Below are 70,220 nucleotides of genomic sequence, written 5' to 3'. Positions count from 1 at the left end.
ATTCCATATCGCACACAGTCTTGCCTCATTCACAAGTAGCATTGCGTCCTTACAATCATCCAACCATAATTCTTATATATATATACATACATATATAAGAATTATGGTTGGATGATTGTAAGGACGCAATGCTACTTGTGAATGAGGAAAGGCTGTGTGCGATATGGAATTTTTCATAAGATTATGGTTGGCTGTGCATATACATATACATATACATATACCATTTAAATAGCTAACATCTCCATAATATATAAGAAACCATAATAATACCTATGATATACCAAAAACATACCATATTCCAACATGGCAGATTTAATAGTGTGCATTCAAAAATACACCAAAAATTCCACATTAGGAATTCCAAAACCATATTCTCCAGATCAGTAATATTATAAGTCTAGATTAATTTCAAACTGATTTTACATCAAATGGATGTGTATAGAAAGAGAAACATCGAAAATATTCTACCATGGTCAAGCTGTCAATAAAAATTAAGCAACAGAAAGTATGATCCAGATTGGCCATCAAAACAGCAAAATCAAGCTTCCTCTGTTTCCATAACATTTGTAAATTATATTTCAAATTTTATATAGCAATAAGTATCACTCCATTTGGAGTTATAAAACTCCAGATATGGCTAAATCAAATATATTGTTCACATTATTACAAGACACTCGAATTCACCATTCAATATTCATATAGAACATTAAGTTATTCCCTTACCTTTGTTGCTCCCTTCCCTTTGCTTGAGCTTACTTGGGTGTCACCCTCATTCCAAATTGGTTTAGCTGAAATAGATCATAATTCACTTATTTTTAAACACCCAAAGTTAACAAAATTTCATATAGCATGATAACATCACTAAACTCTCTACATATGTGTGGCTGCCAACTATGACAGAATTAATAGGGTGAATTTAAAAATTCATCAAAACTTCTATACAACAAATTTCATAATGAAACTTTCCATATCACTAACCTTATGTGTCTAATATAATTTAAAACTGATTTTGTTTTAATTGGAGGTGTATAGAGAAATATCCCTACAAAACAATCCACATTACTCATACTAAAGATAGAAACTGAACAATAAAATATATTCTCTTATTATACTAACATAGAACCTGATTCAGATCGAGCTAAATAAAAAGTTTAGATGACTCTTTAAAGTTTCTATATCATTAAAGAACACTCAATTTAAAGCTTCCTAGCTCAAGATATGACAGAAACAATAAGACTGAAAAACTAGGTCTTTAGAACTCGAATTTTATGTTTTCTAAACCCTAACTCAATTTAACAAAATATTAAAATTACTTACCAAATAAACCTCTAAAGCCTTTGTAGATGAAGATTAAGATCAAAAATGGATTCTAAACCTCCAAATTCCACTTGAAAATTTAGTTTTCTTTTTTTTTTTTGAAGAAGAAGAAGAAGAAGAAGGAAGAAGAACTACCATATTTTCTTTCTTCTTCTCCTTTTCTATCATATTAATATATTTTTTTAGGTTCAATTAACCCCTTAATTTTTTGCCATTAATCTACTCAATCCCTTAACTTTCTAATTCTTATTATGGATTTAATTGTAACATTTACAATATTCTTCTATTTAACATTAGCACTAATACCATACATATCTCATGCATTTCTCATATCTATATGATATGCATCTTATAAAAATAAATGCAAATGCATTAGGTGGGCATTACAAATAAACTAATTAATAAAAGCCTGAATTCAATAATTACTGTTTTTTCTTTTAATAAGCAGAAGATGAAGCAATATTATTGGCCCTTTTGCTCTTCGTCTCTTCAGAGTTGGGTTAGATCGAAGCTTGTTAACCCAAAAAGAGCCCTAGTGCAAATGATTGCAGTTCAAGAGATAACCAGTCTGAAAACTCACATACAAGAAGTATCACATTCTGCTGACTCTATAGACGTACTGGTGAATCTATATCGCTCCTAGAGATATTTTCATATATGTTATGAGGTTATAAATTTGAACTCAATTAGGGTCAAATTAATCATAATAAAACAAGAATAATAAAGCCTAGAGTTCTGCTGGAGGGATTAAGACAAAAGGAGAGTATATTGAGATTGCAGAGTTATGATACTATATTGTATACATATCAAAATCAATTATAAGTAGAAGTCAAACCTTTACATTTGTGGGAGTATTTTTTGGCCAACAGCCAGCTAGTCATAACAATTTATAGGTTATAAATTATTTCATTTTATTCCTAATAAAATTATATATATATAAAAGCATGGAACCGTAATATTAAATTTCTTCTTTTATATCTCTCTATAATCAGATCAAGATCGATGAGAACAAAAGTCTCAAACAAGAATGCCATGCTGCTGTTAAAGTGCCGGTAATTAGTCTTAAAGGATTATTCTAGTGGGTTATGGCTTGTCGTACTCATGGTCTTGAAATGCACTTTGTCCCCCATCCGTCTGATTCGTTTTCTGGCTACAGTGCTTCGTTTCTTGCTTGCATTTCATAATAATCCCTTTTATAACTAAGCAGGACATATCCAACATTCAGGTTCTAGAAAAAGTATAGGTTAGCTCCCAGCTCCATCTCGATCGGCATCCTAATCTCTCATTCCAAAGTATAGGTTAGCCTGGAATGGCCATTTGTCCTAGCCGCACGTCAGACTGGTGTGTAGTATAAGCCATTCTTTCGCGCGCCAAAATGGCATTAGCTCGTCGTAACTTGTGGGTTATTCGGAGAATGACAAGCCCTTATATCCTAGTCTCCGGACCATATTATATTATGGTCTGGACCACGTACAATAGAAGGATTAGATTTTGACGCGTGTGTTTTGACGCATGCAACAAAATCTTGATACGGGTTTTAAACGTTAAATGTTTATTGTTTAAATGTTAAATGTTTATTGTTGCTAATTTTATTTTATTGAAAATATATTTATACCATAATTTAAATATTTTATACTTTAATTTTTATTTTACCTTTTTTTTGTTTACTAACTGTGTTTGACATTTTATGTTATATATTTCCGTTTGATTCGATTAATGAATTTGATATTCTTTAATGATGAATATTTATTAACGAACTAATAAATGCTTATGTGAATGACAAAAATATTTTAATATGCATCATAAAAATAATAAATCGAACTTTCATAAAGAATTAGTATTATTTTTATTTGAAACAATATTTCATAGTGATATAAAGAACATAAATAAAATTATAATTACTGAATTAACAAGAATACATTAATAAACATGCAGATCATAGTGATAAACAACCTCCACTAAAATAATAAATATTTAAAAGTTGATGAAACAATATGAATATTTTTATAATAAATAATAAAATATTATACTTATGAATGATGAATATTAATGTCTATCATAAAAATGTAATATTTTTTGTTATGAAATTATCAATTATATCATTGATAAAAAAATTTAATTGTCAAATGTGTAAATAATAGTTTCCTTCACTTATAATATAATTTTTTTAAGTATACGAAGACTTTCTAAAAATATATTAATTTTAATAAATAATTTATCGAAAGTATATTGATTTTTAATTTTCTTTAGAGTATGACTAGTTAAAAAAATAAAATAAAAATCTTAATAATTACATTAATTTTTAAATTTTATTTACCTACAATATACATATATATAATTTTAAAAAATAAAAGTTTTTTGGCATGTGATATTATAGTTTGACATATAAAATTTTTATTTTTACATGTGTATTTATTTTAACATATAAAATTTAAATTTGTTAAAGAGTTATGAAAGATATTAAAAAATATTTAACTTATTATTATTTATAAAAATATTATAAATAATTATAAAATATTTATATTTATTTTTATCTATAATTTTTTTTATATTATTATTTGAAATTAAATTAATTATAACAATGTTGCGGTGGAGGGCATAATTTGCCGAGAATGATGGAAACGAGAATGAAGACATTTTCTATGTTAAGGACGATGACCCTGATAGAGGCCTAAGAATATTGGCAAGGGTTTAATTGGGCCGATGTCTGTAAGCCCAAAAGGAACCATCAAGCCCAGACAAAGCTAGGGTTTTTCTTTTGTTTCTGTCTATATCCTTTTATATCCCTGATTACAGAAAACCCTATCTCTAGTCTCTTGCAGCCAAGAGTGACAGAGAAAGGCTGCTGCATTTTGATCATTCTGTAAGTTACTCTCTCACTTTCTCTTTGCTTGTCTACCGAGAAAGTTGTTATTTGGAAGGAAAATGAAAAGAAAAGATTACATTTTTGTTTTGCTTTATTAGGTTTACTTTGATTTAATATTAGCAGTTATAAAGTAACTTAATCTGGTTGATTTTCGACTCTACCCTTTATTTTTGGTTAACAAATCTTCCGATTGTATCATGTTTTCTCATTTACTGCAATTTTTTTATTTGTTTTTTTCGTAAAGGTTGCATCTTGGTTAGGTTAGTTGATTGGTTGATTACTAGTTACAATTAACAAGAATATGAGTTATCTATAATTCTTTTTTGGGTTAAGAAGAGTTTGTGATCGACAGTTTTAATGTGTTTTGGCGTGGTTTATGACATTTCACGATTTGATTTGTTATGTTATTGGAGATTCCTAAATATTTATTTGGAAAGAGAGGATCTCCGTGTCTAATATTCATTTCATGATTTTTCAGGTGAGAAATGGTGAAGCATAACAATGTTGTGCCTAATGGGCACTTTAAAAAGCACTGGCAAAACTATGTCAAGACATGGTTTAACCAACCTGCTCGCAAAACGAGGAGACGCGTTGGTAAGAAGCCGCTTTTTTTTTTTTTTTCTCTGTTTGCTTATTGTTGTTTGGGTTGGAATCTGAGTTTCTGTTTGCTACTCATATATGCGTTTATGATGGAAATGTACCTGTTGTAATTGAAACTCCGTTTTGTGATATTTGACTGATTTGTGGTATTTGTATTAGCTCGCCAAAAGAAAGCTGTGAAGATCTTTCCTAGGCCTACAGCAGGTCCTCTTCGCCCCATCGTGCACGGACAGACTTTGAAGTATAACATGAAATTGAGGGCTGGTAGAGGGTTTACCCTTGAAGAGCTCAAGGTTTGTTTGTTGTTTTTGAATTTTCTTATCTGTAGAGTTTTTTCATATTGTAGTTTTCTAATGTTATTTCTTACATAGTTACATGCCTTGTTTTTTGTATGATGTTGCATCATGGTTCTTATTCTTTCATATGTGCTTTTGAAGCCAGTTGTTATCCTACATATACTCCTAATCAGTGGCTACAACTCACTTTGTCTTGTGCATTATGATGGTGTTTCTCAGTTTCATTTTTTTTTTTTGTACATCGTTGGAAGGATTCTTAATTCAGCTTAGTCGGAACAGAAGTTTCTTATGGGCAGAACTATGTTAATGGCGTGCATCTATTATTTCATTATAGAATTGGCATGTCTCTGAAGTGGATATTTGAATACTAATTTTCTGCCATATTAGTTCAAAGTATCAGTCAATTCTCATTGAACCTTGTGTTTTTATTTTCTTTCCCTTTATAAATCACTTTAATTGATGTCTCTCTGTTAAATCTTTATATGGAATCTGCTTTAACATATTATCATTGATCAACATCTTTTCTTATCAGGCTGCAGGTATTCCTAAGAAACTTGCCCCTACAATTGGAATAGCTGTTGATCATCGTAGGAAAAACCGATCTTTGGAGGGCTTACAAGCCAATGTTCAGAGGTTGAAGACTTACAAGGCCAAATTGGTTGTGTTCCCAAGACGTGCTCGCAAGTCTAAGGTAATTTTTATGCACTTATGTGCGGTTATCCAATGTAGTCGCTCATCTGCATGTTCAATCTAAAAATTTGTATGTCTTTCGACTCAGGCTGGTGACTCTGCTCCTGAGGAGTTGGCAACAGCAACCCAAGTCCAAGGGAAATACATGCCAATTGTACGAGAGAAGCCATCCGTGGAGCTTGTTAAGGTGACCGAGGAAATGAAGTCATTCAAGGCCTATGATAAACTGCGTGTAGAGCGGATGAACCAGCGCCATTTGGGTGCTAGAATGAAGAAGGCGGCAGAGGCTGAAAAAGAAGAAAAGAAGTAGGGACAATTGCGCTCGTCTTGTCAGCATTTCAGATTTGATATTAGACTGCTGCTTTGCAATTTGTTCTCGAGTCTGTGTACTGCAATTTTCTTCAATCATTAGTATTAGTTCTCTTAGTGGTTGGCGATATGTTTTCTTTTAATGATACATAATATGGTTGGACTTGTATTCATTTTTGTTTTTGGATCTTTTGTTGAATTGAGAAGATTTTGGTATTCTCTTGCATTAAGCTATAAATGTCAATGACTTAATGTGACCGCTTATTTTATGATTAGTGTTAAATGCTGAGTTGCATTTGAGAATGAGCTTTAGAACCAATCTCTTTCAGGGTTTTCAACTGTCAAAATGCTAATGAAAATGGAATTACAAATCACCAAGTTGCCCCCTGAATCCTTAAGCCAGTAATAGCATTCCCAACAGAACTATATCTTGTTCTTGTGGTGTTTGTTTGTTAATATGTGAGGCTGCTTGTTCTTCCATTGTTTCTTGTTCTTGTCTTGCTGTTGCCGTTGTTCTCGCAGACTTTTTGGTATTAGTTGCAGAAATTCGCTAATTTCTACAATTTGCTTGATTTATTTTATTTTATTCTTGTGTTCAGTTCGTTTTACTTTAATAAAAAAAAAATTTATTTTCCTTTATATGGTTTTGTTTTTCCTCCAAAGATAGAAATTCAATTATATAATTATCGTTCATATAGTTGTAAGTTATAAACTAAATTATTTGTCATTTAATTTTTGATGGGTTGGCAATTATATAGAAAGCTCCGATTGAGACTTATTTCTTATGATGAATTTTCATTTTCATCCCAAAAATTTGAATAGGAAATGAAAGACAAGATTAAAGAGAAAAGATAGGAAAAAATGGCAAAGGGTACATACAGGATCTGACCTTTCCGTAAAACACAATTAAATTTCTAAATTTCAATGTAGTTAATTATATTTTTAAAATTTGAAGGCAGAATAATTGCATTTTTTAAATTAATTTTATCTATTTTATAGTATAATGACATGACATAATTAAATAAAGGACTAAAAAAACTGTATTAATATTTTTTGATTTATTTTTTTTACAGCTAAAAAATATCAGCTCTGCTTTTAATGAATAAAAGCCATTAATAAATAAAAACCATTAGTAATTACTCCTTCACATTCACAAAAATAAAAAAATAACATTTTCAGTAAATTAACTTTAAAAATCTAATTGTTTTATTTTTCAAAATTTAAGGGTATAATTGAACAATTTTAGATTTTAAAAATTTAATTGCCGCAGACCAAAAATTTAAAAGCATATTTATAGCTTTTGTTAAAAGAATAATATAAATTATACTTTAATATCTTTATTACAGCTCACCGCCTATGATGTGTGCATATTATACTCATTTAGTTTTGACATAAATTGAGCATATTGTTAAATACTTTCAGTAAATTAATCGTGAAACAACTTTAGAGAAGCGAGCATATTAATAAATGTTTTCGGTAAATTGACCAATAATTGGGCAAATTGCCACTTAAGCCCTTTCACTTACTAAACTATTACCATCAATATCAATACTATAACAAATTAAAAGTATTAATGGCAATGAAGAATAGTGCCTTGAAAATTAATTTGGCCATATTGATTTACCGTTGCACCCTCCCATCTCGCATGAACAACCTTCAAAATAATTTATATATTTGTTCTCTGAATGGGTAATATAGTCATTGTCTTATTATTGCACAGAGGTTTATAATAATTATTGTGATATACAATAAAAAAATTTTATAGTCATATATTTGGGATAAATTAAAATTTATGACTGTGAGCCTGTTATAACTTAATGGATGTTTGAGTATTAAATTTTTTTTTTTGACTTAATACTTAATCTTGTTAGTGAAATAATAACAATCAGATATAAAATACGTTAATATCTTGCTATATTATATAAATAAAATTAAAAAGATAAAACAATAATACAGTAAGACAAAACATAGCATAACAAATATAATGAATATGCTGTCTTTTAGAGTAATTATTATCTAATTAGAAAACTAATTATTATCTAATTAGGAAATAAATTATTATTAATATAATTTTTAGGATTAGAATCAATATTTAATTAGAAATATAACTTATTAATTAATAAATTAATAAAAAAATCATAAAATATACATAAGCTCATGTGTCAAAATAAGTCCTCATATCAAAATAAAAATTATGTGTTAAAAATTAAGCACATATGTCAAAAAAATCTTAGGTCTCAGAGATTTATTCTAATATTATATAAATTAATATTATCAATATAATTGATATTACTATTTTTTAGAATTAGAAATTATTATTAAATTAAAAATTAATTTATTAGTGAATATAATATTTAAAAATATTATTTTTTATAATTAAAATTATTATCTAATTAGAAAAATAATTTATTAGTTAATATAATATTAAAATATAATTAATATGTTATTTTTAAATAATTATTATCTAATTAAAAAATTAATTATTATTTAATTAGAAGATTAATTTATTATTAATATTATTATTTTTTAGGATTAGAATCAATATTTAATTAGAAATATAACTATTAATCAATAAATTAATGAAAAAAACCATAAAATTACACATAAACTTGAATTTAATGAGTCATAATAAGTAAATATTTCAAAATAAAAATTATATGTGTCAAAATTAAACACACATATCAAAAAAATTTAAATCTTAAAAATGATCATATATATAAATTTAAAAAATAAAAGTCATTTTTAATAAATAGCTGTATATATTAATAAGAATATACTTTTAAATTACAAAGGGAAAGAACACTTTTACCATACTTATATTAGTCAGTTCTTTTAATTTTTCTATTATAATATTTTTTATAGATGCTTTTATCCATAATTTTATTATCTAGGATTTATATAATAATTTACCAGTTGTCAATAATTTTCAAGTGTTCATTTCTTTATTTTCTTTTCAGAAACTAAAACAACCAACCAACAATATTATGGAAAAATATTTTATAATGATTCATATGAAGTAACTCTTTTCTTTAAAGAAATTCTAAAAATAAAATAAAATATTTTGCAACATTTAAATTGTTAATAAAAATAATTAGAAATTTTATAAGTCAATTAATTACTTAAAAATCCAAAATTATCAGCTAAATTATATTCCCAATTTCCAAACTAAATTATCAAATCAAAAGGATTAATAATTAAAATATTAAATTAAAATTATTAGTGATTAAATCATATAATATTGCTTTATTTACTTTATTTAGAATTAAAAAATATCTATACAATTTATAATTATACATATTATATTACTAATCATGTAAATTACATTTCATTTACACTATACTCGCCATGTTCATTAATAACACTATGATTATATTTATAATTATAAATATATAATTTAAGAATTTAGCTCAAATAGATATATAAATCTATTAATTAATACTAAAATTATAATAATGATAATACATTCATGACAAACTTGCTCCTATTCTTTCAAATAATGGTACTAAACTTGTCAAGGGACCTTTTGTTACTGTCTTTATGGGTTAGGACATCTTATATACTTTTACTTTTTTTTTTTTCTTTTTTTATTTAAAACTATACAAATCTAAAATTGCAAAATCTCAATTTTGGAATCTTATAATGAGCCAATTTTTAATATTTACTCTTCTAAAAGAAATCAATATTTAGTTCGAAAAATTTGAAATAATAATTACATCAGATTTTAGGTTACATATTATTTTATTAGTGGTAAAATCAAAATATGAAATTTTTTTAATTATTCATTTTATGCTGTTTCTCAAGTTTTTAAAAGTCAAGCAATTCTTACATTCTTCTCTGATTCTCTCCTTCTGGTCTGCTTCTCTCTTTCTGACGCGCAGAAACATGCGAAATCGCACCTTACTGGCATGGGGAGTAGCGATTCTTTGCTTCATAGTACTAATGATTGTCACTCCATCCATTCCTCAGTCTGAAGAATACCACGATTTCGCTGATCAACGCGAATTCTTTGGTAATCAGAAACTCTTTCTATTTCTTTTTCTCTTTACATAGATATCCACATAATAGATAGCTTTCAATTGGGGAGTTAGTAAAAATTCAAAATTTAGCAAAGCAGGAAAGCAATTCAAGAATTTTAGGTTTGTTCTAGTGTACCCAATACGATTTTGTTTATGTTTATACATTTTCTTTTTTGCTTACTGATCAGTTTTTGTGTCGTTTATTTTTGGGTTGAGTTTCTTTTTGGTGTCAAGAATTGGGTTTTGTTTAATTTTCTTTTTGGATTGTTGAAATGTTTGATTCAGGAATACCCAATACTTTGAATGTGGTTTCCAATTTTCCTTTTCTAGTTATTGGTGTGGTTGGACTTGTGCTTTGCTTTTATGGGAATTACTTTAAATTGAGGTATGTAATGTCATTCGTCTAAAATTTCAACTTAATATGTACCTAGAGCGATAATTCTGTAGGTATTGGTGTGTGTATCTTTTGAGGTTGTTCTTTCCTATGCCTTATATGGTATCTGTTAACCTTAAATAGCCTGCAAGGTGAGCTTTGGGGTTGGACTTGTTTTTTCATTGGCGTGGCTGCAGTTGCTTTTGGTTCCGGATACTACCATCTCAAGCCCAATGATGCTCGTCTTGTGTGGGATCGCCTGCCAGTAAGTTGGCCTGTCCTTTTCTTTTGATGAAAAGCTTTATTCTTTATTTTTGTTGTATTGCATTCACGTGTGGAATTACTAACTGTTCTTCAATAATGCAGATGACTGTTGCATTCACATCAATCATTGCGATATTTATCATTGAAAGGATTGATGAGAGAAAGGGAACAATATCTATAATACCTTTAATTTTGGCCGGCATTGTAAGCATTGCATATTGGAGGCAAGTCCCTTATGATAGCTTCCTTTTTCATTCTCTATATCCTTGGCTGGAATTTGATTTTATCAAGTGATTGTTTGTCTATAATATAGGTGACAAGTGCTATCGCTACACCAGGAAAAAAGGGCTTATTTTTCACTAATACCCTAGTTAAATATCAAGCGCTATTAAATATTGAAAGATCTTCTATTGCTAAGGGGAAAAGGGATAATAAAGAAAGTTTCCCTTAATGGAGTTATGTAATCTCTGTACTCTCCTCTGCTCTTGTCCCCCGTAGTAATCTGTCCCTGGCATTGCTGAAGTGCAGTCAGGTTTTCAATGTGGGGCTTAAATCATACAGATATAGTGTTTTCCTGTTTCGGAAATTTTGTTTGGCAGACATTAGATATGTCAATCTAGGGCCCTCTCCAATCTTTAATAACCAGGCTTACAAGTTTCTATAAACCTTACAGGTTTCTATAAACCAAGTGTCAGATGTTTCTACAATTAATATCAGTGCCAGTGTAATTTCTGATTGGTTCTCTATTGTTAATACAGGTTTTTTGATGATCTCCGCCCATACGCTCTGGTGCAGTTTGTTCCTTGCATTGCCATTCCACTGATGGCTATCCTGTTGCCTCCAATGTATACACATTCTTCCTTTTGGCTTTGGGCAGCAGGTTTGTGTTTTCTATTGAGTAGGTTCCTTTATTGTATTCCTAAAGTGCTATACTGGTTCTGGAATGTCAAGCACTCATTATGGGCACTTGTGCAGGGTTTTATCTTTTAGCTAAGGTGGAAGAAGCAACAGATAAACCAATATACAGATGGACTCATCATCTTGTCAGTGGGCATACTCTCAAGCATCTATGTGCTGCAATGGTTCCTGTTTTCTTGACACTTATGCTTGCAAAGAGGAGCATCGAAACAGAGAGGTTTCTTCTGGTTCTTTTGTTTCTTTATGCAGTCATGTACTTAAATTTATTATTAGAGATGGCACTTCAACACAGCTGTGTAGAGATAGGAAAGCCTTATCATGAAAAGGTGCTAACAAATCAAGTGAGGTTCTGCTTTACTAAAATAGGCACTGTAGATTATAGAAACGAAAAGATCTTTGCCTTGTACAATGACAGTGAGGCTGGCTTAGTGGCATGAAGGTTGAAACTAGTTTAAATGTTAGTGTACATAGAGAATTCTCACTTCAGTCTACTGGCACTTCCTTCAAAATATCCAGCAATGGTTAAATTCGTGGTAGCTTCCTGTTATGGAATTTCCCTACCAAGTCTCTCCTTTTCCCAAGCCTCCTGCCACCCAGTTTATCAGTTGCAGCATCTAAGCTACTCACAGTAACAGTACTTATATGCTGGTAGACTTGATAATTTATATCAATATTTTGCAGGCTAATAGATTTTCAAGATATCTCTTTTATGATTACCAACTCAATTTTACTGGTTGTGTGGTGTGAATGCCATTTTTTGCAAGAAGAACCTTCCAACAGATAATAAACAAAGCGTCAACCTTTCCCCGGGATTGAAGAGAGAATGTCCTAATAGTTCATTCTTGGTGGTTGATAGACTAGTTTCGATGAAGCTGGAATTTTTAAGAAAAACAAACAGCTGGATGCAGTTGCATTCAATAGGCTTTCTTAAAAAGAAAGGGTGTTGGTGGGCTCTTTTTGAACAAGAATAGCTTTAGTTGTTGTCTACTTTGGTCAGGATTGATAATTTAGTAGACTATTGGTGTTGTACTGTGGTGCCCCTTTCTCATTCACTTACAAAAGGAAAAAAAGAAAGAAGTTTTTAGGACAGCCTAATTTAGGTGGGTAAAGCACACAATCATTAATTGTTGATTTAGCCCATAGCATGCAGAAAAATGAACAAAAGGGGGGAAAAAGTTAAGAAGCTATTTGGTTCTGGCTTGTATATTTTCCACACTGAATTACTTTTCTAGATTTCTCTGTTTTGTTCCTGATAATATTGTGGTTGATGGGCATAATCACATGTGAAATGCAGTACTGAATAAGTGCTACAAGTTGAGCTACTGACTAGAAAATAAACATGTTTCAGCAAATTAGGTGTTCTACCGGGGACACGTCTGATATGCTTTTCCACCTTCTAGCAAAGCCGACTTGCAGTCTATTACTTTCTCTGTGTTGTTTTGCAAGCATATTGGTTCTCCTAACTAATTTTATTTGCATAAAAAGAAAGAAACTGTGTTATGTATGCATAATCAATTTCACACCGTCTTATTCTCACATGCTCTTTCTATGGATCTCTCGATACAGGATAAGTCTCTATAGAATGTGGAAGATTTCGTGGACAGAGGTCCGAGATGGAAACTGATAGAAATGAAGTTGGGATACTTACCTCTAGGATAAACTACCAGGCGATAACACACTTTCCCAATCACAAATGGACCACTCTTAATACACAATTCAATTATTTCTTCTTCAGTATATGCTTCAAACAATATTTATAATAGTCCAAACCACACTATCAACACCATTAAGAATGGTAAGAGTAGATTGATATCCTACTACCTTCTTGGTGACTCATTTATAGCATTAAAAAGACATTAATTATTACAACACTATCTACCAACTATCAATATAAAATTTTGGGATTATGAGAGTTTTTGATTTTTGTTACGAATATCTATGAGCAATCAGATTCCAAGGCTTAGAAGTACGCATAAAGATAAAATTGCGGGTTACAATCTTGTGTTTTAAGGATGATGATAGTCGTGGTTGGAATGAATACATGGAAATCTCTGATTTCATCAGTGGAGGATATTTGTTGATGGCGTTCCAATAATTAATGCATCTGGAATGTTGTCAATGTGATTCCACCAAGATGGTAGTAGACACCTATCTATTGGTGGCGCTATTGATCGTTTGGTTTGGACTCCGAATATTTACTGGTTCTGTGGTATGAATACAATCATTGCAGAAAGAACCTTGCAACATATGATACCCAAAGAATGTTCTATTAGCTCATTTTTGTGGTTGATAGATTGGTTTCAATGAAGCTGGAAGTTATAAGAAAAATAATCAGTTGGATAGAGTGGAATGTGATAGTCTTTCTTAAAAGAGAAAGGGTGTCAGTTGACTTCTTTTGAACGAGATAGCTTTACTTGGTGTCTACTTTGGGCTGGATACTTTGATAATATAGTAGATTATTAATGTCGTGTTGTATTGGTCCTTTCTAATTCACTTGCAAAAGAAAGCAAAAGACTTCGATGCAGCCTAATTTTGGCGGGTATAACACACTTACAGTCATTTATATGTTGATCTAGCCCATTTCATGTAGAAAAAGGACAAAGCTGAAAGTGGGGTGAAGCAAGATCAACAGAAAGGACGGAAAATAAATTTTTTTGTTTTAGCTTGTATATTTACCATACTGAATTACTTTTTTAGGTTTCTCCTTTTGTTCCTGATAATATTCTGATTGATAGACATGGTCACATGGAAGTGCTACATGTTGAACTGATGACTAGGAATTAAAAATGTTTCAGCAAATTAGGTGTTCTGTTGGGGGACACATTTTATGATGTCATATGCTCTTCCCCCTTTACTGATAAAGCTGACTTGCAGTCTATTATTTGGTGCTGTGTTTTCTTTGCAAGCATATTGGTTCTCCTAACAAATTTTATCTGTCATAAATGGAAAGAAATCAATGTTATGTATGCATAATTCTCTCACTCGGTCTCTTTCTTACATGCCTTTTCTATGTATGTTCTGATACAGGATAAGCCTCTATAGAAAGTGGAAGATTTCATGGACTGAGGTCAGAGAAAATGGTGCAAAGGTGGAAAGTGTTAGCTGTACTTATACAAGTATACCTGTCGTGGAATAACTGTAATCCGCATATAGATACTAATCTCATTCAATACAGTTTTACATCTGTACGTAGATCAAAACCACAAAGTTAGCACTAACCCGGTTATTAAACACTGATCAACTTGCTGAACTGAATGTAATACCGGTATGAAAATCTTTGTTCATTAGAATACTGTACTCTTTGTATAGAAAGAAATACATGTTCATCTGACCTGATTAGTCCTTTCTCTTCTTTAATCTCAAGTTACTTGCAGAGCTTCGGTTTTGGCACTGTGTGTTAGCTTCATGACCATGTTTCTGTAGGTGACATGCTGAAATGCTATAAGCCTATACTAAATTCCAAAGCTGACATGCCCCTTTTATTTTATTATCATAGACATCATCAAAATGGGAATGTCTCTGAAAGGTCTAGTTCGGATTCGATTAACTGCATTGTCGAGCAATCTGAAGAGCGAGTTGCTTTCAAGTTTTGGACATGCATATCTTCAGGTACAGCTCCCTCTCAAAACCCAGTAGCCCAAGGAAGCATGTATGCAAATGCTATACGTTATACACATGCATGCATGTAAGAAACAAAATTACAGTTATGGGTGTGCTGAAATTCTCAGCAAGGTGTGAAATATCTATAAACGGATGACGAAAATTATCTGTTAATTAGTTATATAGTAGAAACCAAATAAAATGTTAATAACAGCTAGCAACAGATGCAGCCTACTGGAGCTGTTAGATTGTGAAGGTGGTAGCACGTTTAGTGGAAGGGAGTCTAGTGGATGATGGTAGCCAACATAGGTAAGTGGTTGCAAAGATGGTAATTTATGTAGCCAGCCATCTTCGTCTATGAAAGATGACCTAGAGAACTTACAGATCTCTTCCTGGTCAAGCTTCTTCATCCATGGAACACGTTTAGATGTGTCGGAACCAGGTCCTTTGCAGTCGATCTCGGTATATACTAGATTGCCTCTGTTGCAAGACAAAGATACTGAAGGGTTAGATGTATAAATAGAATATATAACCAATTTCATTATTAAGACAACTCTTGAGTATTCAGTGAGTGAGGTTATAAATTTATAATTATACATTCCATACTAATCGTCTGTTTTTTTTAAATGAAACTTTTTAATTATCCTGTCACTTTTATGTCTAATGCAACATTATTTTTTTTCTTTTTCTTTCTATTTTATCGTTGTGTTTGAATAGGGATAATAAAAATTTTGCAATATCTATAGAAGGGTAATATAATCTATTTTAGTTATTTTTTTCTATAATTAAGTCTATTAAATGTTTTCTTAATTCAAGTGAACTACTAAAAAATGACACTTAGCATGAAATGGAGAGTATAATAGTCTTGAGCCACATACATAGAATTTATGATTATAATTTTAATGAGGGTGACGATTTAATATGTTGATTGAGTGAAATATGTAGCTATTTTTCAAATATGAATTTCATGTAGCAGTTGAAATGAACTCACTGTCGTCCTTGGAAATGCCAGGCATTCCACCCTTGAGGAGAAACAATAGCATTAAATGTAGTCTCATGAAATATAACTCTTGAATAGGGACCATAGGCTCTGCCTAGATAGGTTTGGCTACTCCCAGAAACACTGCCTTTCCTAAATACAAAACCAGTAGTTTCAGTATTGGATCCTCTGCTCTGTGCTGTAATATAACCTGCTTCAACATTTCCAGCCACTGCCGGAGAAGTAGCATTAAGCAGGCAATCCTGCAATTAACACATGATTGTAAAATTTCCTTCGTAATAAACCAGATAATTGTAGAATTCCATAACCACATATTGAATGTAGCCAACCAATGAATCCATATTAGAAATGCTGACATCCGTTTTTGGATTTGCAGAGTTTTAAAGAAAATTAAGCCACTTATTATTATTGATACGGTATCATGCCGTATCATCTAAAAGACTTAAAATTCAAATCTTATAATTAATTTTTTATTAATTAAATTTCAATTAAATTAATTCATTACTTTATTCTGCTAGTTTATGGAATATGGGAAAAAAAATCTCTAGCTATAAGACTTGAGTGAAAATAAAAATTCGATCGAAGCTATGCCTTTTTCTAGATGGGATTTTATAATATTTCTAATTACTTCATTCATATATTATATATATGAAAGTCTACTTTTTACTCTCATTTTTTAATGGTTCAGATAGTCATATTGTTAATAGTACAATCATTAAGAATTTTTAGTTATTCGATAAATAATTTAATAATCGAAAATTTGTTTCGTACCCATCATTAAGAATTCGCTTCAATCAAAACAAATCATCTTCTTTTAAAAATTTCTGAAATGCAAAAGAGCTACCATCCAATTATTATGCACTCATGAATATTTTGTGCATATGGAGGTACTAATTAAACATAGACTATAATCAGTATCAGAAGGTTAGGGATGATAGCTCTTATAGAAATATGCATTTTGCAAAATCTTTATATGACTTTAATTAGGTATACCTGATAAAACGACTGGCCGTTCCCGAAGATAAAGTCTATAGCCCCTTCAATGTAGCAATTGTAGAAATAATGGCGGCCTTTTTCATCCCACAGTGTGTCTTGGAAACCCACAAAACCACATTCATAAAAGGCAGACTTATCACCGAACAATTTTGCTGCAACTGCCTGTCTTATCTTCTCATCTTCTTCCTTTAATGCACGATTATAAGAATTCTGTAACAAAGCAATGGACCCTAATTTTTTAATTAAATACCACTCATTGTCTATTTGTTTTCAGAAAGAAAAAAGAGCGAAAATGAATTTAGAGTGATAAATGAGTTTGCTCTTAATTTATTATTATGGATTTTGGAATATGGAAATATAGAAATACAATGCCTTCTCAAATTCTCAAAAAATTAAATTAAAGGCACAATACCAATCAGACCCCAACCAAATACTGCTTTTATTATCTATCTGTATAAAGATATTTAAAAAATAATGACCTAAAAATTAAACAAACCTGAAAAGTAATGCCCGTTGCAAGAAAGTTATCTGCAAGCGAAGAGAAAGTAGCACTAGTATCAGTTTCTTCATGTGCATTGAAAACTATTGTTGAAAGACTACGGCCAGATCCTTCGAGAAATATACAAGGTTTCTCTTCTGGGATATTCACCTTCTCCCTGAAGAACGCAATACATACATTAATATGTCATTAATTCAACCATGATAACCCAAGATTTATAGTAATAAAATAAAAATCAGAGCACATCATAAATAGAAATAGATTTTATTACATGTATACACCAGGAGAAACTGTGATTTTAATCCATTTGTTATTACTCTGAGGAATGGAATCAATGGCAGTTTGTATAGTTTTGAACAGTTCATGGCCAGATTTCCCAACAGTAACTGTGCTTGCAACATTTTCTGACCAATTTTTGCACTCCACAGCTCCATAGACTACTGCTAAATAGACGTTTAGCCACATGATGATGATGATGATGATGAAGACTAGAAGCCATGGAAGCTGCATTGTTGTTAATGTGAAGCATCACCACTCGTTTTCATTATTTTCTTTTTTGTATTACTTCTTGCTTTTTATATTAATAGTGCATGCAGGAAACCCTAATTTACAAAAGAAGAATTTTTTTTTTGCAAAAATCTCTCGTTTCTCAATGAGGAAAAGAGATGAATTAAATAACATTTATTTAGGAAATATATGCAAGATCATCCATGTAAATCTTCCCCAATTCAGATATGATTCTTATATATAGGAAATAATTGTTCTCTTGAGGAAAAAAGTTATTACATATTATGATTTGTATTGTAGGAAGTGATTTGATTTTTGCTCTTAGCTCCAATTAATTTCTTACAAGTCTCATGAGATAGCACTAGTGGTTCAAAACAAATTGATATTACACTTACATGTCCTTCCATTTTTTTCCTTTTCTGTTCGTTTATACAGTTAAATTATTCTCAGGTTAGTCAGTGCCTCAATAAAGATGAAATTGATGTATTTAGAGAAATTTGTTCTGCCAATATCCTATATTCTATAATATAAGATACCAATTATCAAGCATTCCTCATATCTTTGCATATGCATGCCTTGTTTGCTTATTTATTATCAAAATTAAATGAACAGCCAATTTTTTTTTTAATTGAGAATTTGTAAAGTTAATTAACTAATCAAATATTATGGAATCAACCGAAAGAGTAGCATATTGGTTTCTTATATGCTAGATTGTATTCTCATAATTCATTATCTTGCTGAACATTATAAGAATTCTTCTGAGTTCTTCAAAATCATTCCAAAGGCATATACAAACATTTCTTGCATCGACCAATAAGGGATGAGCGAGCGAGGTGATATTTTCACTTATGAGAATTAAAAAGGTTTACAATTTGAATCATCTCATTATCATTCATCAATAGTAGTGAAAATTTATCATTTTTATGGTGAGTATAAAGAGAAGTCCGCTCCATTTTATATAGTTGCTAGTCTAATATATCACTAATAAACTAAAAATAGATATATAATTTTTTATCATACCATTTAAGCATTAACATTCAAGATGACTAAAATTAACAACACATCAATACTTAATTTAACAGTTACAAGACGTCATGAAATTGCGACATCTTAAAATAATAATAAAAACCTTCAACAAAATACCATATACCTACTCTAATCCAACGAAGTATAGAAAACGACAGAGCTGTTCTTTAAATACCGAGCAAGAAGCTACTACAGTAGCCTCAATATGTAATTATAATCCATGATTTTACTCCGCCGAAGGGCAAGCTGTAGAATATATCAAAAGCTTTTTGAGTTCGTCAAGAAAATCTCGATGGTCACAGGAAAAAACATCAACCAATTCGCAGAAGAGATCATGCTTGGACATATGGCCTTCCTTGCACAAGTTCCAGCCATGGAAGAAATGTGGGTACCCATATTCATCACTGCCCTCTAGACGTTCCCTTACTTTGTTTACAAAGCTAATTTCTTCTGGAGGCAGCACAGCCTGATCTTGTTTCATTTTTTTTGAGTATATGGGTTTGCAAGTGAAGATATATAGAGCTCTCTCTCTATATATATGGGCTGTAGCTATGCACTTTTGGGAGGAATCCTTTTTCCTAAAGGAGGTGGAGAGACTAATCCAATAATAAAATTAAAGCAAGGGAAAGAGATAGTTGATAAAGAAAGAGATCTCGGGATGTTGCTTGATGATTTATGCCTCTTTTGCTTTGCTTAGGTGTTATGAAATTCATGACTTAGTTTCCTAGGTTTAGGTTTACGGTATAATTTAATTAGGGTGTAACTTTGGTTCCCTGAAAAAAGATCCTTTTCTTTAAGATTGGATCTATGAAATCTAAAATTTTTTTTTTCCTCTCTCCAAACGAATAACATCTTAGCATTATATCATGGGCAACTCTAGAGCGTCGCTAACATGGTTATGCATAGGTCTCGATGTCATTAGCGACACAAGCAGAAAAGCTTCAGTATCCATTAACGTAGTTGAACGTAGATAGCGACGAATTTTGAGCGTCGTGAATGAGATGGAGACGCAAATCCCATGCGTCACCAATCCTATGCTATTGCGAGCAAGTCATTTGGGCCGTCTTTATCATCTCAACGGAGTATTTAACAAAGCACAAGGAGACACACATTTTTTCGCCTAGTTGAGACTTTTAGCGACAGAAGTTAGCGTCGCTAGATAAGAAATCCTGTTGCCGGTAAAAGCTGGAGTTCTTATCGTATCTCTATTATCTAATTCCTTTCTTCTCTGTTTCTTTCAAGATTTAAGACTAGCATGCGCAATAAGATGATATAAAATAACAAAATTACTAAACAAAAACACTTAATTTGCAATTGGATAAAAAACAACAGATACCAAGGCAAAATTATTATTGTTGTTACTCTACTTAAAAGGACAGAGCTGTTCTTGAAACACTGAACAAGTTGCTTACTCTGTCACAGGATCAGCAGCAGAATAAATCAAAAACTTCTTGAGTTCGTCAAGAAAATCCTGATGATCGCAGGAAAACACATCAACCAACTGGCAGTAGAGGTCATGCTTACTAATTCGCCCTTCTTTATACAGTTTCCACCCATCGAGGAAATCCCTGCACATATCATTGCTCTCTAAGCGTTCCTCTGCGTTGCTTAAAAATGTGCTTTCTTCTTGAGACACAGGAACCTTGTTAGTCTCCATTTGTTCAACATCTATTAGCTCCATTCTTTTTGTGGGTAAGTGCTCTCTTTTCTTGAATTAATCTTGTTGCTAGGCTATATTGATGTTTGTATGTATATATATAATGTGGAGATGGAAACAAGAGAAAATTAAAAATGGAATAATTTTTGAGAAAGAAAGAAAAACAAAGGATTTGGACCGACCTCATGAAGTGACTTTTAATTAATTAATATAACCACTTTGAAATTTTCAATTTATATTTGTTTGTAAAATTGATTACTTTTATTCTTCTAGGAAATGTATAAGTATGATATAATTTAGAATGGAATGTTGGTCATTGATAATTTTCTATTTGTATCTGACATCTACACGCATGCATAATGGCATAGTGATTTACTAAACTATGTATTGTTTTAATGATTATGCTAAGCTGCTAACTAAGACTGAAAGTGATGTTTTTGGAATTATTGGAACTGATTATTGTGTTCTCAGCACGCCAGGAGACTAATTTTTCAATGGTGGCTTCTAATGTTGAATTTGTATTAAAAACCATTGACAAATAATGATAAAATTTGCAATCACGAAATGAATATGATAAATTTTTTTAATATTTTTTATAAATTAGATTAATTTTTTGTAAATGTTATTATTTATAAAAAATATATAAATATTATGAAACTGTGATGATTTTTGCATAAGTTTGTAATTTATGAAAAAATTGATAAATTTTTGTAAAATACTAAAACTTTTATATTGCACAGTGAATTTTTTTTACAAGAAATGACAATTATTTTTATTATTTTGTAAATTACATTGATTTTTTCTAAATTCTATTACTTATGAAAAAATATGATATTGTAAAAATATAATTATTTTTGTGTAAGTCAATGATTTATAAAAGATTCATAAATTTATAAAAAATAATAAAACTTTTATAATTATGAAATGAATTGTTATTTTACGAAAAGTGATAATTAGTTTTACATGTTTTCATAAATTTAAATAAAATTGCGTAACTCTTATATTTATGAAAAAAATATGATATTACAAAAATATAATTACTTTTACATGAGTCAATAAGTTATGAAAAATAATTAATTTTTTGTAATTACAAAATGAATTGATATCTTATAAAAAATGATAATTTTTTTATACTTTTTCATAATTTAAAAGTATATTTTTTAATAATTTTTATAGATGTATGCATCTCTAATAATATTTTGGTTATTTCTCAATTCTAGTTGGTTTTTTAAAACATGCTAGAAATCTCATATTATTAAAGAATAAGAAGTACTATAATTTATAGAGAAAATTACGTAGTCTACCCTATCTTTTTACACTTTTTTACTTTTATATTTCACATTTTGAAATTTTATTTTTTTAATCTGTTTTTTTACGGTCTTTGAACATTTTTCTTTTACTTTTATACGCTTTTAGATAATTTTTTTACTTTTATACGCTAATCTATTCTATATACTATTAAGCATATGATATGTTCGACATATACTCATCATATATTTTGATGATACTCTTTGTACACTCCAAATAAACTTGGTGTAGATTATATACTCATAATATACTCATAGTATACTATATATTGTTTAAGTATAAAATCTGAAAAATTATTATATTTTGATATGAGAATGCTCGTTAGATCAAAGTTCATATACCTCATGTTTTTTTTTTTAATGTCCAATATCGTAAAAAAGATAGATATTATGTCCATATTTATATAAAAAGAATATAAAAAATGATCTAAAATTTGAACAAAAATTAAATTTGAATCAAAGTATTATATACCTGAAATAAACTCATTATATATTTAATATACTTTAATGATACTATTTGTATACTTTAAATAAATTTATATATTCATTATATATTATATATTATTAACTATGACATTTAGAAAATTGTTTTCCTTTGATATAAAAATGCCGGTTACATCAACTTTAAATGTTTATTATAGTAAAAAAGTAGATATTATATCTTATATCTATATAGAAAAAATATAGAGTAAATGATTCAAAATTTGAATAAAAACAAATGAGTAAGAATTAAAGTATTATATACCTAAAATAAATTTGTATACTTTTTACTGTATATTTTGAAAATTATTTTATATTTTTGTAATTTTTAACTACATATAGTACAAATTCAATACTTTCCATAAAAATTGTATGTTTTACTAGCATATCCTTTTTCTTAGGAATCTCTATTTTTCACTACTGTTATTTATATCATTTTAAAATAAAATATAATTTATGGAATTTTTTTTGAAATCTGATTTATGGAAATTAAAACTTGCATAAAAATTTCTTATGTTGCATAATTTGATTTATCTGTTTACCTTTCTTTTCCTGTCTTTGTTGCTTATGTTCTAAGAAATAGATTCTTTTTATTTTTATCTTTTTTATTTGAGGGGAAATTGCAGATTGTAGAGAAAAGAAAAAACAAATAAGTTATATTTCTAAATCAATTTAATTTCCTAATATTGTCCTGGCCTGTCACGATCCCATCCGTGGGCCTGTGACCGGCACTAGGGAATGGGTAGGCGTAAGGCCACCGAATCCCGTAGTAAGCCTGATACTCACAACACAAATAAATCTCATCTCAACTTTTACTATTATTAATGCCATAATTTACAGTAACATTAAATTTTACACAATTAAATCGTTCCGCCAGAAGAACTAAATGAGACCCGAATCTCAGAAAATTTACAAATGATACATCTACTATTACTACTGCGGAGAATCTAAGATTTACCAATTTACATACCAAATCAAATACATCACCCGATGATGAAGGAGTCGGGTTATTGATTAAGAGTCGTGGGAAGACTAACAGTCACGAATCTGAAAAAAAAAAAGGTAAATTGAGACTGTCAGTCTCGAGAGTGAGTTAAAATCAAATAATCTAGAGACTATTGCAGTCTTCACAGAAAATATTAATTATTCGAATCAGTATATCAAACCATGCACGTAAATACAACTCATATTATAATCATACCATAATAAATAAATAAATAAATAATATATTTTAATTTTTGCGGGATGAGTGGCTCAGTAGAACCCTAACCCCAAATTCTAGTAGCCTTTTGGCTCTCTTAATCCAATAAGACTGGTGCTCAGAGAGCAATGCTCGACCAGGGACTTTACCTCAAGTCTGGTCACTTAAGTATCCAAATATGCCGGCGCCCAGAGAGCAATGCTCGACTAGGGACCTTTACTCCGGCATCTCATTCCAATAGGACTGGCGCCCATAGAGCAAAGCTCGACCAGGGTCCTTAACTCCAGTCCGGTCACTTAATATTCACTGTCTGCCTAAGCCTTTCAGCCCTCTTATTCCGATAAGACTGGCGTCCAGAGAGCAATGCTTGACCAGGGACCTTACCTCCAGTCTGGTCACTTAAGTATCCAAATAAGCCGGCGCCTAGAGAGCAATGCTCGACCAGGGACCTTACCTCCGACCATTTACTCAAATCAGCCCAGAGAGCCATGCTCAACTAGGGCGAATCCATAAAAATCTTATTACATGTCCATTATCACTCTACCGGTGGCATGTTCTACGAAAGCCACATTTCCAAGTCGCAATCATCACATATAATAAATATCATTGTTTAATGAAATCATTCAACACATATCGAAATAAAGATTAAAAATTTAGGGCAAAGCAACGTGCAATTCGTGAGGAAAAATAATAACGTTTATATTATTATAACATTACTAATAATATTTATATTATTTTCAATAATTAATAATCAAGTGAAATCATTTATATTGCGATACTAACAATCATATTAAGCATAAATTCTAAAATAGCATATTAAAATCAGACTTAGCAATAGTGCAATGATTAAATGACTTTAACTCACAGAATTGGGCGACCTCCTAGCTCTACTTCGGTGCCTCGATTGGAGTGAGCCGAACAAACAGATCATCTAATCACGGAAAATAATTTATCAATTATGTTGAACAATAATAATTGACCCTAGGTCTAGATTCCTAGGACTGACTATCTAAGAATCTCGACTCGGGTAAATTCTACCGAAAATTCGGCAGAACCTCCCCTACAACACGGATATTTACTTCTTGTAAAACGTATTAGTCTTATATAGGCCTTAGAAAACCCTAAATCTTAACTAATAAGGATTTACATCTCATATAGGATAAAGATAACTTTTCTAACTGAAAGAGATAACTTAAACAAAGTTCTAATTCAGTTAAAATACATATGTGGGCGCCCATAATAAGCCATAATACCCTAATTTACATAAGTCATATAGATGGGCCTCATAACATAAGTCAAGTTAGGCCTAAAGTCTTCATATGCTCCAATTCAGCTTGTTTGATCCTTTTAAGCCCAATTAGATTAATTCAAGTCTAATAAACTGAATTAGATTTATGAGCTTTGGACTTAAATTCAATTCTTTAGCCTTAATGTGTCCTTAGCCCAAATGTCTTGGATAAGCTCACTGACTGCAATTTAAGGTAAAAATACCAATTATCATTCAACTTCAACTTTAACTTTATTTTTACATCAAAATTCGTATTAGTCTTATATAGGCCTTAGAAAACCCTAAATCTTAACTAATAAGGATTTACATCTCATATAGGATAAAGATAACTTTTCTAACTGAAAGAGATAACTTAAACAAAGTTCTAATTCAGTTAAAATACATATGTGGGCGCCCATAATAAGCCATAATACCCTAATTTACATAAGTCATATAGATGGGCCTCATAACATAAGTCAAGTTAGGCCTAAAGTCTTCATATGCTCCAATTCAGCTTTTTTGATCCTTTTAAGCCCAATTAGATTAATTCAAGCCTAATAAACTGAATTAGATTTATGAGCTTTGGACTTAAATTCAATTCTTCAGCCTTGATGTGTCCTTAGCCCAAATGTCTAGAAAAATACTTCAAATATCTAACAATTTAAACAACGGGAGTCGGGTCCCCAAACTTCACTATTTTTCCGACTCCGCTACACAGCACAAAACACGAGGCAGGCAAACTGACTGACAATTATTTTTGACTCACAAATATCATCAAATGCTCAACATAAACCAATAGACACAAATTAAATCAAAGAATTCTAAATCAACGGGCCAGAGAAAAATTACCGAGACGCTCGATTGCTCGGTCGACTCGTCTCCAACCGTCGGAGTCCGACCGACGATCTGAACACACCATCAGATTTAAAACGATGCGCTGATGATGATCCTCACTTTAGATTTTCTGATCTGATACCCGATCATCCAGAGAGATTTACGGATGATCTCGGCCGTCGACTTGCAAACGAAGCCCGATCGCCACAAAATCGGTGCCATTGAGAAGCTTGAGCTGAGGAGAGTCGGGATATGCCCTCCGATCGTCCATAGTGTAATTCTGGAGTTCTTGCATTCTAATATCGTATAGAACTTGACTTTTTAACCAACCAATAGAATGATCTCATTGATTCACCTTTTTTTCTTTGTGAGATTAGGACTGGATTAGCGATCACCAGCATTTTCATGGATGAGTTTTGCTTTGCCCCGAGATGCTATCTAGACTGTCTTCTTTCTATCCTTCTACCTGACCTGAGCCTAAAGGTAAAGGAATTGAATGCTTCTAGGAGTTAATGAGTATTTATTTATTTAATTAATTTGGTTTTATTTTTATTTGGTTTAATTTGAAATGATTCAATGGAAATTTTAATATTAGTCAATTAAATGAATTATTTTTCTATACCCAATTAGTTGAAATTTTAAGAATTAATTAAGTAAATTATTTGAAGGGTAGAATATATTTTTGGTTATTCTAATTTTTCCCCAATGTATGTGTAACACCCGGAATTTTTATATATTTAATAATGAGTTTTTATTTAAGTTAATTTTAGCTTTATTTTTATTCGGTTTAATTGGAATGATTTAAATACAAATTTTGAATGTTCATGTTAGATAAATAAATGAGTTATTTTTCATATCTAATTAGTTTGATTTTTAAGGAGTTAATTAAGTAAACTATTTGAGAAATGATTATATTTTGGTTATTCAAATTTTCCCAAATGCATATTTATATAAGTAAAATTATATATTGGAAATTTATTTTGGAATAAGGATTGAAAGTATAATGTTATTTTTATGGGGTTTTAATGGAAATTTGTGAGCTTGGTATTTTATAAATAAATATGTCGGTCAGGGGTATTTTTGTAATTGTGTATTTTCAATAATTCGGATTTGGCCCAAATTAAATAGTTAGGGGCTTAATTGAAAGGCTAATAAGAAGTTTGGGGGTTAAATTAGAATTCTGCAGGATGAGATTGTAAGTAATTAAGGAAGTTGAGGGACCAAATTGTAATAAGGAAAAGTCCGGGGGCCTAATTTCGATATTGAAAGGAAAGAAAATTGAGGAAGAAGAGAGGTTGGGAGAGAGAGGCCTGAGAAGGCTAGCCTTGGTCAGCCAGGCGTCGGCTGGCGGCCAGCTATGGCTCTCACGCTAGGAGGAAGATGGCCAAGCTTCCTTGCCGTACGTGTTTTGGCTGGCGGAGACGGAAGATCCGGTGGAGAGAGAAAATGGTGGCAGCCGGTGTTTTTAGGCTTTTCCGAGCTCCGGCCGGAGGATGGACGATCGGAGGACATATCCAGACTCTTCGGCTCGAGCTTCGCGATGGCAACTGGTTTGGTGGCGATCGGGCTCCGTTTGCAAATCGACGACCGATATCATCCGTAGAATTTCTCCGGATGATCGGGTTTCGGATCAAAAATCGGGCGAGGGATCGTCATCGGTAGCGTCGTTGAGTCCGATGGTGTGTCCGGATCGTCGATCGGACTCCCGTGGCCGGGAGAAGTCGGCCGGCGTCTCGGTAATTTTCTCCTGGCCGTTGATCTTGGAAATCCTTTGATTTTAAATTTGTGTCTATTGGGTTATATTGATTATTTGATGATATTTGTGAGTCAAAATAATTGTCTGTCAGTTTACGCCTCGTATTTTGTCTTTGTGTGGTCGGAAATAGTGAAGTTTGGGGACCCGACTCCCGTTGTTTAAATTGTTGGATATTTGGAGTGTTTTTCCGGCGGTCCTGGACCCATTTTACGGGGGGGGGGGGGTAATGTTCGTGTTGTAGGGGAGGTTCTCACGGGATTTTCGGTAGAATTCTCCTGAGTCGAGATTCTTAGACAGTCAGTCCTAGGAGTCTAGACCTAGGATTAATGATCGATTGTTTTAGCATTTTGATAAATTGTTTTCCGTGACTAGATTGTCCGTTTGTTCGGCTCGCTCCAACCGAGGCACCGGAGCAGAGCTAGGAGGTCGCCTTAAACCAGTGAGTTAAAGTCATTTAATCATTGCACTATTGCTAAGTCTGACTTTAATATGCTATTTTGGAAGTTTATGCTTAATATGGTTATTAGTATCGCAAGGTAAATAATTTTACTGGATTATTAATTATTGAAAATAATATAAGTATTATTATAGTAATGTTATAATAATACCAAATATAATCAGTTTTCCACATGAGTTGCCTGATGTCTTACTCTTAATTGTTAATTGTTATTTTGATATGGTTGAATGATTTCATTATACAATGATATTTATTATATGTGATGATTTTGATTTGGGGATGTGGCTTTCGTAGAACATGCCGCCTGATGGGTTACATCAGGACCGCGTGCGCACCGGTAATGATCATGGACATGTAATCAGATTTTTATGGGTTTGCCCTGGTCGAGCATGGCTCTCTGGGCTGATTTGTGTAAATTGCCGGAGGTAAGGTCCCTGGTCGAGCATTGCTCTCGGGGCGCCGGCTTATTTGGATACTTAAGTGACCAGACTGGAAGTAAGGTCCCTGGTCGAGCATTGCTCTCGGGGCGCCAGTCTTATTGGATTAAGAGAGCCAAAATGGCTGTTAGAATTTGGGGTTAAAGTTCTACTGAGCCACTCATCCCGTAAAAGTAAAAATATATTTTTATTTATTCATTTATTTATTTATTACGATATGATTATAATATGGATTGTATTTACGTGCATGGTTGATATATTGATTCGAATGATTAATATTTTCTGTGAAGAAAGTAATAGGGTATGATTATAGTATGATTGGTATTTATGTGCATGGTTTGATATACTGATTTGATTCATCTATGTTTTCTGAGAAGAATGCAATAGTCCCCAGATTATTTGATTTTAACTCACTCTAGACCGGCAGTCTCATTTCTTATTTTGATTCGTGTTGTTAGTCCTCTCGCGACTCTTTACTCGATAACCCGACTCCTTCATCATCGGGTGATGTATTTGATTTGGTATGTAAATTGGTAAATCTTAGATTCTCCATGAGTAGTAATAGTAGATGTATCAGTTGTAAATTTTCCGAGTTTCAGTCTCGCCTAGTTTTTCCGCATCAAGTATTTATGTAGAATGTAATTTAAGATAAATTGTGGCTTTAATAATATTAATTTGAGATGAGATTTGTTTAAATCAGTGAGTGTCAGGCTTACTACGGGTTTCGGTGGCCTTAAGCCTACCCATTCCCAAGTGCCTGTCACGGGCCCACGGGTGGGGTCGTGACAGTATGTGTATATGTATATGTATAAATAAAATCATATATATTGGAAAATTTTGAAAGAAATTGTATAGGATGTTTTTACAAAAGAATTTTGGAAAAATTGGTATTTTAATTGATTAGTGGTATTAAATTTTAAGTTGTAAATTTATTATTTAAATTAATTTTGTGTTAGGACTAAATTGGAAATTTATTTTGGAATAAGGATTGAAAGTATAATTTTATTTTTGTGGGCTTTAATGGAAATTTGTGAGTTTGGGATTTTCGTAAATAAATATGTCGGTTAGGGGTATTTATGTAATTGTGTATTTCCAATAATTCGGATTTGACCCAAATTAAATAGTTAAGGGCTTAATTGAAAGGATAAAGGAAAGTTTAGGGGTTAAATTGAAATTCTGCAGGATAAGATTGTAAGTAATTAAGGAAGTTGAGGGACCAAATTGTGATAAGGAAAAGTTCAGGGGTCAAATGTCGATATTGAAAGAAGAAAGAAAGAAGGAAGGATCAGGGAGAGAGAAAGAAGATTGGGAGAGAGAGAGAGAGGGTGTTAGCCGAAGAAGAAGAAGGCGTGGGTCGTCGGTGGCGGCTGGAAGTCTGGCCGTGGCGGCGGAGAATGGCGGTGTCTAGCGGCCGGGAATCGCGTGGGAGCGACAAGCCGTTCCGGCCGATCTTGGTGCCGATCGACTCCTCTCGGCCTTAGCTTTGTTTTGGCGGCGGCGGTGTCGAAATGGTGGCCGGAAACGGAGGTTCGTGGTGGAGAGAGAAAATGGAGGCAGCCGAGGTTTTTAAGTTTTTCTGGCGAGCTCCAGCGGAGCTATGGATGATCGGAGGACGTATCCCGACTCTCCTCAGCTCAAGCTTTGCATTGGCACCGGTTTCGTGGCAATCGAGCTTCGTTTGTGAATTGACGGCTGAGATCGTCCGCAAATCTCTCAGGATGATTGGGTGTCAGATCGAAAAATCAGAAGTGGGGATCGTCGTCAGCACGTCGTTTCGAGTCCGATGGTGAGTTCGGATCGTAAATCGAACTCCGGCGGCTGGAGGCGAGTCGACCGAGCGACCGAGCGTCTCGGTAATTTTCTCTGGCCTGAAATTTTAGAAATTCTTGGTTTAATTGTGTGTCTATTGGTTTATATTGAGTATTTGATGATATTTGTGAGTCAAAAATAATTGTCTGTCAGTTGCCTGCCTCGTGTTTTGTGCTGTGTAGTGGAGTCGGGAAAATAGTGAAGTTTGGAGACCCGACTCCCGTTGTTTAAATTGTTGAATATTTGAAGTATTTTTCTGGCAGGTCCTGGACCCGTTTTAACGGAGGGTAATGTCCGTATTGTAGGGGAGGTTCTGCCGGATTTTCAGTAGAATTCTCCCGAGTCGAGATTTTTAGACAGTCAATCCTAGGAGTCTAGACCTAGAATTAATGATCGATTGTTTCAGCATAATTGATAAATTATTTTTCCGTGATTAGATGATCTGTCTGTTCGGCTCGCTCCAACCGAGGCATCGGAGCAGAGCTAGGAGGTCGCCCAATTCTCTGAGTTAAAGTCATTTAATCATTGCACTATTGCTAAGTCTGATTTTAATATGCTATTTTAGAAGTTGTACTTAATATGATTATTAGTATCACAAAATAAATAATTTCACTTGTTTATTAATTATTGAAAATAATATAAATATTATTATTAGTAACGTTATAATAATACATATATTATTATTTTTTTGACACGAATTGTACGTTGCCTTATCCTAAATTTTTAATCTTTATTTCTGTATGTGTTGAATGATTTCATTAGACAATGATATTTATTAAATGTGATGATTGCGTTTTGGGAAATATGGCTTTCGTAGAACATGCCACCTGGTGGGTTACATTAGGACCGCGTGCGCATCGGTAATGATCATGGATATAAGATTATTATAGATTTGTTTGCCCTGATCGAGTATTGCTCTAGGGGCTGAGTTCAGTTGATTGTCGGAGTTAAGGTTCCTGATCGAGCAACGTTCTCTGGGTGCCGGCTTATTTGGAATTCAAGTGTTCAGGCTGGAGGTAAGGACCCTGATCGAGCTTGCTCTCTGGGCGCCAGACCTGTTGGATTAAGAGAGCCGAAAAGCTACTAGAATTTGGGGTTAGGGTTCTACTGAGCCACTCGTCCCGTAAAAGTAAAAATATATTTTATTTATTTATTTATTTATTTGGTATGATTATAATATGAATTGTATTTACGTGCATGGTTGATATACTGATTCGAATAATTAATATTTTCTGTGAAAACTGCAATAGTCTCTAGATTACTTGATTTTAACTCACTCTCGGGGTAGCGATCTCAATTCTGTTTTCATATTCGTGGTATTTACTCTTCCCGCGACTCTTACTCAGTAACCCGACTTCTTTATCATCAGGTGATGTTTGATTGGTATGTCAAATTGTAAAACTCTTAGATTCTCCGCAGTAGTAATACTAGGGATATCAGTGGTAATTTTCTGTAGTTTCGAGTCTCGCCTAATTCTTCCGGTAGACCGATTTAATTGTGTAAAATTTAATGTACTCTAAATTGTGGTATTAATAATAGTAAAATTTGAGTTGGGGTTGGTTTGAGTTAGCGAGTGTCAGGCTTACTACGGGATTCGATGGCCTTATGCCTACCCATTCCCTAGTGCCGGTCACGGGCCCTCGGGTGGGGTCGTGACACATAGCTCGCCGGAAAAATCTGAAAACCAAGCTGCCTACACAATGCTTCCTTTACCGAATCTCACTTCTTCAGCCACTGCGGTTTCCTCTAAATAAAAGCCCGTTCTCCGGCGAGTTGACTGCCATAAGACGTACTAGTCGCCGTCGCCGGAAAGGCACGAACGGGGTCGAAGAAGCTGTTGTCCTCTCGCCGTTTTTCTTTTCTCGCCACCCATCGCCGCCGGAGTTGCTGCCGCTTCCTTCACCAAGCTCGCCGGCCTCCGCTGCAATTCCGGCCCGCCCCGCCGTGCCTCAGACGGACGGAATCCTCGGCTGCCATGGAAGCCGACAAAAGCTTCCTCCTTTTCCCCTGATTTTCTTTCTCTCCCCTGACACTCTCTTCTTTCCTTTCTTTCAATATCGATATTTGACCCCTGAACTTTTTCTTATTACAATTTGATCCCTCAACGTTATTAATTACTTACAATTTCATCCAGCAGAACTCCAATTTAACCCCTAAACTTTCCTTTAGCCTTTCAATTAAACCCCTAACTATTTAATTTGGGTCAAATTAGAATTATTGAAAATACACAATTACTTAAATACCCCTGCCGACATAAATATTTATAAAAAATACCAAACATACAAATTCCCATTAAACCCCATAAAAATAAAATTATACTTTTAATCCTTATTCCAAAATAAATTTTCCAATTAAATCTTACACATAATTAAATTAAATAATCAATTTACTAATTATTTCCAACTTAAAATTTAATACCACTAGTTAATTAAAATACCAATTTCTCCAAAATTCTTTTATAAAAACATCATTTACAATTTCTGCCATAATTTTCTAATATATAATTTTATTTATATAAATATGCATTTGGGAGAAAATCTAAATAACAAAAATATAATTTATTTCTCAAATAATTTACTTAATTAATCTCTTAAAAATTCAAACTAATAGGATATAGAAATAACTCTTTATTTTTCAAATATTAAAATTTAAAATTGTATCTAAATCATTTCAATTAAACCGAATAAAAAAAATAAAGCTAAAATTAATTTAAATAAAAACTAATTTATTAATTATTATTATTATTAAAGAAAAAATTCCGGGTATTACATGGCCCTCAAAGTCAAATTCTAGTTGCACTTCAGGGGAGTGTTAGAAATCCCACATTATTAAAGAATAAGAAGTACTAACTCTTTATAGGGGTAAATATCAAACTAACCAAGTGGCTAGTTATAGTCCTTTTGATATTGGTTGAGTCCAAGCTTAGAAATGACAATTCACTCCTTACCGGTGGGTAAGCCTGTAACCCGATCTAAATGGGACAAGAAATACCCGCCTCGCTAATAATGAGGGGGCAATGACGGATTTAAGCCACTCCACCCCATAACTTATTCTGAATTATACCTGAAATATTTATATATATATTTTATTTATAAAATATAAGTAACACCCCATAACTTATTCTGAATTATACCTGAAATATTTATATATATATTTTATTTATAAAATATAAGTAAATAAATATAATTTTTTATAAAATATATTAAATATTATTTACATCTAGACTTTATTTCTTCAATTATATTAAATAATAGTTAAAATAATAAATAAATATATTAAAAGGATTAATAAAAATATATTTTTAGCATAAAAATATATAAAATAAATATAATGGATATTCTCGAATTCGAACCCGATCCGGCTCCGCTTTAAGATTTTCTTTTTATCTCGTACCCTCCTTGATCCTTGGTGGGATGGAAATGAGAAAGGTCAAACCCGTCCCATTACTATTCCTACCCAAGCTATTAATTGGACTCTTATACTCTCTTATTCATTTAACTTTCATCTTAAGTAAATTATTTAATTTTCTAATAAAATAAAAATATTTACTTTATTTTAAAACACAATGATCATAGAAATTTTATTTTTCAATTATGAATTGAATTTTTTATAAATAAATAAATAAATAAATAAATATATATATATATATATATATATATATATATATATATATATATATATATATATATGAGATATTAAAACTCTTTTATGTCATTTTTGATAAATGGTATTTTTCTTTTAATATATATACTTATTTTCTATGCGTACTTTTACATTTATTGTATAATTAATTTATTAACTATTTAAATTATTTTTTTAATTACATAATTATTATATTCTATAAAATAACATTTTAGTTATTTTTGTTATTATACTAATAAATAAAGAATTTTCTAATTAAATAATAATTCAAATTTTGTAAAATAATACATATCAATTTTATGGTTTATCAGAGATTCAAACTTGTATTTGAAATTTGAATAATATTATTGATTTGTTAAATTTCTAATATATTTAAATCATGCTAAGTTTGGAGAATTATTTTTATATATACATGATTATTGGGCGTTTGTTGTATGGTAAATACTCGAACAACAAACTAAAATAGTATGGACAATTAATATTTTAAGAATAGTGGTATAAATCAGATGAGAAAAAATAATACGATATGCTTATATTAAGAATAAATTATGATTTTAAATGTTAATATGCTTATGATAGAAATATATGATAAAAATAAATGACTTATTTAAAATAAGATTATTATCTTTTTCTAGAAAAGATTATAAGTATAACAATTATTTAGTTACTATATTTATAACAATATAAATATAAAAGTATGAACAGATTAAAATATTCTTATAATTAATTAATTACTAACCTTATCTTATTCTAATTATATATGTAATTAATTTAATTTTTTAATCCTAATAGAATTAATTAGTAATTAATCTAATCCAGTTCTAATCCTATCATATTCTTATATACATTCCTAATTCTATAAGAAATTGATGAATACATCATACTATATATATACTTATGATGGAGTTCAAATAACTCACAACAAATTTTTGTAAAAATTGAAAATAATAAGTAAAAAAATATTTATGATACTTTTAATTTTGTTTTATTAATTAATTTATTCACATGTATGTTTTCTTAATCCTAAAATATTTTCATATATATCTTAATCTTATAAGAAATTGATAAATTACTTTATATCACACTCTATATATAGAATTTAAATAATTCAATATAAATTTTTATAAAAATTGAAGTCAAGAAGTCATTGAGACAAATGTATGATTACTTTGAATTTTTATTTTATTGAAATATTAATTTATGTGTTTATTATTATTATAATAATACTTTATTAGTAGAATTACTTATTATTTACTATTATATTATATACTAATTTATTAAATAAGATTATATATGTTATAAAAAATTTATAATAATAATTTGCACGCGTAACCCGCATGACGATTAATACCAGTATATATAAAAACACAGAGGAGGAGAATTTTCAAAATGAGTAAAATATCTTTATACTTAATCAGTAATTACTAACCTAATCCTATTCTAATTATATATAAAATTAATTTAAATTCCTAATCCTAATAGAATTAATTAGTGATTAATCTTCTAATCCTATCATAATGTTGTATACATTCTTAATCCTATAAAAAATTGATGAATATATCACATTATACATATATATCTATGATGAAGTTCAAATAACTCATTACAAATTTTTATAAAAATTAAAGACAAGTAAAAAAAAAAAAAGATATGCTACTTTTTAATTTAATTTTATTAATTTATTTATTCATGTGTATATTTTTTGTGAAAGGCAACACAATGGGATCAAAAGAAAAAATAGAAACAGACTAAGAGGGAAACAACATTGCTCTTGTACGCAGCCTCGCCACACGAAAATATCAACATGAAAAACCACATTTGCAAGTTTGTGAGCAATAGTGTTCTCTTCACGTCGGACATGAGTCCAAAGGATTGAATCAAACTTGAACGACATCATCTTAATATCTGCAATAATGTTACCCCCTTCTCATAGATTAACTTCCTCACCTTTGATAAGTAAGGTAATGTTTGCATTATCGCTCTCAGGAACCACGTTCAAACATCATTCATTTTCTGCAATGTGCACCCTCACAGCAAGGCCTCAGCTTCTGTATGATTACCTCATCAATATTCTTGACCATCTTATTCCATGCACTCAACACCCGCCCCTTCTCAACACACAACACAGCCCCTAAACCCCAACATCTGTGACCAACTTTTCCCGCATCAGTATTAATCTTTGTATATCCAATAAGAGGGGGTCGCCATATACATTCGTAGGCTTGCCTGCGGATCTTTGTAGGTTTTTGTGCTTGTATTAACTCCGAGTGCATCTTGTTTATCATTATAAGAATCTGCTTCAAACTGAAGTTCTTTTGTTTAAATAGGATTTTATTTCTGATGAACCATATATTCCACATCAAGAAACAGCTATACCCAAGCATATCCTTGTTAAAGACTTTGTTAAAAACTTGATCCACTTTGGGAAATCCATATTCCCAATGTTACCTACATAGTGCAAGACAAAAGCCCTCCACGCATATCTAGCAATAGGGTAATCTCATATCACATGACAAATGGATTCCTTAGCCTGCCACACCTATCACATATATCATCACGTAAATTCCTTTCTTGAAAAGTTTTTCTTTAATAGGGACAAAGCCTTTCATGAGAGAGAAAATAGGATATTTTTGAAGGTACTTTAAGTCACCATTAATCACTCTAAGTTTTACCAACCTCAAGAGATGCCCCACACCACCACTATTTGAACCTTTATTCATCTTTACCTGTAGGTAGTAGGCCAAACGTAGAGTGAACAATTCCATTTTTTAGTAATGCCATATTAACTTGTCTTCCAAGCCATGCCGACTAATGGGATTTGCCTTAATAATTTCAGCATCTGAGGCAATAAACATTTGGTCCACTTTAATCTCATCCCAACAAGTCCCAGCCTCTTTCATTAGATCTCTAACTCGTATGCCACTACGTTCATTAGACAATATGGTCCATACTTTGAATGAAGAGGCTCGAGGTAGCCATGAATCTCCCACAACAATTGAGATTCCATTTTCTACCCTCCATCTAGTACCTCTTTTAACTAGATCGAGCGCACCAATAATATTGTTCCAAGTGAAGCTTTCTCTATGTTAGACCTTAGCTTCAAGAAATGTAAAATTCGAATAGTACCTCACCTTCATGATTCTAACAACAAGGGATCAATCATTATTAAGTAACCTCCACCCTTGTTTTGCTAGGAGAGCTAAATTAAAGCTTGCAAAGTCTCTAAACCCCATTCCACCTCTCTGTTTAGAACAACATAGTTTGTCCCAAGAAGCCTAGTGTATAGCATTCTAATTCTCTTTTGATCTCCATAAGAATTTGGCCATCAGTATCTCTAAGTTCTTATAACTGGTTATAGGGATTTTTAAAATGCTCATGGTGTACGTGGGGATTGCTCGCACTACTGATTGAATAAGAATAACCTTTCCCACCTTAGATAACTTCTTTTCCTTCCATTCGCTTATTTTTTTTTCCATATTCTATCCGATAACATATTGAAAACTTCTTTATGTGATGCACCAACTTCCATAGGAAGGCCGAGGTACTTGTCAAATTTTCCCACCAGCTTTACCCCTAAACAATCACTAATCAATTTCCTTCTACGTTCGGGAACATTTTTACTGAACATGGATGAAGAATTCTCATAATTAATTCTTTGTCTTGATGCCATCTCATACACTTGAATTATGGCTTTAATCCGTATGCTTTCCTCCTACAATGCCTTACAAAAAAAATGATGGAATCGTCTGTAAAAAATAAGTGGATAACTGTTGGTGCTCTCCTAGCAACTCGAACTCCATGTATTGCTCCCATTCTTTCTACCTTTGAAATTAATCCTAATAAGGCCTCTACACACATTATAAAGAGAAAAGGAGAAAGAGGGTCTCCTTGTCTCAATCCCCTTTTAGGATTAAAATGCTAATGAGGAGAGCCATTTATCATAATAGAGAAATAAACAGTAGTAATACACCTCATAATAAGATAAATAAAACACACATCAAATCCCATTTTTTTCATCACCTTCTTTAAAAACAACCACTCAAACCTCACACACCTTACTCATGTCTAATTTCAAAGTCATAATACCTGTATCACTTTTTGATTTTTTTTTTTTTTATGGTGAAAGCATTTAAAGGCAATTATTTGTTATTAGGCGATCATGTATAAACGCACTTTAGGTTTGAGAGATTAAAGAAGGAAGCACACACTTTAGTATATTAGAAAGAACTTTTGACACTATCTTGTAGATAACATTGCATAAACTAATGGGTATGAAATCTTTCATTGATTGAGGGTGTTTAATTTTGGGGAACAAAACAATATTGGTATGATTGAAATTTTCAGGGAAAAGAGCATCATTGAGCATATTAATAATAACAGTAGAAACATCATCACCAACAATATTCTAATATTTTTGAAAGAGAAAAGGGGACATTACCATTCGGTCTATGTGATAGCCTGACCTAGAGAAGCGGTCCGATAAGGGCGGAAAGTGGATGCCGGGGCAAAGATAGGATGCTTGGACAAGGAGCGGCTTCTCACAAGCTTCTAGAATGGTAGCACTCTAAGGTACGAGGGAACGTGAATGAATCGAATTGCACATCGAAATAGGGGGGGGGGAATAATTGATAACATATATGTAAAGAGTTGGAACTAATCACATGAGGCGCTTTTTGGTTGTTCGATTATGGAGTTGTAGGAACTCTAAAGTTAAATGTGCTTGGTTCGTGGGATTTTCAGAATAGGTGACCTCCTGGGAAGTTCTCGAATCCGCTAAAAGAACAAAATCGTGAGGCCAGTGGGGCCAAAGCAGAAAATATCTCATGTGACTTGGTTCTTGGTCGTTACAAATAGTATTAGAGCAGGACTCCTCTAGTAGATGTGTGGTTCGAGGATGAACCAGGCGGAAGCTGGTGGGTATGTGATAGCCTGACCTAGATAAGCGGTCCGATAAGGGCGGAAAATGGACGCTGGGGCAAAGATAGGATACCTGGACAATGAGCGGCTTTTGGCAGGCTTCTAGGATGGCAACACTCTAAGGTATAGGGGTACATGAATGAATCGAATTGCACATCAAAATGGGGCGGGGAATGGTTGATAACATATATGTAAAGAGTTGGAATTAATCACATAAGGCGCCTTTAGGTTGTTCGGGTGTGGATTTGTAGGAACTCTAAAGTTAAACATGATTGGTTCATAGAATTTTCAGAATAGGTGACCTCCTAGGAGGTTCTCGAATCTGCCAAGGGGATAAAACCGTGAGCCCAATGGGGGCCAAAGTAGATAATATCTCATGTGATATGGTTCCGGGTCATTACAATTTAAGTGCTTTATGAGAGTGCATTTGTTTTAGAGCTGTGTAAATATCCTCTCTGAGAAAAGTTCTCTGTAAGAATCGCAATTGGTCTTAATTCAATCTGTTGTTAACTCCTTCTAGAGCCTCATCAATGTATAAAAGATTAGATGAGTCAAAAAGATGTTCAAAATATGATACCTCTTTTGACCTCCAAATCCCGAACTCATCCTTAATACCTGATATTGCGTTCCCTGATTTTCTTTGTGATGCCTTATAGTGAAAATAGGTTATATTTCTATCTCCCTCTCTCTACTATTCAACTTTTGATCTTTGCATCCAAAAGATTTCTTCCTTGTCTAGAAGCTTGTTTATTTCTTTTTCTAATATTGCATCAGCTACAAAATTATTATCATTTAGATCAGCATCCTGCGAGGCAGCAATTGATTTCCTCTTCTCAATAATCAATCTCCTAATATTATCGAATTTCTGATTACTTCAGGTCACCAAACCACCAAGGTAGTGATTAATCTTATTACATATGGAAATCCAGTTCCTTCGTGCTGTACACAGTCTCGATTGGCCTATATTTTGATCTTCGACGTCATTTCATGTATTTGTTTAACTTAAAACACCAAAATATCTTCTAATAGCTGTTATCGATAATTATTTGAATTAAAAAGATTTTATTTTGATATTCATCAAACTAAATATCCGATAAATAAAAAAGAATTATTATTTAAATTATTAATATTATTTGATTTCCTAGGATTTTCTAAATCCTACTATTATAAGTAAAAGGCGATACTCTAGGTTTAAGGTTAGCTATTTTTAGTAATTGTGAGAAAATTCTTATTAGTAGTTGATAGGAATCAAGAAAAAAGAAGACAGCAAGAACTTTATTTTAGTAAATGTTTTTTCATAGAAAGACAGTATGCTTTTCAAAACCCTTTTCTACAAACCAAACATTAGAAACAAACCTTAAAAGCACTAGATTCATAACCAATATTTAATTTCACCTTCTCATCATCATTATAGACTCGAGAATCAGCACAATACGGTGACAACTTGAGGATTTTCAAATCCAGCATCATCAACATCCTCTACTCTCTTTAATTTTATGTTATAAAAAACATATTAGGATTAATTGTGAATATTCTACGTGATTTGTGTGTTCGGATCTAGGATTTTAATAATCTAATATGCTTTTGTAATGTTTATGCATGCTAAGTTTTGAATTTGATAATATATTTTTATTGGATTTTGGATATGATGAATCAAATAAGTAGGTTTAGCATATTAGATTTGTTTTTCCTTTATGATAATTTATATTATTATATGATTATATATGATTTTAAGGTTGCATGATTAGTTTTAGGATCTGCTATGAAAAGCTTCTATCTTTCGTTATTTTATTTTATTTTATATAATATATGTTCAGTCTTTGTTTTATTCAATTTTTATGTTTTTATTTCGTGCTTTCTCACATATTAATAATGTCTGATATGTTTCATGCATATAAATCGACATCTGGGTGAGAGAGGGCTGAAAATTGTTCAAAACCGACTTGAGCAAGAGCTTAGAGCCGATCGGCTCATTAACCTTATCAATCGACTATTCTTGGATTTTTGCCCTAATTTTAGACTTTTTAACCGTTTTTGGAGATTTTCTGTACTTGTAACCTAGATTAGTTGTTTTCTTTAAGTTTATTAGTTGTAGGAAGGGTTATAATAGTTAGATTTACATTTTTGCTTTATGTTTTTCTTTATTTTGGATGTATGACAAATACTTGATTACCTGATTGTTAATAAAAATTGAACAAATAGACATAGGTCTTAAAATTGGACTTTGGCATGAAATTTGTAGTACATTAGGTTATTGAGATGGTAAATTGAGCTTAAGTTAAAATCCATATAGGCTTAATAGGTCTTTGCCATATTTTTAATTAATTAATGAATCCAATTAGAATAAGATCATTCAATTGGACCTTGGTAAAGGTAGTCCATTTAAGTTAAAAATTTGGTAATCGAAAGCATAACTTGTAATTAAGCTAAACTAGACGGGCCTCTGTATATAACGAAATAGTTAATTAGGTTAACAATTTAAATGAGGATTGGGTCTAACTAAAATGGGTTAGATTTAAGTGGACCTCACATGTTATAATGATTATTTATAAAATATCATTGTTGTGTTTATAGGGAATAGCCCGTTAAATAATAAATTTAAACATAATGGTACACAAATAAAGAAGTTGGCTTTCAAATCCATCTTTTGATGTAACAAAGCTTTCTTATGGAATCAAGAAATGCCACTCAATTAGTAAAAGTGTCACAGAAAATTATTTGGGTGACGACTCCATATCTTCACGTTAGTCTCTGTAACTAGTTAGTGTATTTTCTATTAGGTTGAAAATTCTTACAGTGCTGTAGTTATTATAGACATTTGGGTATGCGTCCGAACCCATGATCCACAAATAGGGTTGAGGAGAATAAAAGAAAGAGGATGATGATAAAGAAGAAGAGTAAAAGAAGAAAATATAGATGATCGTATAAAGGCCGTAGAAAAAAAGAAAGAGTTTACAGTATTTTTTGCAAAAGAAGTTGGTGTACATTTAAGAAAATAGTACACATAGTGTAAATGATATTATTTCAAAAGAAATGGTATTCTCTGTAATTTCTTCTTAAAAATGTCAAAGGAATAGTTTGTTGCCAATGGCCCAATGCTGTTGCAAACATGCTTTTGCTTTCGCGCTTTCTTTATGGGCTGTCGTAGGCTCAGCCCATATGTCCTTCCCTTTCCTTTCTGGCCTCTTTTCTTTTCTCAGGGCGGGCACATTTTTCACTCGCTCGTCAGACCACTATAACAGACCAGAGATTGAACGCCTTAAAATCGCCTAAAAATGAGTTCACTCGCTGTCAAATTCGCTAAGTTCTTGAGAGTCTCTTCTCCTGCTGCCACTACCTCTTCTCCAGGTCATCTCTCTCGCCTTCTACTTGTACGGATATTTTTATATGTGCAAGTCCATGTTCATGTTCGTCTTCTTTTCATATGTTAATGGTCCTGTACGAATGAATTTATAGGTGAAAATATATATGCTCCATTTTGGCTATTCTATAAAATGCAGTTTGAACAACACATGTTTTGGCTGCAAATATTTGATCATTTTTGTTCTCAAAGGAATTTTATCGAACACTTGATGAACACTAGAAATATATAATTTTAAAAGTGTGCATATTTTTTTAGGATAATTGTGAAATGGGTGTTTCAGGTAAATAATTTGAGGTGACTTATTCTTTTTGGATGTGACTGTAGTGGTGGGTTTGCAGAGAAGCTTTAAAACATTGTACTCAACTGAATCATTTAGTGGAGAGAATGATGTCGGGAAGAATAATGAGTTGGACGAGGAGTTTGATGATTTTCTTGGTGAGAAACCTGAGTTACAAATACAAGGTGTTGATCCTAGGAAAGGTTGGGGATTTCGTGGCGTCCATAAGGTATTTGATTTGAAATTTTAAAAATCTTTAATCTTTAAATTTTTCAATATTCTGGATTCTGGATAGTGCAGCTGTCCACTTTACATAAGTGATAAATAAGACTCTCAAAAAGACAAATTGTAGAAAATGGAGTTTTGTTATTCTGTATCTTTCTCTATTGCTGTCTAATTTAACTTGTGGTCATACACAGGCTATCATCTGTGGGAAAGTTGGGCAAGCTCCTGTACAAAAAATCTTGAGGAATGGCCGGACAGTAACTATTTTTACTGTTGGAACAGGGGGCATGTTTGACCAAAGAATAGTAGGAGCAAAAGACTTGCCAAAACCTGCTCAGTGGCATCGAATTGCTGTGCATAATGAGACTCTTGGGGCCTATGCTGTTCAACAACTTGCCAAAAAGTATATTTCCATTTTTTCGAATGCCCAATTTTTACTCTGCTTGAGAGAGAAAACAAAGGAGAGCTAATTTCCTCAATGATTGTCTTTTTGTCTCATGAATGGAGCTTTGGTGCAGTTCTTCTGTTTATGTTGAGGGCGAGATTGAAACTAGAGTTTACAATGATAGTATAAGTGGTGAAGTTAAGAACATTCCAGAAATTTGCATACGTCGTGACGGTATGCTTTTCTTATATATCTGCTTATCTCCATTTATTTCAGCACTTCTGCCCATAAGGTGTGCTTGTTTTTAAAGCTACTGCTGAATAAGTTTTAATGCTGCCCTGAAAATTTTATCTTTCTTTTAATTGACTTGATGGCATCTCACACCTTTGTCTTCGATATTATCATTGACAAATGTGGAGATGGATGATATAACTGCTAAGTGGTTTATGAAAACATTCCCCAACATTAGGCCTTCTGGTGTAAAACAAATCATAATTATAATTACACTAGGTAATTATTCAATGGAAACAGAGTTGTGAAAGTCTTTACAATTGTGTTCTTTTGAGTTCTGACCTTGTATTTTCTTTTTGGTTGTTTTCTCTGGCAATGCACTGGCAATGAGAACACGGAAATAAGTGTAAAGAAAGATCACATAGAGTTTAACATAATTTTATGGACGGTATTCAATTAACACTGGCCCTAAAGATTTTGGGGATGGTAGAAAGGTTGACAGACAATATAAATGAGCTATTTTGCAAAGATATAGATAAATTGTGAACTAGATTATCTATAAATTTAGCATTGATACATTGTATGGTGTACTTCCATATCCTCACATTTTTTACCCTGTTATTTACCCCTTGCAGGGAAGATTCGCCTCGTAACAAGCGGAAAAAACGTCAGTGATATTTCGTTTGACGATCTTCGTAAGTTTTGTTTTCTCACTGGTATTTCTTACCAATGACATGATCCAAGTCCGGACTCTGGATTGCCCTATGTTTTCGCGAGTCATATTACTTATTTCCAATGCACTGTTATCTTTGAGCTAAAAATCTGCTTTTCCTTTTTCATCTTCTTAAACCTCTTGTATTTATGTTGCCTGGCAGGCGAGGGACTGTTTTAGCTGAAAGTGAGTCTACATCAAAAATCTTAGTTTTGGAAAGCATGACTTCCTGGATCCTTTTTGTAAGATTTAGATACTGTTCTAGTGTGACAAGTCGATTATTTGGTTCAGTATTTTAATTAAAGACTTGGTTGTTTAGTCAGTCTTCTGTCTATATTCTCTTTTCTTCTGTGTGGTTGTGGGCGGCATGCATATGCTTCCTTTTTTTCTTTTTTCTTTGTTAGTTCATGTTTTCAACATAATTTGGGAATAGTCTTACACTCCGTAGATTTGAATATGAGATTTTCAAGTTGAATTCGAAGTCTAAAATGTTGGTATGTCCTTTTGTGGATATATGTTTAGTAATTTATTAATAACTAGTTCTTAATCCAAATTTTAATAATTTAACTTGTTATTATTCATTTATAAAAAAAATTAAATAACTAGGAAAAAATGAGAATTAGCATGTTAATTTGTTTAGTAATTAATATTTAACTTGCAATAGATATCTATTTTTCTTCTGTATTGTTGTTAATTTGTATCTAAATATAAATGCCTGATCCCATAAATAAAACCATATTTGATAGAATTTCACCACTTTCAGGAGAAATATTTTATAATATAGATTTTTTTCCCTTACATTATTATTGTTTTCTTTTTTGTTATTCCCATTATCTAATATAAAACCTCACTTTTTCTGTTTTATCAAATTTCAATTATTTTTCATTTTTTTCTTTGTCTATTTTTAACAATCTTGTTTATAATGTATGACAAATTGCAAGAAACATGAACAAATTAGTTTATCATATAGTGCATATATATATTATATATATCATTATAGATAAAATGGATGCTCCCATGCCCTCATCATTATTATTTTAATGTTCTTAATTATTCATGTGTCAAATACTTGAATCCATAATAATATAAAATGGATGCCTCATATGCACTCATCATTATTATTTTAATGGTTTTAATTGTTCATGTATCAAATACTTAAATTCATAATCATCAATTAAATTATTTTCATGATTCATAAAATCTTAAACTAACATTTTTCTTATAGATTTCATATACCAATAAAAAGAATAAAATAATCTATGGTAGAACTTTTCTTTCATTTAATTTGAAAATTTTTTAGTGCATATATATACCGTGATTCGATCTGTGAGTCCGTAATCGGCACTAGAGAATGGGTAGGCGTAAGACCATCGAATCTCATAGTAAGTATGACCATTCACTAACTTTATTAAATCTCATCTAATAGCACTGATGTCATAATTTATCTTAATCATTAAACTCTACATATTTAATTTGGGCTGGCAGTAGAACTAGGCAAGATCTGAAACTACAAAAAGTACAATTGATAAGCCTATTATTTCTACTGCGAAGAATCTAAAATTTTACAAGTTAAACATACCAAATCAATTATATCACCCAATGATGAAGGGGTCGGGTTGCTAGATAAGAGCCGCGAGAAGACTAACAATCACTGATATGAAAAACAGTAAAATTGAGACTGTCAGTATCGAGAGTGAGTTAAAATCATATATCCCAAAAACAGTTACAAACACTTTAATAACACATTTATTTAATTTAAAATAAATATTAAGTCATGTAAAAATAAACATGTCATGCCATGCTTAATTAAAAATAACTTTCACCTACTACGGGACGGGCAGAACCCTAATCCCAATACTAAACATCTCGACTCTTTCTCATTCTAACAGAACCAACGCCCAGAGAGCGAAGCTCAATTAGAGTTCTTAAATCCAGTTCAGTCACTTAATTAACACTAACACTCTTAGTCTTTCGGCTCTCTTACTCCAATAAGACTGGCACCCAGAGAGCGAAGCTTGACCAGTGTCCTTAATTCTAGTATGGTCACTTAGATTTCCAAATAAGCCGGCGCCTAGAGAGCAATGTTCGACCATGGACTTTTACTCCGGCACACTCACTCTACTTAGCCCAGAGAGCAATGCTCGACCAGGGCAAATCCTAATTTACCTTTTTAAAATTTACAAATCTTTACCTCCTTATTTTCTGTCTCTGATTCATGTTCTACAGCCGTCCCATCCCGAGTCAACACGAAACAATAAAATCGTAATGCAGCAAATAAAACTTATATAAATAGCGATTAAAATAACTGATTAAAGTATTAAATCATGTAATCAAAATTATTCTTAAAATTTCAGCATAACACATGCAAATAGACATATGACTTTAACTCACAGCTTTGACGACCTCCTAGCTCTGCTCCGATGCCTCGAGTGGAGCGAGCCGAACTGAAGGACTATCTAATCACGGAAAATAATTAATCAATAACGTTGAAATATTTGACAATTAACCCTAGGTCTAGATTCCTAGGACTGACTGTCTAAAAATCTCGACTCGCGTAAATTCTATCGAAAATTCGGCAGAACCTCCCTTAAAATACAGATATTTACCCTCCGTAAAACGGGTCCAGGACCTGCCAAAGAATACTTCAAATATTTTCAACAATTTATTTTAATGGGAGTCGGGTCCCCAAGACATCACTTTTTTTTTCCGATTCTGCCACACATCACAAAACACGACTTAAGGCAGATAGTCCGACAATTAATTATTTTAACTTACAATATTTTTTTTAATGCTCAACACAAATCAATAAACACATAATTTACCAAAGAATTCTAAAATCAACGGGCCAGAGAAATTACCGAGACGCTTGATCGCTCGGTCGACTCGCCTCCAGCCGCCAGAGTCTGATCCGACAATCTGAATGCACCATCGGACTCGAAACGATGCGCTGTTGACGATTCCCGCTTCCGATCTTCCGATCCGACTCCCGATCATCTGGAGAGATTTACGGATGATCTCGGCCGTCGATTTTTAAACGGATTCTGATCGCCACGAAACCGGTGCCATTGGAAAGCTTGAGCTGAGCAGAGTTTGGATATGCCCTCTGATCATTCATCCATAGCTGAAGCTCGCCGAAAAAGCCAGAAAACGCAGGCTGCCCCTAACTTTTCACTTCGTCGGATTTTGCAATTCCGGCAGCCTCAAAGTGTGGAGATGGTCGGAAAAGAAAGCCTCGAGCTACTGATCATTTTGAGCTCAGAATCGCCGGCAACGGCTGCCGGAAACACCATGAACGGTGGCAAAGCGGCTGCCTCTCCCATTTCACGCCTGCTGACGCCGTTCACTGCCACTGCTGCCGCTAGCTTCCTCGCTGACGCCAGCAGCAGCTTTTGCCGCCACTGCGGCACCACGGACGGGCCTCCACCGCTGCCGCCACTGAAGGCCGACGCCCCCTATCTCCTCCTCTTCTTCCTTTTCTTCTTCTTCTTCTTTTCTTTCTTTTCTTTTCTTCTCTATATCGATAATTGATCCCCAAACTTTTCTTTCTTACCATTTAGTCCCTCAACTCTTTTAATTACAATAATTTCGTCCTATAAAATTTTCAATTAACCCTTAAGCTTTTCTTTAGCTTTTCAATTAAGCTCCTAACTATTTAATTTAGGCCAAATTAGAATTATTGAAAATATACAATTATATATTTACCCTTACTTTTAAATGTTAAATTACTAAAAAGCTCTTGCCGACATATTTAATTACAAATATACCAAACATATAAATTTTTATTAAAACTCCATATTAATAAAATTATACTTTTAATCCTTATCCCAAAATAAATTTCCAATTTAGTCCTAACACACAATTAATCTAATTAATCAATTTGCTAAATATTTTTCAATTTAAAATTTAACACCACTAGCTAATGAAAATGCCATTTTCTCCAATAACTCTTTTATAAAATATCATTTTCAAATTCTTCCATAAATCTCAATTATGGAATTTAATTTATATATATTCATTGGGGAAAAATTTTAAATAACCAAAATACAATTTATTTTTCAAAGAATTTACTTAATTAATTTCTTAAAAATCAAACTAATTGGATATAAAAAATAACTCCTTTATTTGTCTAGCATTAACATTTCCATTTAAATCATTTCCATTCAAACCAAATAAAAAAAATACAATAAAATTAATTTTAATAAAAACTCATTTATTAATTATTATTAATATTATCATTATTAAAAGAAAATTCCGGATATTACAATATGAAAATAAAGTTTTTTAATTTTTTAAATTACTTTTTATTATTATAAGTTATGATTTAATAAGATTTATTCTTGTTTAATTTATTTCAACCATTTAATTTAATTTAGTTGCACTTAGTTGTCAAAAAAAGAATTATCTTTATTTAAAACTTGATATTATAAATCTTGTTTTAAATTCTCTATGTCCTATCCTTTTTTGCAAGTTGGCTCCAAGCTCTTTTTTATTCTTGCAATTAATTAAATAAATTAAGAAAAAAGAATTTGATATTTACTTTTGAGTTTTATTTCTTTTATCAAGAAAAGAATGCATTATACTAATTCATAATGTCTCTTACATGGGAACTTATAACATAGGTGTGATTACTTATAAAAAGTTAGTTTTTTCTAGAAAGTTTTCAAATGGAAACATAAAATAAAATTTTATTTAACTATACTATCTTTTCAAAATGAAACTGGAAAATAATTTTTTATATTTTTAAATTATAACTAAATTTTAAAAATAAGCTTTAATATGTTTTTTATATTCTTCTTTATATAAGATGTTGTTTGTTTTCAAATAAAAATAATGAGTTTTTATTTATTTATTCTATATTTATCTTTTAATTTTAAATAATCACCGAAATAGAAAAATAAAAAATAATATATATATTAGCATGTAAATATATTTTATAAATTTTTTATAAAAATGAAAAGTTTTCATTTTTTTAAATTTAAAAAAAAAATAAAAAAAAAATTCTCTAGAAGTAAATATGTTTATAAGGATTATGTATTAGCTAGTCTAACATTTTTTGCCAAGTTATGAGCTACTTGGTTATAAAATCTGTAAATATAAAAATGGACCACATCATTCTTAGACTAAACTAATTACATAATGATATATGGTATTTTTTTATTAAGTATTGTATTTCGATCGATTGTTTGATGATAAATAAATTAACCAATACAAATACAACACTTAATTAAAAATAATATATATTATTATTAAATTAGTTTGGTTTATAAATGATGTGCTAGAGTAAATCTATCTAATAATTTTTTGTTGAAATTGAGTTAAAGGCTGGTGACCCATCTTATTAAATAGTATATTGATTCACGTTTTTAGAACAAATAATATTACTGTAATTCACAAATAGTATTCACAAGCAACTTCCCCATCATCCCCAAGGGCTTTGAAAAATAAATAAATCTTTTGGCTTCAGAATGCTCATTTAGGCTTTGATAATAAGACTTGAGGTATTATGGCTTTCCAAACGAAGAAGAAGAAGAAGAAGAAGAAGAAGAAGCTTGATAAGTATTTCAGAAAATGATGATAAACACAAATTATTAATAGACAAATATTCTTTAGGGAATTTTTAGATTACAAATTCAAAGACCCTGAATTTTATTTTTTATTTTATGTATTGAGAAAAAAGAACTATTTAATATTTTCTCAAGATATTTTATTCATTCAATTTCACATTAGAACGTCGTGAGAAGAAAAGAAATTGAAGGAAGAAATAAGATATAGGGAGAAATAAAAAAAAAAAAAAAAGAGAAAATAAAGGAATTGTGAAGTGATAGTCAGATTTATAAGAGCAAATCAGTGTATATATTTATGAAAATATAAAGGTCTTGTCTCAAAAAACTGCTCATTTTTTGTCATGGAAAATATTATAAATATTTAATCTACCACTATGTTATTTAATTAAGGATGTTTTTTATTTTTCTAAGTGATAATAATATTAAAAAAAATTAATTAAACATTACATGCACAAATCTATTATTATTGGATATGAATTAATAATGGTGTACTTATTATAATATTATTATAACATATATAAAAGTGTGAATGCAAAGTTAAAATCCTACGAGTTATGTGATGAGTGCATCTAGATATTTATTTTTTTTATTTTTTTATTTTAGAATAAATAGTATAAAATAATTATTAGAAAAATGTCATAAAATAATTTCTAAGTGTGAATTATATTGAGATAATTAATCATTTTTTAATTATAATATACATAGAAATTGTGGCAAAAAAGGCAACCTCTATAAAAAAATTTAATATTTTATATTTTACATAATCTTTATTTCTAGGGGCTATAGTCGTTTTTACTTTTATATATTTAGATTTAATCTATAGCGTATAAATAACAAAACACTCCTTCAATAGTTTTAAAGTAACTGCGTATCTACGATTTAAATTCAAAATGTTAGTTAAGCTGGAAGAGACTCTTACTGTCTTATTTACACGATCTTCATATTATATGCTTCCTATATTAACATATGGGCCTTTTTATCTTCCACTGCAGTACATTAATATTATTAGGAGAAATCTGGCAAACGGAAGAAATAAATTGCTATACATGGAATGGAACTTACCTTACATAGTAAGTAGTAACCTATAAAGGATCAAAATCTGTTCATGTCTTAAACTTATGCATGAAAAAGATCGCACTTGGATGGCGTGGGATTACATCATTCATTGTTATATAAAGGGCTATATGAATTAATTTATATAAATTGGATTTAAATACAAATTTTAATAATTATTAGTATAATTATTCCATTTCTTAATTCAAAATTTTTATGAGAAACTCTTTAATTAAAAAAACTCATATATTTCTAATGTGTTCTTTACTTTTATATATTTCTTGGTGAAATCTAAAGTGTCGTAATTTACGGTGACTTAATTTTTCTTTCAATACTTTTATATGTTTATTTAATGAAAATTGATAAAATTTAAATTAAATTTATATAAAAAAAATTTAATATAAATTTGATCTAAATTTATAGATTTTAATTGAATAAATACATAAAAATATTAAAAAAATAATTACATCATTATAAACTATGGTGCCCCAGTGACCTATTTTTTGTATGTTTTTCCCTTATATATTAACATATGGTCACTTTTCATCTTCCACTACATTACATTAATATTATTGGGAGAAATCTGGCAAATGGAAGAAACAAATTGCTATATATGGAATGAAACTTACCTTGGATAGTAAGTAGTAACTTAAAAAGGATCAAAATCTATCCATGGATTAAAATATTAAATGAAAAAGATCGCACTTGGAATGGCGTGGGATTAAATGAATCGTTACTATATAAAGTGCTATATTAATCAACTTTTTTCAAGAATATAGCCTTCTTTCTTCAAAAAACAGAACATAGCATTCTATTTTTTACTCATGGCCCGCTTGCACATAACAATATTCTGCATAGTCATTCTTATTTTACTGTGCATCGTAACATCTTCGAATGGAAGAAAGCTTTTGATCATGGAGAATGGAAACGTCATTCCTTTAAATGATAGAGCACCATCTCCGAAAGTAGTCGCTGCCACAGTCCCTAGTAAAAATGCTGGCCTACTTCTGCTTTGTCAACACCGAAAGAGTTGTAATCTTTCGACCAAAACTTTGAAAGATGGGTCAGCCCCAAGTCCTGGAGAAGGTCATAAGATTAATGACTCTGGCCCAAATTCTGGAGATGGTCATAAAATTAATCTCATCGCCAACATTTATGAAAATAAATCTATCCCAAGTCTTGGAAAGGGTCATGGTCTTTCGACTAAAATCTTAGAAGATGGGTCTACTCCAAGTCCTGGAGAGGGTCATAAGATTAATCTCATAGCCAAAATTTATGAGGATAAATCTATCCCAAGGCTTGAAAAGGGCCATAGTCTTTCGGCCAAAATCTTAGAAGATGAATCAGCCCCAAGTCCTGGAGAAGGTCATAAGATTAATTACTCTAGTCCAAGTCCTGGAGAGGGTCATAAGATTAATCTCATAGCCAAGATTTATGAGGATAAATATGTCCCAAATCTTAAAAAGGGTCATAGTCTTTCGGCCAAAATCTTGGAAGATGAATCAGCCCCAAGTCCTGGAGAAGGTCATAAAATTAATTACTCTAACCAAAATCCCGAAGAGGGTCAATAATAAAATTAATTAGGCTAGCCCATGTTCTAGAGAAAATAATAAGATTAATCAATCTAGCCCAAGCTCTCGATAGCATCATGATGATTGGCTATTTGTATTTCATTTATTTTTTCCAGAGAATAATATATTGAGCCTAGGCTCATTTTGTGCTTGGAATTACTTCTGTTTTAATGCAATGATATTCAGAATGCAGTTTGGATGACTACTGAATTTCTTACATGTACGAAACATTTTGGTGTTGTCTAATTCGTCATTCTTTTATAGTTTTGGATTTTTGGTATAAATGCAAATAAATACATATATCAACCTTTAGGTTTAAGGGTGTGTTTGGTTGGAGGTTAAGGAAGACAACAGGTGAGGTTATATTCTCTTTCTTCCTCCATCACCTCATCCCCTCCCTCTTTTCTTCTTGTTTTTATTACTATTTTTCTCCTTTTCTCCTCTTTCCGAATGCTATTTGGTAAGCTTTGAATTGAGTTCCTAAAGGTTTGGACTAAATACTATTAGAATATATGAATTTTTTTTAATATGATAATAGTCCTGATTAATTTATGATTTTTTGTCAAATTTAATTATTTTAATACTTTTATGTTCCCGATTAAACTATATACGATTTTCTTATATTTAATCCTGATTGTAAGACTAATTAGTTTTAATATCTCTGTAGTCCTAATTAAAAAAAAAATCATTATGGATAATTGTAAATAAAATAATTTCTTTAAAAAATATGGATTTATTGGTAAATATTTAAATATATAAAAGGTATTATTTTTCTGTTTATATGCTCTCTCGTTCGACTCAGGAATTGAGTTGATGAGTGTACTAACAAATGCATATAAGGATTTTGTTTTATGATCTTGTCAATGTGAAAATGAATACTAAAATGTGCAACTAAATAATTTAAATAATGCAATAGTTTTTTTTTTTTAATGAAAAGAATGAGGTAAAATCGATTGCATACTTAAAAGGATTCTTTTTCTAATTAACTGACTGTTTAATTATACAACTATATAGCTATCATGTTTAAATTCTATCAAAATCTAGTAATGAGGACCTCATCGAAATGGAAATACACATTTAAATTATTTACCTATACTGAAATTTAATGATAATTTCAGTGATGAGGAATGGAAACTTTTCATTAGAATGTACATTAACTTGTCATATATATATATGTAAATAGTTCTTTTTATATATTAATAAGTAAGATATTCAACATGAAATCATATATTATTTTATTTTTATAAAGAAAAAAAATAAAAAAATTGTTTACAAAATTAAATTAATATTTATAAGAGATATAACGAATAATTTATTTGTCATTTCTTGGTAAAAGAATTCAAATGAAGTTACTATACATTAATGTTAACAAAATAATAACTAAAATTAAAAAAAAAAAAATTTAGTCTATTCATTTTAAATATAAAAAACTACTGATGAAAAGTTTCAATTTGGAGCTTTTGTAAACTGAAGCTTTTTATTGTCCTAACAGCTGCCGGCTGCTGTTCAAAAAATTTAACCAAACACTTTGACATAGCTGTTGGAAACTGAAAAGCTATCGGCTGTTCTCCAATAGCTATTCTAAATACCCCCTAAAACTTGTTTTGTCTTCTGCCGTTTTTATAAATTAAATTACCTAAACAAGAAAAATACTTTTCTTTCCTATTAGCTACATGATAATATAATATAGTTAATATAATTTATAATAATTAGAATAGTGTGAACACGGCTTTTTAGGTTCGTCTTACACGGTATGCGACTATAATATGCTATCGAAAGTTGCTTGTCTGTATTAGGCTCGTTTGAAATGAATAGTTTAGAAGGAGGCTTTAAGGGATTTATGAGCATGAATGATTAATTCTAAAGTATGTTCATGCGTCAATGATTAATTCTAAAGTATGTTCATGTGTGGATTTTAAGATTGTGCGTTAGGATAACTGTCCGGAGGAAATTAGCAAAAAATTAAGTGAAAGTATAATCAGTTGAGTCCCACATACTAGATGAATGGATAAACATATAACATTACATTTTTCAGTAATATATTATTTATATTTATTTTCTCATAATTTGTCAGAATAATGCCACTGAAGCATGTATTTTAAATGCAAATTTAGAAACTTGATATTTTCTATAGAAATTGGGAACAAATAATGCTATTTTTAGTTTTATTTTATATGCAATTATAATTTTACTTAGCTGGATAAATGAGTATACACTCATTTATGTGACCTATGAGATCACATTTTGAGCTTCAAGTGTAAACAAATTATACTATCTTTGGGACATCGCTTAGTATACACATAATCTTTAGGGCATATGCTAGGTGGTGTCTTTTTGGGGCTTATTGTCTGCGCGCGTATGACTAGTTATTTGTATTTTGTGCTGCCAGGTGAGACGTCTTTGCGCTCAAAATTTTCGGGGATCAGTAGGGTACATCTATGAGTATATATTGTTTTCGACTAAACATTAGAAAGTTAGGTCCAGTTTGAGTAGGACAGTTACAGGTTTGATCAAACTGGAACCGGAGGTGGCCGACTCTATTATTACGATGTTTACTTTTATATATGCTATATCATATTTATATTTGATATACAAATTAATATTAATAAGGAATATGCAACATATATGCTTTATTAATTATTTAATTTATATTAAAATTATAATAATTTATTTGAAAATTGACTAATATAATTATTATACAATGTGTAATAAATTTAGCCATAAAATATGTATATAATATTAATTCATAAATAAAATATATATAATTTTTATTAAGTTTGGCGCAAAGCGCGAATATTAAACTAGTTTAGAATAATTTAACGCATATTGAATAGAATTTTTAAGGACAATAAAAAAAGAGTTTTAATATTCTTTAATTCTCTTTATATTGAGAATTTGTTTTGCAACTTTTCTTTGGAAGTTATATGGTAAATATTTCTTGATTGTTACCCTATTTTTTTAACTTGGATTTACCAACTGATTATGGGTGAATCTGAATCTAAATCCAACAAGGTTTATAATAGCAAAAAAAGAGATATTAATTAACAACTATCACCAAGCATGATATTGCATATACAGTCATGAGTGGTGATAATTCCTCGAGGATCTTAATCTTCTGGAGCCTCTTGCACTTGCGATCAAATCATGCCAATGGAACTGGGCCACTTAGTTTTAGTCGTTTTCCTCATAATTATATATTGAAGTAAGGTACAAATTCTGTTAATTATACACACAGCATATTTTTCTATATTAGAGAGCTCACACTACATCCAAGCTGAACATATATATGTCATACTTGCAAATGTTTAATACAAGCCCGTGGAGTAAAAACCATGAAAATATGGTTTTAATGATCCACTTCCAGTGTTCTTCGAACTTCATAAACCTACACAGACGAAATGGTTGTCATTTACCCACTGTAAAAACCAATTTTCCATATAAGAATGCTGAAAATTATAAAAGAGGCAATGAATTACTTACCCTCTCTGGTTCGGATGTAATTACTTTTTATGTAGTGTAAATTAGTGAGTGCATTACTTATGTCCATTCTATCTTGAGGAGACTCCATGGAACATGCTATCCCAACTTTGATCATGGAAATTAAGCATTTGACTTTGCTATCTGCAGCTTTTGGTTCCATTGACCCTTGATTATTATTCGTTTCATCTCCTTGTAGCAGAATTGGATCTACAATCTCCGACACTTCATCAGGTAATGCCATTCTGCAAATGCTATGAAGGTTATGGTTTCCTGTAAAGTTGTCGTCTGTGGGTTTCTTTCCTGTCATCATCTCCAGAAGTAAGATCCCATAGCTGTAAACATCTCCACTCGTCGAGACCTCACTTCCTAGACCATACTCTGTGATTGAACAGAAGAAAAAAAAATAATAAATACCTTCTCATTTTAAATTGAGAAAAGTGATGTAACAGAATTGAAAAGTTAGCATATATATAACGACCTGGAGGTGCATAACCAATTGTCCCTCTCACCCCCATTGAGCTACTTTGAGCAGGATTCGCTAGTTGAGGTAGAAACTTTGCCAGACCAAAATCTCCGATATGAGCAACCATGTCTATATCAAGAAGAACATTGCTTGGCTTTAGATCGCAATGAATAATAGGCCTTTCACACTGATGGTGGAGATAATCCAGTGCATTCCCAATATCAATAGCAATGTCTATTCTTTGCAGAAGGCTTAGACTGTTAGTTTCAAAAGGAGCAACCCCTATACCTGAACCCAGATGTAACCAGTTTTCTAGGTTTCCGTTTGGCATGTACTCATAAACAAGTGCTTTAAAGTCATTTCCTTGAAAATCAATACTTGTGCAGGAAGTTATGATCTTCACAAGATTTCGATGGCGAATGCTTTTCAAGGCTTCACATTCGGCCATAAAACTCTTTGAAGCCCCCCGGTGTTGGAGGTTGAGTACTTTGATTGCAAGAGCTGGTCCGTCCTCATCAAGAATTACTTTGTAGACAGAACCAAAGCTTCCCGCACCAATCAAACTTTCAGCAGAGAACCCATTAGTTGCCTTAAGAATGCTCTTGTATGAAACTTCCTCCAATGATTTCAGTACCAAGGTGTCAGAAACTACCTCAGTTTTCGGATGTTGGAACCAGCAATAAAAGAAGGCTGATATCAGAGCCACAGCAAAGACAGATGATATTGAGATTGCAATTATTTTAACATGATCAGACTTGCTTTTCTTTGATACCCGGCAAGTTGGCAGCTTGAGTTCTTCTATTCCCCCACAAAGCTTGTCGTTACCTTCTAATGATATTACACTTGAATTTGCAAAAACACCTTCCATTGAAACCTCGCCTTCGAAATCATTATAGGACAAATTCAAATATTCCAGAGCAAATTTCACAAAATACTCTGGAATTTCGCCTGATAAATTATTCTTGGACAGGTCTAACTCTCTCAGACCTTTTAAGGCTTCAAATGATGTGGGAATGGTACCTTGGAAATTGTTGTCATCCAGACGAAGAAACTCAAGGCTATTACAACGACCAAGGTCATCAGTAATATTGCCAGATAGATTGTTTTTGGATACAATCAATTCATTCATATTCACTAAGTTGCCAACTTCTGAAGGGATGGATCCAACCAATTGGTTTTGAGATAGATCTATTGAAACAAGCATACTAGGGAGAGCAAAAAGTTGGTCAGATATGGAGCCATTGAGGTTGTTTTGTGAAAGGTCAATGAATACTAACTCATGGCAATTTCCAAGGCTAGAAGGGATGGTACCATGTAAGTTATTATCATTCAAGTGAAGTAGATTTAAGAATGATAAGTTTCCAATTGATGAAGGAATTATTCCTGTTAATCTATTATGGTCAAAAAACATTGAATATAGATTTTGAAGCTTACCCATATCTGATGGAATAGAGCCAGTGATTTGGTTAAATTGTATACTCAACCTAGACAAGCTAACAAGACCACTCAACCATGAAGGGAGCCTTCCATGTATTCTGTTTTGCCCAAGTGATAGCCATTGAAGTGGTGATGATAAATTGGCGACAGAATTCGGAAACGCTCCCTCAAGCTGATTGGTGGATAGATCAAGAAAAACAAAGCTGGTGGAGTTGAGCAAAGAAGTGATAAAATCTAAATCATCATCTTTATTGCTACCAAGACTATTTTGATACAAAGCTAAATGAGACAGGTGTCGTAAGCCTCCAAAATGAGCTGATAATACTTTTCCTGTGAAATTGTTTGTTCCTAAGTCGACGTATACAAGCTCTGAAGCATTGGATAATGAAACTGGTATGGATCCACTAAAATGGTTTCCCCACATTTCTAATTCCTGAAGATGAGGTAGTTGGAGACCGATATTTGATGGAATACTTCCATGAAGCAAATTATCAGACACCAGCAAGAAAATGATGGAAGAAAGGTTGTAGATGGATGCAGGAAAAGTACCCGAGAGCTTATTGCCATGAAGGCCGATATATGCTAAGTACTTGAGTTTACCAAAGGATTCAGGAATAGTTCCATCCAAGAGATTTCCATCAGCAGCAAAAACTTCAAGTGAGCTGAGATTACCTAGAGAAGGTGGAATGCCTCCGCTGAAATAATTCCCTATAATTGAGAGTCGTATGAGATTAGATAAAGTGGAAAGCTCAACTGGAATCTTTCCTACTAGCTTGTTGTAACCTAACCTGAGGAAAAAGAGGTTCGAGCAGTGTGATAAGTTGGATGGAATTTCACCTTCAAAGGAGTTGTTCTCTAAACGTAATACTTGTAGCCTAAACAAATGGCCAATTTCTTGTGGAATTTCTCCCTGCAGTGTGTTGTTTTGAAGGATAAGCTGTCGAAGGAAACTCAGGTTTCCTACGTGTGGAGACAACGAACCCACCAAGCCTTTAGATTGAAGATCAAGAACGGTGACTCTTCTATGTTTGCTGCTGCATATGACGCCATCCCAGTTGCAGAAATGGACAGAATCATTCCAGGATTTCAAAGAATACTGAGGGTCATGCCTAATCTTTGCCTTGAAGTCTAGCAAGGAAAGATGATCAGTCTTGTTTCCATCAGCAGCAGCAGCAGTGCATAGTGTTCTCATTCTTAGTTGCACGACAAGTGAGAACACAAAACATCTCACAGAAAAAGCAAAGATTACTCTCAATGAACTCATTTTTATGCGTAAATGGTGAATCCTCGATGTGTGAATTTAACATTTCATGAAACATTAAATAATAACTCCTCACATCAATACCATTAACAGTAATATGATGACTAATTAAACAATCAACTTTTATGAAAAATGTTATAAATTACTTCAGTTATTTCTAACCAAACGACACCGATATTGGGAAAAAGATGAAAAAAAGGTAGGTAGCTTATTAATTTTGTGAACCACTCAATAATACACTCACATTCTGTGAGAACACAAGAGAAAATGATTATGTGAGAGGAGCACAGATAAAGAGGTAGATAAGTGTCTATTTGGTTTGGTTGAAAATTAAGGAGATGATAACGAAATGCATCATTCCATGAAAAGGGTCCTTGGTACATTTTGATTACACCGACGAAATATATATATATGGGATTCCATTAATTTCTCTTCGTTTTTCTCTCTCTCTTTCTTTTCTTTTCTTTTTTGTTATGAACACGGCGGCTAACTTTATTGAGTGGGAGAGACAAAGTCAATCAAAAGACTTGGGTGTGTTTAATGCACTGAGTTCTTGTGCTGTTCAGAAAAGGAAGAAAAGAAAACACCCAAGTGTTGATTTTTTTTTTCTTTTTTAATTAATAGGTGTTGAGTAATTACTCAATTTAAATCTATAATCAGATAATGTCGAACTAAACTTGACTTTGGATTAGAAAACTAAAACATTTCTGTTTAATTTGAAATTTCTCAAATTGTCATTTAGAGGAGTGTTCGTTAATTATATGGAATTTTGTCAACTATTATCAACGGGTAATATTATCAGTGAATTCTTAAAAAAAATATTTAGTTTTTTTGAATTTTAAAAACAGTTAAAGAAAAAAACTAATTTTAGAAAGAATTGGATGAATTGATTTTTGTTAGAGTAAATTTAATAAGAACAGTTTATTATAAAATATAATATTATTAAATCAAAATAACTTATAAAAATACTGTTATGAATGGGACCAGCCCAACAGCACTTGATGAAGATTTTAAAGATAATGAAGAAATAGTTATGCAGGAAAATATGTTGAGGAATTAGTTAGAGCGTCAGCAGGGAAATTGCATGAGTAATAGCTCTGATATTTTCCACTGTTATTACTACCACCCAAGTTTTACCAACCCCAATTTCATCCCCTCTTATTCCAATGCAAACAAACTTCTTATATCACTCCTTGGCTGTCCTTTTCTAACCTAGATAACAGAGGTTTACCACCTTTATCCAAAAATAGTGTAGAGATTAGTAGCCTACCCCAACAAACATCTAAACTTTCTATTGGATCGAGTCTTAATTTTAGAATGGAGTTATCTCATTTTGATGGTGGTAATTCAAGAAGTTAGACTCGCAAATGTGCCAAGTTATTCCACATTTATAACATTGCATATGAGCAAAAAGTTGAACTAGCAACACTCTTCTTAGGAGAGAAAGCCGACAATTGGTTTCAAGAGTGGAGTCTACACCATCCTAATGCCACATAGGAAGAATTTAGTCATGAGACCTGCCGCAGATTTGGTGAAATGAGCATAAATGAAGTGGTAGAACAGTTTAATAAACTGAAACAAGAAGGGAATGTTATTGACTACCAGGAGAAATTTGAAGAGTTGAAATTTCTTTTGGTGAAATCTAATCCCATATGTCCACTGAAACCTACTTCTTCTCTAGTTTTATCAGCGGTCTAAATGATGAGTTACGACCGGTGATCAAGATATTTAAATTCAACAATTTGTACCAGGCTTTCAAGCAATCCAAATTGCAAGAGCAACCGATTGATGCCTTGATGAAATGGCACATTACCACCTCTACCAGGTATACAATAAAACCACAAAACTCTAGTTCCTCTTCTACGTTCCAGAAGACTTTTAATAGCCAATCATTTGGGAATCGTTCTCTTGGACAAACCATTAGTACACAAGGGCCTGCATATGGGATAACTAAGGTTATGAAACCTATAGGAACTTCAATAGGTGAAAATGGCAAAGCTCCTCAAGTTGAAAGAAGATGTAATAACACTTGCTATAGGTGTGGGAATAAGTACTACCCAAGGCATCAGTGTAAAAATAAAGCACTCTTATATATGGGTGGAGAAGAGGAGGAGTGTGCTGAGGATGAGTATACAAGCTTCATTGAGGATAAAGGAGTGGGTGAGGTAGAGTTATCCATGCATGCTACAAGTGGCAGTGCATCATCTAATACCCTAAAAATTAAGAGCAGTATTGGTGGAAAGACGATTATGATATTAGTGGATAGCAGAAGCACACACAGCTTCCTAGATGTTAAGGTAGCGAAGGATGTGGGATCCCATATTGTTAAGGCACCACCATTGAATATAACTGTGGCCAACAGCCTATGTATGTGGAGTAGAGGGCGTTGTGAGAAGCTAACTTGGGATATGCAGGGCCATCACTTTTGTTTCAATATAAGGGTATTGGAATTAGGGGGAATGATATGGTATTGGGTGTCGATTGGTTAAGCCAATACAACCCATTGTTGTTTGATTTTCAGAATTTAAAATTAATATTTCAAAAAGATGGCCAACATGTTGAGTTAATCAGTGTGCAGGAAGTGGCAACACTTAAGGCCATGTCAAGGAAACAATTGAAGAGATTCTTTAAGAAGAAATTCAATAGCATTGCCGGGCAATTATTCTCAATCACCACTGTAGAGTCGAATGTTCACTGCCACCAACCAGCTGGAACTGAATCATTCCATTAAAAAATGCATGAGCTCTTGAATGAGGTACAAGAAGTGTTCTAGGTACCAACTAAGCCACCTCCAGCTCGGGTTCATGACCATGCCATTCCATTGAAAATTGGTAGTGAACTAGTAAATCTGAGGCCATACAGATATCTGCATGCCCTTAAAAATGAAATCGAAAAACAAGTTGAGGAAATGTTACAAGCTGGAGTAACAAGCAACAGTCAAAGTCCATACACTTCTCCTGTTCTTCTTTTCAAGGAGAAGGACAACACATGGCGATTTTGCGTGGACTACAGGCAACTGAACCAGCAAACCATAAAAGATAAGTTTTCCATTCCTATAATAGAAGGCTTACTTAAAGAATTATATGGAGCTTGTTATTTTTCTAAAATTAGTTTAAGGGTAGGTTATCACCAAATAAGAATGAAGCCTTTGGATGCTCATAAGACAACTTTTCGTACACACCATGGCCACTTTCAAGCTTAAGGTGATGCCATTCGGTCTCACAAATGCACCTGCTACATTTCAGTCTTTGATAAACAATGTTTTTGGTTCCTATCTTCGTAAGTTTGTACTGGTCTTCTTCAATGATATTCTGATATATAGCAAGTATTCAGAGGAGTATAATTTTATTTGGACCTTAAAAATTATTTTATAATTTTAGAAAATATTGTTGCTATTAATTATCAATTATAGATAATTTAATTTAATTAGATTTAATTAATTGTGACTTAAATATAAATATTACAATTAATTGTTATGTTTAATTATTGTGTTGTTTTGTGGTAGATATGGTTGTGTTGAATTAGTTTAAATACTAGAAAACTTTGTGTGAGTAGGTTGTCGAAATGAATATTATGTCGGACTGTCTATAAAATAATTGTGATCTATGGTGTATTGCGAAGTTGTGAAAAATAATGTAGTTTTACTGGCCCGACTCCCGTTAATTAATTGCAGAATATTTGAAGTGTTTCTAGCAGGTTCAGGACCCGTTATACCGAGGGTAAACGTCCATATTTTAGAGGAGGTTTTGCCGAATTTTTAGCAGAATTTTCGAGTCTGGATTTTCTTAGGCAGTTTAATCTAAGAGCATACGCCTAGAAAAAATTAAGAATATCTTATTAACTGAGTATTTTCATGAATAAATAATCCGTCCATCCAGCCAGCTCCACCGAGGCATAGGAGAGACTGTAGAGCGCCGTAGAACTGTGAGTTAAAATCATATAATCAACTGTACCTTTGTCATGTCTAAATTAAATGCGATGTTAATTGATTAATAATTATTATGATTATTATTATTGTTATTATGAGTAATTTCATTTGATTGATAATTATTACAAATATTATTAGCATTATTATTAGTAAATTTATTTTCACTATTATATATTATATTTATTGTTATTTTAATAGTATTATTATTATTATACATAAGTTACATGTTTGCTACACCCGAGACTACGAAATTTTAATTTTCAATATGTTATTAAATAAATTATGTTTGTTTATGATTATATTATTTATAATTATTATATATATGTTATGATTGTACCATTGGGATGAGGCGATAATAGAACATATCACCTGATGGGTTACATCATGACCGCATATGCACCGGTATTAATCAGTAGGTAGTAAAGGCTATTTTTGGGTTTGCTTTGGTCGAGTGTAATTCTCTAGGCTGTTGTGGAAGTTTAACTTTCGGAGGAAGGCCCCTAGTCGAGCATTGCTCTCTAGGCGCCGACTTATTTGGAAATTAAGTGTCCAGGCTGGATTTAAGGATCATGGTTGAGCTTCGCTCTCTGGGAGCCAGAACTATTGGAATAAGAGAGCCGAAAGGCTACTAGTATTAGGGTTAGGGTTCTGCTGAGGTACTCGTCTCATAAGTATTTTAGTTGTATTTTTTTTCTGAATTATGGCATGACACGTATTCTAATATAATATGACATGTTATCCTGATTTAATAAATATTATATTAAAGAGACTGTAATTATATAGGGTTATATGATTTTAACTCACTCTTGAGACTGACAGTCTCAATGTTAATTTTTCAGGTGACAGTTAGATTCTTCGTCGTCTTGCGTTTGACAGTCTGATTTCCTTCTCCATTGGACCTATTGTAAATAATTTATACTTTTATATTTTTAACTTTTAATTATTTAAAATTATAGACTCTCCGCAGTAGTATATTTAATGTATTATGTTTGTTCTGGTTTGTAACAAATTGTGAAATATTGTTAATGTCCAGATAGAGACTTATGAATCGCATGTTGGACTGATTTAATAGTATGTTTATATATGCATATCTGAAATGTCGACTAGTAAGATTTACTACGGATCTTAATAACCTTAAGCCTAGTACCGATCACGAGCTTACACATTGCATCTTGACAATATCTAAAAAACTATAAGCAGGTTCTAACAAGCTTTTAAGATGGAATTTCTAGAACACACTAATATAAAAAATGAATTCGAAAAGTGAAGGGATAATTGATCAAAGAATTGGGTTCAATCATATGAGATATTAGGTGCTTCAAAGTTAAACGCGTCAAAATTAGTAATCTCTTAGAAAAAATTTTAAATTTATTAAATCACAATAATTAAAAAGAGACTAAAGTATATCATTTCTTATAATAATCTGAATCTGGATTGCTAGATGGCCATCCAATTTTGACAATAGATTTCAATTTAATCAAAAATTCAACTGATTCATTGGAATTGACGAGAGATATTTTAAAAAAAAAAAATATATATATATATAAAATATATCTTTTCATATATCTCGCATCTAATCGCTGACTTTCAATTTCTTTTTTAATAAATACAATCAATTTTTAATATCATATTATTTTCATAAAATTTTAAAAATTATTATTGGAGAGTATTTTTTAAAATAAAATAAAGCTATGCTTAGCTGAAATCCACGAAAAGATTTATTTTATTTGAAAAAAATAAAATAAAATAAAATAAAAATAATAAAGTTGATATTTTGATATAAGGATATATATGTACTTATTAATGTGGAATTTATTTAGAAATTCTATCTATTTTATTAGAATTTAATTTAGTTATAATTAATTTCACATAAATTTAATTATATAAAATTCTAAATTAACTTTTTTTCATTTAAAACATATACTTTAGATTTATAAATAAGTTTTATAAATTCTATATATTTTAATAAAAAATGTAAAAGTAGTTTGCATTTATTTTCAAATTTTGAAATAATTGGTTGAAATTGTTAAAACGAGTAAACTTTACTAATTAAACCCATTACATATGTTATATTCGATAACTTTTCTAATAGTTATACACATTTCTTAGATTGTTAGTAATTTATTAGGAATAGATTACTTACATCTTAATTAGAGACGAAAATTATAGAAAAAAAATATATAATTTAACATTTGTACGTATATTTCTTTCATTTTTATTTTTAAACATCTATTTTATACAGGAACAATAAGTTTAAATTTCATAAATTTGTTAACAGTGATGTCTCTTATTTGTCTTAATTAAATTGCAAATTGCAGTCATTTTTCTATTATGGGAGTGTTAAATTCTTTTTTTATAGAAGTTTTATAGTCGTAAGTGTTGAGTTCTCTCTCTATATAAATTGTAAGAGAGAAAAAGATCAAATCACATATTCAAACAATAAGACTCATCAAAAGACATCTATAAAGTTGATATATGGCTTAGTGCCACTAAGTGGAACATTCTTTTCATAAAATTATAATTTATTCAATCAACACGATTAATGATTACTGCAAGTAAATATTTTAATATGTATTTCTTAATGTTTAATATTAATTTTTATTTTTTATATTAAAATGTATTTGTTAATTTTCATTAATAAAATATTTATATTTTTTAAAAAAAAATTATACTATAATCTAAACTAGCAGAATGATTGATGATTCTGTATTCCACATCGGCTAAAAGTTTAAGCCTTATAAAGTTGAATACCGCCCCACTTGAAAGCCTTTTATTTATAAAAGATAAAACCATGAAACCATAAACTAAAATAAGTGGACAATGGGTCATAACTTAGTTTGTGGGTTGGTCATCATTAATTATCTAATTTTTCCTCCTTTAAGTAGTTTTTCTTTTTGAAGCAACAAATTGTTAATGAATTTAGATTCTAGTGGAAAGGGATATATGACATTGTTTGAACGCTGCTTGCTCAATTCTTAAATCTCAAGCAATAACAACTCTTTTCTGTTCTATTTCCTTTTTTTTATTTTGGGTTTTTCTCCTTTTTGTTCATCTATTTGACGCACACACTTACCTGCTTGTCTATTCTATTTCAAAATTACATACCATTTCACAATAATGCATTAAGATTTAGTGGGTCGTTTTAGTAAAAGTTTTAACATAATTAATGATTTCATTGGTTAAAATTAAAAACACATGAGTTAAGATAATATTAAAAGATATAGGGACTAAATAAAATATTTTACTCCAAAGGACACAATAATAAATAAAATATCAATGCAGGAATTCAATGTGCGAAGAAATAAAAGTACAAGGGGTTGATATAAAATAAATAAATATTTAGTAGTAATATTATTAAATCCCTTCGTGAATGATCTGAAAGATATAATTAGAGAATATTAATAGTTAGGTTCCATTTGTATATTGGATGGAATCTGGCATATCCTAATAAAGCCATTTATATAAGCTTGCCAAAGAGACTTATTTGTCTTACAGACCAAGTGTTCTATCCGTTTTTTGTTTCATTAAATTCCATCCGTCATTTATAATAATATATTAATTTACCATTTTATAAGTTTTTATTAACAAATAATATTTTTATTTTTAATAATATACATTTCAAATTTATAATGTCAGACTTTAAAATTTAGTAGCTCCATTTATATTTTTCCATAAAGTAAATAGCCAATTATATTATATTCAACCAATTCTTTAAGGTTTAAGTGAATTATTTAAATTTGCAAAAGTCATTAAAGCAACGCAAATTTTGATTATATTAATATGTATAAAAATATAAATATTTAAAACAATGATATTTAATGTTAATATTTTTGCTTAGAAGAAATACCAATTACTGTTAGTAATTATTAATATTTTTAATAATTGCTTTAAAAACTTATATCTTAAACAGTTTTTAATACAACATATAACTTACTAATTTACACCGTTGTGTAGAGGTCAAAAGAAATGAATTTAAGTCTGGACTCATTAGATAGCAACATCCAGTGATGCTGCTACCCAACACTTGAAAATGATGCAAATTGGGTAGAATTGAGGCCATGGAGAATTTCCATTAAGTGAATTGCTTACTTTTGGATCTTTCCTTGCCTCCATTATTTGTTCTTATGATCAAAACAAACAATATTACTACAATAGATTATATCAATCAAAGAGCAAAACAAGCACAAAACCAACATTACTAACCAAATTGTTTATGTCATTAGATATGCATTTAGATTATATCAATCAAAGAGCAAAACAAGCACAAAACCAACATTACTAACCAAATTGTTTATGTCATTAGATATGCATTTACAATAAGACAATGTGAGATAATCAACCACCAATAGTGGCTCAACTTAGGAGTAAACACCTCAATTGGTATAAAAGTTTTGCTATTTGATGTGTGTAAAATACACACATCTAAATGAGATTTTTAAGATTGATTTTATGGACATTTGGATGTGAATTGGTCTCAACACTCACCCTATACGTATGTTTGTGTGCATTAGGTCCAAAAGAGGTCAAAGAATGATAAAGGAAAGAATTGGAGCATAATTGGATGTCAAAGCTGCCGAAACGAGCTAAGTACGATCATGAGGAAGCTGAACATGGTCGTGTTGGTTTAAACACTGGCCGTGTTCCCAACACGGGCACCAACATGGCCGTGTTGGGTGTCATCAAACATAAAAGAAAAATAAATTCTTAGCGAGCACGGCCACAGAGAGTGACACGGCCAGGAACACCAGACCGTGTCCCCAACACGGCCAAGAATACGGCCGTGTTGGAGGCGACAGGGGGTATTAATTAAAAGAATGAAGAGAGGAAAAAAAAAAGAGGCGGCTAGGGTTAGAACGTCCCAAACCCTAATATTTCTCTCTCTAAGGGTTTTCTGAGCTAAAACCAAGAGAAAAGGAGACTTGGATCAAGGTTTCAATCGGATTCCCTTCAAAGATTGAAGATTGGGCAAGGTTCGTTGATTGGTTTTCAAATCGAGTAAGAGGAACAAGATCGATTCAAGATTGAGCAAGAGGAATTGGGGCTGTTTACTCTCATCCAAGGGTGTAATCGGATTTTCTCTATCTTTGCTCATTGTTGTAATTGAATTCTTGTGTATTTTGATAATGAACATGATTACCTAGATTGATTAAATCCATTGGGATTTCTTTACTATGTTGGTTTAGTATTATATTCTTGGATTGTTTGGATTAGTTTTGTATTCTTCTTGCTTTCAGTATTAATAAGGTAATCATTATTCATGAGACGTTATGAATTGTGTGTTTAGATTGCTTTGTGTGATTGAGAAGTCCATTTGGCAATTGAAATTTTGAATAGCAAGAACTGGTTAATAATCACTTAGAGATAAGGATAATTAACTAGTCGGATTAAGAATTAACAAAGCTTAATAGAGGCGGATTAAAGTTTAATGCTAATTTAAGAATCAATCGTTAGGAAAAGATTCCAACTTTAGGTTATTAGGTTTAGGAATTCGGTTATCTCGAGAGAGACCGAATTCGGTTAAGAATTCATCCACGGGTAGCATAATTAGACTCACCGATCCTTTATCTTTTGTTTGATTGCCAACTAGTTTAGATTCCCTTTGGGTTTGTCTTCTTGTCTTGATTATTTCGTTTATCAATCACTCTTGCATCTCTCTTAGAACTTAGATTGTAGCTATTAGTTAGTTTAGAAATTATTTATCGCTAATTTTAGGTTAATATAACAAAGAACAAAGGAGTAACTCTGGGCTTTCACTTTCCCGAGGAATACGACCTTGATACTCGCCATTAGTGCTAGACTGCATCGATAGGTACACTGCCTTAGATTGTGTAGCTAACACGATTTAGCACCCATCAAGTTTTTGGCGCCGTAGCCGGGGAATGTTTGAAAACTAGAGTGAAATTTGCTATTTGTTAATTTAGCCTTTTTTTTTTGTATTTATATTTATTTTTGTTTTGTTTGTATATATTTATTTTGTTTAAGTTTATGATTCAGATAGTGAATGATAAGGAGGTTCAATGCTAAACTCAAACTCTTTGTATGACGCATTGAAAAATGGGATTAGGAACCAAGAAAGTGCTAAAAATTGGGATACCCGTGCATCTTTAGAAGCTCGAGTGGAATCGTTTTGCAGGGTTACCGATCAACTCTCCACTCCTATCCTTTCATCTCAAGTTTTTTGTGAATTTTGTTGTGGTTTACATTTGAGTAATGATTGTCCATTGTGCAGTGATTTTACTCCTTATTCTTATAACTGTGAACAGGTGAATTATACGGGCAATTGGCCAAATGACTCGTATGGAAGCACCTATAATCAAGAGTGGAGCACTCATTCACCCTATGGATGGAGCTTAGATGACCCAGAACCACCAGAATCTCAGCAACCACATCAACAGCTTAATCTTGCACCTTCAACTCAAGATGAAGAGTTAGTGTCGGAAGAGCTGATGATGAGGTTCATTACAAGTCATGATGATAGATTCCAACAAACAGAGAGGATACTTGAAGATCAACAAGCCTCGATTAAGAACATAGAGCATCAAGTAGGCTTAATCTTCAAGTTACTAGCTGAAGAGCAATTGGGAACTCTATCAAACGCTACTGAATCCGAGGAACACTTGAGCGCCATCACTTTGCGTTCAGGTGAGAATTTTTCTGGTTTATCTACTATGTTTGACGATGATGCTTCTGTGCAGGACAATTTCTTGAACATGGAGATGGAACTAGAAAAGGAAGAGGCGAACATGATTCCTTTGAAAGACTATCAACAAGAACGTACAGTTGATGATGTTGAGTTGTAGTTAGAGGAATTTTTGGTGTATTTTTCACAAGTCCCTTCGATGATGGAAGATGACACGAGTTATCCAATGAGGAAGTCTTGGAGGAGCTCGAGTTTCTTCTGGCAAGTGAACCAAGCCAAGGACTAGAGAAAACCATCAACGTCCCTGAAGAAATTGCCCAACCGTCGATCCTTCCAATTGTTGAAACTCTAGCTTTCAAATTGGAAAAGCCCCTGGAGCATCATGACTACGTTCAATTATACGAGGAGCGAGTTTTGCCCATCATACTGGCAGCTTGCTTGACAGTCGGGAAGAGGAAGTCGACGATTATCCCTTTAAGCGGATACTTGAAGCCATTTGCTTGAAAGAAGGATGGATGGTCGTCAATCCCCACCATTTTCCTTTCACCATGAGTCCAACTAAGAAGACTCATCACATCAAAAAGAAGC

General features: G+C 31.8%; 5 protein-coding genes and 1 long non-coding RNA gene across 9 annotated transcripts; 3 read left to right on the top strand and 3 right to left on the bottom strand.

Moving 5' to 3' along the window:
- The first annotated feature begins 4,028 nt into the window (after window positions 1-4,028).
- LOC8285160 (60S ribosomal protein L13-1) lies at window positions 4,029-6,347 on the top strand. The gene is made up of 5 exons (XM_002529219.4): window positions 4,029-4,180; window positions 4,662-4,777; window positions 4,943-5,076; window positions 5,612-5,770; window positions 5,858-6,347. Exons 2-5 carry the CDS (start codon window positions 4,669-4,671, stop codon window positions 6,077-6,079), a joined length of 624 nt encoding a protein of 207 aa, XP_002529265.1. The 5' UTR covers window positions 4,029-4,180; window positions 4,662-4,668; the 3' UTR covers window positions 6,080-6,347.
- A 3,509-nt stretch (window positions 6,348-9,856) lies between these two features.
- LOC8285161 lies at window positions 9,857-14,988 on the top strand. Its single transcript, XM_002529220.3, has 7 exons — window positions 9,857-10,087; window positions 10,380-10,479; window positions 10,612-10,732; window positions 10,834-10,955; window positions 11,490-11,611; window positions 11,707-11,866; window positions 14,677-14,988. Exons 1-7 carry the CDS (start codon window positions 9,865-9,867, stop codon window positions 14,783-14,785), a joined length of 957 nt encoding a protein of 318 aa, XP_002529266.3. The 5' UTR covers window positions 9,857-9,864; the 3' UTR covers window positions 14,786-14,988.
- A 431-nt stretch (window positions 14,989-15,419) lies between these two features.
- LOC8285162 (putative pectinesterase 52) lies at window positions 15,420-18,254 on the bottom strand. Its single transcript, XM_048375298.1, has 5 exons — window positions 18,016-18,254; window positions 17,742-17,901; window positions 17,243-17,455; window positions 16,241-16,491; window positions 15,420-15,729 (listed from the first exon to the last, which is right to left on the bottom strand). The coding sequence occupies exons 1-5, from the start codon at window positions 18,252-18,254 to the stop codon at window positions 15,420-15,422; spliced, it is 1,173 nt and encodes a 390-aa protein (XP_048231255.1).
- Window positions 18,255-42,239: 23,985 nt separating this feature from the next.
- On the top strand, window positions 42,240-44,732 carry LOC8285166 (single-stranded DNA-binding protein, mitochondrial). 2 transcript variants are annotated; one of them, XM_002529225.4, is made up of 6 exons: window positions 42,240-42,389; window positions 42,730-42,911; window positions 43,102-43,310; window positions 43,426-43,526; window positions 44,159-44,218; window positions 44,399-44,732. In XM_002529225.4, the coding sequence occupies exons 1-6, from the start codon at window positions 42,317-42,319 to the stop codon at window positions 44,413-44,415; spliced, it is 642 nt and encodes a 213-aa protein (XP_002529271.1). In that variant the 5' UTR covers window positions 42,240-42,316; the 3' UTR covers window positions 44,416-44,732. The 2 variants fall into 2 exon arrangements, with proteins under 2 accessions (XP_002529271.1, XP_048231189.1); XM_048375232.1 differs by lacking the exon at window positions 44,399-44,732 and having other exon boundaries at window positions 43,415-43,526.
- LOC125370248 lies at window positions 42,347-47,789 on the bottom strand. 2 transcript variants are annotated; one of them, XR_007216218.1, is made up of 4 exons: window positions 47,094-47,789; window positions 46,627-46,691; window positions 45,815-45,886; window positions 42,347-42,477 (listed from the first exon to the last, which is right to left on the bottom strand). It is a non-coding gene; the product is annotated as an uncharacterized LOC125370248 (long non-coding RNA). The 2 variants fall into 2 exon arrangements; XR_007216219.1 differs by having other exon boundaries at window positions 46,627-46,687.
- Window positions 47,790-55,416: 7,627 nt separating this feature from the next.
- Window positions 55,417-59,138, bottom strand: LOC8285167 (probable LRR receptor-like serine/threonine-protein kinase At3g47570). Of its 2 annotated transcripts, XM_015725439.3 has the most exons (4): window positions 58,641-59,138; window positions 56,382-58,511; window positions 55,904-56,281; window positions 55,417-55,808 (listed from the first exon to the last, which is right to left on the bottom strand). In XM_015725439.3, exons 1-4 carry the CDS (start codon window positions 59,065-59,067, stop codon window positions 55,801-55,803), a joined length of 2,943 nt encoding a protein of 980 aa, XP_015580925.1. In that variant the 5' UTR covers window positions 59,068-59,138; the 3' UTR covers window positions 55,417-55,800. The 2 variants fall into 2 exon arrangements, with proteins under 2 accessions (XP_015580925.1, XP_015580924.1); XM_015725438.3 differs by having other exon boundaries at window positions 56,382-59,138.
- Window positions 59,139-70,220: the final 11,082 nt, after the last annotated feature.

Source organism: Ricinus communis, chromosome 6 (genome assembly GCF_019578655.1).
Source record: "Ricinus communis isolate WT05 ecotype wild-type chromosome 6, ASM1957865v1, whole genome shotgun sequence".
In the NCBI taxonomy this organism is placed as follows: domain Eukaryota; kingdom Viridiplantae; phylum Streptophyta; class Magnoliopsida; order Malpighiales; family Euphorbiaceae; genus Ricinus; species Ricinus communis.
The sequence above is the reverse complement of the archived record's forward strand: the minus strand, read 5'-3'. Positions and strand labels throughout refer to the sequence as shown.

Excerpts from the sequence above, each read along its gene's own strand:
- LOC8285162 (XM_048375298.1), bottom strand. The coding sequence starts at position 18,254 with ATGCAGCTTCCATGGCTTCTAGTCTTCATCATCATCATCATCATCATG. Across the intron at positions 17,456-17,741 it reads CAACGGGCATTACTTTTCAG|AATTCTTATAATCGTGCATT; the intron begins GTTTGTTTAATT and ends GCTTTGTTACAG. Across the intron at positions 16,492-17,242 it reads ACGGCCAGTCGTTTTATCAG|GATTGCCTGCTTAATGCTAC; the intron begins GTATACCTAATT and ends TGTTAATTGCAG.
- LOC8285167 (XM_015725438.3), bottom strand. The coding sequence starts at position 59,067 with ATGAGTTCATTGAGAGTAATCTTTGCTTTTTCTGTGAGATGTTTTGTG. Across the intron at positions 56,282-56,381 it reads AATTGGTTATGCACCTCCAG|AGTATGGTCTAGGAAGTGAG; the intron begins GTCGTTATATAT and ends GTTCAATCACAG.
- LOC8285166 (XM_002529225.4), top strand. The coding sequence starts at position 42,317 with ATGAGTTCACTCGCTGTCAAATTCGCTAAGTTCTTGAGAGTCTCTTCT. Across the intron at positions 42,912-43,101 it reads GATTTCGTGGCGTCCATAAG|GCTATCATCTGTGGGAAAGT; the intron begins GTATTTGATTTG and ends GGTCATACACAG. Across the intron at positions 43,527-44,158 it reads AATTTGCATACGTCGTGACG|GGAAGATTCGCCTCGTAACA; the intron begins GTATGCTTTTCT and ends TACCCCTTGCAG.
- LOC8285160 (XM_002529219.4), top strand. The coding sequence starts at position 4,669 with ATGGTGAAGCATAACAATGTTGTGCCTAATGGGCACTTTAAAAAGCAC. Across the intron at positions 4,778-4,942 it reads CAAAACGAGGAGACGCGTTG|CTCGCCAAAAGAAAGCTGTG; the intron begins GTAAGAAGCCGC and ends TATTTGTATTAG. Across the intron at positions 5,077-5,611 it reads TTACCCTTGAAGAGCTCAAG|GCTGCAGGTATTCCTAAGAA; the intron begins GTTTGTTTGTTG and ends TTTTCTTATCAG.
- LOC8285161 (XM_002529220.3), top strand. The coding sequence starts at position 9,865 with ATGCTGTTTCTCAAGTTTTTAAAAGTCAAGCAATTCTTACATTCTTCT. Across the intron at positions 10,733-10,833 it reads TTGTGTGGGATCGCCTGCCA|ATGACTGTTGCATTCACATC; the intron begins GTAAGTTGGCCT and ends TCAATAATGCAG. Across the intron at positions 11,612-11,706 it reads CTTTTGGCTTTGGGCAGCAG|GGTTTTATCTTTTAGCTAAG; the intron begins GTTTGTGTTTTC and ends GCACTTGTGCAG.